The 72089-nt window shown below is 41.7% G+C and overlaps 1 long non-coding RNA gene across 1 annotated transcript; it reads right to left on the minus strand.

Moving 5' to 3' along the window:
• Positions 1-5479: 5479 nt before the first annotated feature.
• On the minus strand, positions 5480-46096 carry LOC109027216 (uncharacterized). Its single transcript, XR_008680536.1, has 3 exons — positions 45987-46096; positions 42448-42567; positions 5480-5586 (listed from the first exon to the last, which is right to left on the minus strand). It is a non-coding gene; the product is annotated as an uncharacterized lncRNA (long non-coding RNA).
• Positions 46097-72089: the final 25993 nt, after the last annotated feature.

A 72089-nucleotide genomic window follows, 5' to 3' on the forward strand; every position in this document is an offset into this window, starting at 1 on the left:
TTCTCTATTTTGAGGAGGTTTGTGTAATTTGTGGTGATGTTGCTCTGAAGCCCTCTGAGATGAACCTGGGAGGTTGCCTTGGTGCACAGAGACGCGTCACAGTGTAGACTGTGGCCCTCCCATGTTGATTCAGGGGTGCTGCGGCAGGCGTGTGGAGGGGACCCCAGGCAGGAGCGCCTCCTCATCCCTGAGGAGCTGGGGGACTCCTGGCAGATGCAGCCCCACCAAGCTGCCCTGGGGCCCCACAGTGCTCGGTGTCCGGCTTCAGACAGACAAGCAGCTGTCCTATCGTTTCCTCTTATTTTTAAGCCACTGCTTGAATGCTTCGTACTCATATAAAGGATCTCTGACATTGCTTTTCAGAATCGAGGAATTTCTTCATATCCTATGGCTTAGATTTTGCCAGATCAGAGGAAAATTGTGGCCACCCCGGGCAGAGCTATTCCTGGAAATGGCCTTTGCCAGTGGCGAGATCTCTAATCCACAGGCCTTCCTGCTGCCAAATTCCTGGCCTTTGAAGCCTGCAGCTGGGGAAAAGCCACTCTGCATCAGTTCATGTTTCTTTTTCAAACTTTTTCCCCTTCTATTATTTCACAACCAAACTCTGCCAGGGCCTGGCTTTTAGTTATTAAAGGGCCAAGCATCATTTTTTTCCAATGCTTTTAAAAAGGAGGGGAAGGGTTTCCCAGAGATACGTGGTGCCTTCCCCGTGCACACAGACGCTCCAGAATCACAGCCGCCTTCTATGAACTCTCGTGCAGGGCCTCATCTTCCATGGTTAATTTAGCAATAGGGATTGTGTGCTTCAAAGCGATACCTCATTCCTAGGTAGAAATTTATTTAACTTCAAAAACCTTTGTTGTTGAATATATTAAGAACTACGTCTTAGTGATGATATGAGAAATTCATCTATCAAAACATCACTAGAGGGCTGGGCGTGGTGGTTCACGCCTATAATCCCAGCACTTTGGGAGGCCAAGGCAGGTGGATCACTTGAGGTCAGGGGTTCAAGACCAGCCTGACCAACATGATGAAACCCTGCATCTACTAAAAATACAAAAATTAGCCAGGCATGGTGGTGGGCGCCTGTAATCCCAGCTACTTGGGAGGCTGAGCCAGGAGAATTGCTTGAATCTGGGAGGCAGTGGTTGCAGTGAGCCGAGATCACACCACTGCACTCCAGCCTGGGCATCAAGAGTAAAACTCAGTCTGGAAAAAAAAAATCACTAGGCACCCCCATGATTATGTACAATTCTTTCTTGTAAATTAATAAAATACTTTTTTAAAAATGAGGATTATAGTTAAGAGCATTACATTAAAAAAATGTCTATTTAATTATGAAAACTGAGATAATGAGGTAGAGAGTGGTTTTTTTGTGTTTTTGTTTTTTTGAGATGGATTCTTGCTCTGTTGCTCAGGCTGGAGTGCAGTGGTGTGGACTCGACTCACTGCAACCTCTGTCTCCCAGGTTCAAGCATTTCTCCTGCCTCAGCCTCCCAAGTAGCTGGGATTACAGGCACCTGCCACCACACCTGGTTAATTTTTGTATTTTTAGTAGAGACAGGGTTTCACTATGTTGGCCAGGCTGGTCTCGAACTCCTGAAATGAGATAGATTTTAAATGTTGTATATTGCAAGAGAGCAGTGAGAGACTGGGGTGGGGGGGGGGCGGGTAGGGACGCAGGAGACAAGTGTGAGTTTGCAGCCGAGCTCCCAGGCACCACCACTGTAGAGATGCAGGCAGGTCGTGTGTCTCTCTGAACCTCAGTTTTATCATCAGTAAAAATGAGGATGATCCTGCTCCTCCCTGGACTCCTGGTGAGGGCTGTAATGATTATATAAAATGAAGAGGGAGTGTGTCACTGTACAAGGCATCAGGAGCCAGTGTGGCCTCCCTGGCAGCTTCTCTCTGCCATGGGCCCTGCCTTGCTGTGGCTTCTCAACCACCCTACGATGGATGGGACAGGGTGGACCAGACCATCTAGTCATATTTCTCCCAAAAGCTTCTTAGTTGGAGTAGTATTTTGCAACTGTAGAAGAAGTGGAAAAGATAAGTTATGGATTAATTTAGAAACGGCCAGATATGGTCCCATTTTTTTTGTGTTTTGTCATGCATCAAATGAGACATAAGTAGTGATTTGAAGAATACGCTGTTTAAAACCGGCTTCGGGCAGGAGATGGGGGAGGGAGTGTCCTGACAGCCCAGCCTTAAGGGAACTGTTCACTGAAGCTAAATTATCAGTGAGATAACTCACCAGAGGCCCCCACTGTCTGCCCTGGGATGTCTGTTGCTAGGATGGACAGACTTGGCCAACACGCAAACAAAACAGGACACGTCATTAAACTCAAATATCACACAAGCAAGGGATATTCTTTTAGTGTCATTATATGCCATGAAACGTTTGGGACATACTTATGCTAAAAAAAAAATTACAGTCTACCCTCAATTGAAATTCAACTTGTGTCCTGTATTTTATGTGGCAATCCCTGAGCTGACCTGCTGGTCCATAGAGGGCAGCCTGGCTCATCCTGAAGGCTTGAGGTGTCCCCGTAAGCTGTGCAGAGCTCTGATTTCCTGATAAAGTCACCATTTCTGGTACTGCAGGGGTGATAATGTGTTCAACAAGAAATTTTAAATTCATTTCAAAAATTATCTAACAAAATTAATCTAAGAAATCCCACAATACCTGCATGACCACAGATAACCAAGTAATCCCATTACAATGACATGGCGTCCTTGTTCAGCAGACGTTTCTTTTTGCGTTTCTCATGAAATGATCAGCAAGTGAGGCGACTTTTAAAAAACAATTATAAAGCTTTTTCCCCCAATTTTCAAATCTAGCTAGATGAATTTAGTTTGTATTTTTAAATGTTAAAAAGCAAGTTCAGATCAGTTCATCCATTTCTTCAAACCATGACTGTAAAGAAAACCGGCAGAAATTAAGCCACAGAAATGTGTTAAAGTACATTGCAGATGGGACTTGAACCCACAGTCCAGGAAACTTGGGTTTGAGGCTAAAACCTCGTCTTAGCATATCTTGTACCTTGCTCTCATGCTGTATCTACTTTCATTTGCGTGTTCAAATTGCAGTGTTCTAGTACACTCTGAAAGTGTTAATTTGCATGCTACAGTGGTTGCTTTCCACACAGCGACCTGAGGTTTTGGTTGAGTACAGTTAACGTGGTTGTAAAAATGTCTGATTAAACTCTCCTGACAACCGAACTTGAAACAAAAGTCATACAAAGACAGTGTGTTTTCAGCTTTTACGCTATGTAAACTTACAAGTGAGACCTTTTCTGAAACTATTTTTTTTGATTAACAAATGTTTTGAAAAAGAGTTTTTAGAAACTTCATAAAATTAATCTTCTAGAAACCATAAGGCATTTTTGTTTACTTGAGAAGACCAGAGGTTGATGGTGCAGGTCCCTCCAGTGGCCCGAGGATCTCAGTGTTCTGGGCTATTGACTCTGCACTTTCCCTGGCCTTACCCCGTTGGTGGCAAGACAGCTGCTGGAGCACCAGGCGTCAAGTCCTTCTGCCTGCACCCTGGCAGAAAAGACAAGTCAGAGGAAGACATATTTCCCACAGAATTAAAATGACATGGCAGAAGATCTTTCCCGTAAGCCCAGTAATGAGCCTGGCCTCCGCCCTTCACCCGGTGCTCCGTATTTTGAGTCTACTTGTAATCAGATTTGGAGCTTCCGAGGGCTGCAGATTCAGCCTCAACTCCCTGCTCTCAGATTCTCTTTGATCCCAGCTTCATGAGAATGTTTGTTTTATTTTTGAATGTACTATGATTTGAATAGCTCACTTTCTTTCTTAACATTTTTAATATCGTGAAATATAACATAAAAATAGGCACAAGGCAAAAACATGCTCCTCAATTGTTTATCAAGAAATGTGACCACACCCAGGTCAGTACACAGAACGGCCAGGACTCCCAAAGGCCTGCGCTTTGTATGCTCTTCCCTGCGTTGCAAAGTTCGCTATGCTACGGGCTGCAGTGCAATCACAGCTTCGCCTTTCTGCAGAGGCTTAACTCAACATCACTAAGTACAACGGTGTTGCCTTCCTTTTGAATGTTACAGACAGGTAACATCATGCAGTCTACAGTCCTTTGCATTCTGTCGGTTTTACTTGTGAGGTTCACCTGCCGCTACCTGTAGCCATGGTTCCTTTGGTGTCATTGCTGTACACCGTCTTATTCTGCCACATCAATGTACCGAAGTTCATATATCTATTCTCTGGTTGAGAAAAAAGTAGGTTTGTACAGTTAATACTAATAACATGGCTCTGAATAATAGTATGTGTCTCTCCATGCCCATAAACATAAATTCCCATTCAGGAGTGGAACTGCTAGGATCCCGGTGTAGACACCTTCACCTTTAGTAGACATCGCAAACCATTTCCAAAGTGGTTTCACCAATTTATGTCCCCCCGGCAGTGTGTGAGGATAATTCTCATCCACATGCCCTCTTGCAAATGCCTGGGACCAACAGTCTTCAACTTTAACCATTCCAGGGGTTGTGGAATAGCACCTTCCTCTTGACTTATTTTTCATTCCTTGATAATTATTGAGACTGAGCATATTTTCATATATTAGTTGGCCATTGGATATCTGTATCTCACATAATTTTGTTTTGAACTGATTGCTTTTGTTGTGTTGATTTGCAGAAGTTCTTTATGTATTTTTAATAGGAGTCCTTTGTTAAATGAGTCTCAAATATTTCCTTTTTCTCGGTGGCTTACCTTTTTACTCTCTTAATGGGTCTTTTGTGAAAATAATTTCTTAATGTATATGTGACCCCATTATAATTTCTCCCCCTTCTTGGCTGGCGCTAACTCCAGGATAGGGCTAACTTACTGGCTTATACCTGCATTTTCCTTTCTTCTAATATACACATTCAAGGCCATAAATGTCCTTTAAGCATGGCTATAGTTGTATTTTGTAAGTTTCCATGTGGAGTATTTTCCTTGTCATTTACTTCATATTAATTTTTAGTTTACATTTTTAATTTGGCACATGCTATTTGGAAGTACACTGTTTAATTTTAAAACATATGAGTATTTTCTAGTCATCTTTTTGTTATTAATTTCTGGTTTATTACACGGTGGTCAGAGAATGTGCTCAGTATGATGCCAATACTTTAAAATGTAGCGGGATTCAGAGTTGGGTCAAGCTTAGCAAATGTTTCAGAAGCGCTTGTGAGACGACAACAAAAACATCTTCACAAGCAGTGTCTTATTTCAGTCGTGCAGAAAGCTAAGGCATTAGCACTACCATTACTTACATTCAGGGGGAAAGACATTAAATGAGGCCATACTTGTTAAAACTTTTGAAGACAGAAATACATTTTCAGTAAATTATTATTACTTTAGATTTTTGATTTCATGCTCTGAGCTAATTATTGACTTCAGGTATTGTGTGGTTAGGGGAAGGTTTGGGATTTGGTAACTGTGGAAACCCAAATCCTCACTACCTGTGTGGGTGGCCAGGAGGCCTGTGTTGCCGTCTCGCCCTGGGAGGGTGGCTCCTCCAGTGTGGGATGTGTTGTAGGTGTAACATACACACCGATTTCAAAGACTCTGTAGGAAAGAAAGAATGTAAAGTATGGAATTAATATTGTTATATTGAGTACATGCTGGAATAGTAACCTTAGGGATAGACTGGGCTAAATCAAACGTATTGTTAAAGTGAGTTTCATCCTTTTTTACATGATTAAGGCCGCTCCGGGAAGATTGAGGTAGTGCTGGCCGTGGTGCTTTCTCTCAAGCAAAGTGCAGGCCTGGGAACGGGCACTAACTAACCACAGCTGCTCACTACGACCTACAGGTGCTCTGGATTTTAACCTGTTTTAACTGCCCAATGTCACGGCCATTTTCCACCTTTTCTAAATCTACATTTATAAACATAAATACAAATGAATTGTATTTACATAGTTGTGTATTCAACTGTAGATAATCAGAAATTGACAATGGTTTAAGTAATATTTTTCCTGCTACCGTTTGTTAGAAGGAACTTGGAAAGAGGGAACGACGGGCTCTGAGCGCTCGGGATGTCAGCCGGGACCATGAGTCTTCCGTTGTCCACCCTTCATTGTCTCTTAGGTTCAGAATGGCTGCCACACCCCCAGGCATCACGTCAGCATCCCAGCAGGAGGAAAAACCTGAGTCAAAAGCATTTGCTTTGTAGGACTCTGTCTTTTCCTTCAGGGAGGGATATCTGCTCCCGTCCACAGCTTACAGCTCACCGTGCAGAAATGAGTATTACTGTCTCCATAGGCCCCAGGGAGGCCAGGAGCTGAGCCCACACTGAAGGCAGGACAATGAGGGGCGGGAAGCTACAGGCCATGCCATCTTCCCGGGGGGAAGAAGCCATAGCACCTTGGGTTACAAGGGTTTGACATAACTCTTCCAACATTCCAAAAAAAAAAATGAGGCGACAAAGCATAGTTTCTAAAAGTTTGAAAAAAGGGTTTTTATTAAAAGATCAACAATATAGTTTCACTGAAATATGCTTTTTAGAAAAGACGTGTTTATGTTTTTTATCTTTCTCAACCTGAAATCCAGCTCTGATGTTTTATTGTTGCGGGTCCTTGGAGATGAATCTCTGCTCGTCTTCCCTCATTGGCTTTCCTGACCTTGTGAGGGGAAGACCAGGGTGCTTGACACAAAAGACTTCTTTTCACAGGCCCCTCATCCGGGGGCGGGGCTGCTCTCCTTTCATGGTGGGCACAGGTGGTCTCGTGTTTACATCTGAGCCCTGCTGTTGGCGTTCATGCCCCCAGAGGAGTCCTGCCCCAGAATCAGACTCACTGCATCTTCCTTTTTGAAGACAAAGTTGTATTATGTGATTTCCTTTTGCTTTGCACAAAGCAAGATGCTGTCCCACCGAGGCTGGGAGCCAGTTCTGCATCTTTCAAGTCACAAGCTGATCCTTGACCTCAGGGTCTAAATGACTCAGGGAGGCCCCGAGAGACCAAGGTCCTGTCCAAGCCCACAGAGATGTTGCTCAGGGAGCACTTTTCACTTGAAAAGGCAGCCACACCAGTCTCTCCCCGTCTGAGGAGCCCCCGACCAGGCCGGGCCCCGTGCTCTTTTCCTGTCAATTACATCACCTTTCTTTGGCCCCTGCTGCACTGAATCATGTCTTCTGGAACATCTGCAATGGATACCTGTATCTTGTACCTAAGCACAGCCTCAAACATGTTCTCACTGGGTTTGCTGCCATTTCCTTCATCTCACTTTTTTTTTTTTTTCTGAGACGGGGTGATAAGATTTATTTTTTTATTTTTATTTTTCTTGAGACAGAGTCTCGCTCTGTTACCGAGGCTGGAGTGCAGTGGTGCGATCTCAGCTCACTGCAACCTCCACCTCCCAGGTTCAACCAGTTTTGCTGCCTCAGCCTCCTGAGTAGCTGGGATTACAGACGTGCACCACCACACTCATCTAATTTTTGTATTTTTAGTAGAGACACGGTTTTGCTATGTTGGCCAGGCTCAGCCTTGAACTCCTGACCTTTAGTGATCTGCCTGCCTTGGCCTCCCAAAGTGCTGGGATTATAGGTGTGAGCCACCATGCCCGGCCAAGACAGGGTGATGAGTTTTAAAGAGTAAGATCTGTGTTTATAGTGAGTGCTGGTAAATAAATTTGATGTCTTTTTATTACATTCATTTTGCAGATACAAAATAACTTACTTGGGTACTAAGCCTCTTGATAAAAAATGACTGAGCCAAAAATCCACGTTTTCCTTCATGACTAAGATGGTATGGATATTTCTCTGCCCAAGTTTCATGTTGAATATGGAATGTTGAATGGAATCCCTAATGTTGAAGGGAAGTGACTGGGTTATGGGAGTAGATTTCTCATGAATGGTTTAGCCCCATCCTCTTGACACTGTCCTGTTGAATGGAATCCCTAATGTTGAAGGGAAGTGACTGGGTTACGGGAGTGGATTTCTCATGAATGGTTTAGCCCCATCCTCTTGACACTGTCCTCATGATAGTGGGTGCTCACAAGATCTGGTTGTTAAAGTGTGTGGTGCCTCCCACTCTGCTCCTGCTCTCACCCCCTCAGATGTCCACCCTCTCTTCCCCTTTCATCATAATTAGAAGCTTCCTAAGGCCTCCCCAGAAGGTGAGCAGACATCAGCACCACACTTTCTGTACAGCCTGCAGAACCATGAGCCAAATAAACCTCTTTTCTTTATAAATTAGCCAGTCTCAGGTATTCCTTTATGGCAACCCAAGGACAAGCTATACAGTGAAGCCACATGAATCCCATTAATGCAGTGTGCACTGTAATCAGATTGCTTTCTAATTCTATCTAATTTTCTTCATTTAACATGGGTTGCAAGAATAGTTATATGTAACTGCAGTCAACCCATAAGATGGAACAGGGTAGTTGCTAAAATAAAGCAACATATCAAGAAGTAAGTTTTGAAATTTTTTTATTAATTGAAATTGGATGATCACTTTTAACTTTATTCATAAATCTATCAAAACTTTAGACACGTTTTGCTAAGCAAAAAGGTATTTTAATACAATTTTTTTATTATTATACTTTAAGTTTTAGGGTACATGTGCACAATGTGCAGGTTAGTTACATATGTATACATGTGCCATGCTGGTGTGCTGCACCCATTAATTCATCATTTGGCATTAGGTATATCTCCTAATGCTATCCCTCCTCCCTCCCCCCACCCCACAACAGTCCCCAGAGTGTGATGTTCCCCTTCCTGCGTCCATGTGTTCTCATTGTTCAATTCCCATCTATGAGTGAGAACATGAGGGGTTTGGTTTTTTGTCCTTGTGATAGTTTACTGAGAATGATGATTTCCAATTTCATCCATGTCCCTACAAAGGACATGAACTCATCATTTTTTATGGCTGCATAGTATTCCATGGTGTATATATGCCACATTTTCTTAATCCAGTCTATCATTGTTGGACATTTGGGCTTTTAATACAATTAAACAAATATATATGTACATGTTCACACATGGGTATGGTAAAAAAAAAAAAAAAAAGCTGGTCGCTGAATTGCTTTTGTTAAGAAGCCAAACGACTGTACCTCAGTCTCTGGCAGCAGGATCCTGAGCCTGTTCTTGCAGGAGCCTGAGCCTTTTCTTATGATAACAGACAGCTCTGAACACAAATGTGCTGGTCTTCTTCAGCTTCACGCTTTCCAGTTCTCTATCTTCAGTATCTGTCTCGGGACCCACCTGTAACCTCCCTCGTGTCTTCCATTTCCGAAGGCAAGTTTCTTAGGTAGGAACCATCTCTGTGAAAGGGGAGGCTGCAATGGTGCCATGAAGAAAGACTGGGAATGGTTTCCGTGAAAACACAGCCAGGCCAGGCGCCACTTCTGAGTCTGATGTGTTTGACAACATCCTTCCGGTCTCCTTCCATCTTCTGCTCCTTCCTCTTCCCTCTGCCGAATTTTGCTCTTCCGCAGTTCTTGAGGCACATTTTAGGCCCTGACCAATAAAGACGTAAACAAGCACAAGTGGAAAACAAAACTAGCTTAACCAGTTCACTGCTAATTATTGCCTGTTAGCATGAAAAGAATAGCACAATTCTTCACATTTTTGGTTAAGGAAACATTACCCACACATTCATATGTAAATTGATTCTGACCAAATTGTTTGGAGTGGGAATTTTAGTTTATCTGTGAGCACTGTCTCTCAGGGGCTGAGAATCAGCCCAGCAATGGGAACTATTGCATGCAGGAACACACACCCGCAACACACACACATGCATGCAAAGACAGCAACATGTACACATGCAACACTACACACAATGTGCACAATGCACACACACATGCACACAAAGACAGCAACACAGACACATGACACCAGACACGCACGCACAGTGTGCATGATGCACACACGCACACACATCAACATGTACACATGTGACACCACACACACGCACAGTGTGCACAGTGCACACACATGCACACACACCCCACACACACTCACATCTAAAAGACTGAAGCATCGTCGAGAGGAAACCTTCCAAAGCCATTGTATCTGCAGTGATATTGCCTATAAATCTCAGTCCATGTATTTAGTATGCAATAACTATCACTAGCCTTATTATTGAAAATGCTATTTCTTTGTATTTCTGAGCTCAAATTTCACTAAGATTGGGGTAAACCTAACTTTAATTATTCTTCGGATGTATGCCTCAGTTTAGGAGACTTGCACGGGGCCAATAGGTTATTTACCTAGTATTTATATAATGCTTACCCAGTGTCAGGCACTGCTTCAAATGCTTTGTAAATATTAACTCATTTAATCCTTACAATAAATTCAGAGGGATGCGTGGTTTTACAAATGAGGAAGCTTAAGAACAGAGATGTGAAGTAACTTTCCTAAGGCGACATAGCATTAGGAAGGGAGTTGGCATCTGAACTCCTTGCCTGGCTCCAAAGCTCATCCTCTCAGTCAGACCTCCTGAGGCCACAACATCTCTCTGCTCGCTTGGCCTTCTAGTTACAACACCCACTAGGCTGGGCCCCAGAACTATTTTGTGAAGGTGTCTGTTGAGCCGGTTTTCGTAAACACACCTTATATTCCTGTCTGATGCTTCTTTACTTCACGCCAAGAAGCAAAGGACTGTCTCCAACTGTCTCCAAATGCTCAGACCTCCCCTCCGCACACGGAGGAGGGGTCTCCGTCTGTCATGGTGCTGGCATGCACCGGGGTCCTTTTTCTATCCCACCCACTTCCAAGATGCCCTTTCCAAGACTTACCTGGTTTACAAACACCGTTCTTTTTTGTCTGAAAACTTCCAAGTTCTCCTGAAAGCCTAGGCTTTGGGAAGACCAATTCTTGATAAGCAGCTACTTCTGTGTGAAGAGGGAGAAGAGAAGGAGACGGCGGCAGGGAGAGGAAAACCCCGTGTGTGTGCACATTCCAAAACACCCACAGCCGCAAACGGCAGATCCGATGTTTTATGGTACCTTTTTACTAAATGGTTGTGCTTCTTTCCTTCGTTCTACTGGCCCAAGTCCTAGGTGCTTACCACCAGCTGATGAGGAGGGCTCATTGGATGCTGCCGAGATTTGAAACAAGTCTTCCAAACCAAGGTTTCGACTGTGAAGTCATTTCTTGCTTAAAGGGCCAGTGGAATCTCCTTAAAAAGGAATGGAACATCTTAGCACTCTGTATCTTTTGGCTGAGACGTATGCTTCAAAATAAATGTTTTCCTGTAAACGGGTCCTTACTAAGTGTTGGGGTGAGTGAATATGTGCTCTTGAAATGTGTTATGGTGGAACGAAAGCTTCAGTCACCTGCAGACATTTCCCCGGCGGAGATAAGCTTCTTCCAGTCCGGGCCTGGAGTTTCCCTTACTCCATCGGAAAGGAACCCAGACTGGTGATAATGACAAGTTGGCAGTGTGGCTTTCATGCACCAGGGCCAGTGATGGAAATACTCTATTACCCAAGGCTCGCAGAATGCTATAAACTTGGGGATGGAGGGGCCACAGTGCTGGAGGGAAAAGCATAAAGCAGCCCGGAGACAAGAAACAGACTCGCCAATCAAATGCTGTGCCTTTTCCCTCGGTCCCAGGATGGCTGCCCTCATGATTCTGGTGTAGCCCCTGTCATCCAGCGCCACTGTGCCGGGCTGGCAATGCCGGTGCTCCATATTAGACAGAAGGACAAAGAAAGCTTTTAATTTAGTATCAGAGTAATGAAAACGCCTTCTTCCGTGGATACTGTAACACTGGCAGGGTTTTAAGTAAATGGAATCAGATATTTAAAAAGGATTTGCCGAAAGGAATTAGGAAAGAATGCTTCAAAAACATTTCAAATGCTGCTTAGTAGAGGCTCAGTGTTCACCTAAATCAAAGATGTTTTCCCCATATATTTATAATAATTTAAAATATGTCTACATGTACTAATTACCTATATTTATCTATCTGAATTTTTTCTTCAATGACCAATATACAATGAGTGGTACATACTGCATGTGTACTGTTTTAAAGACATACTGTATATTTAGGAAAAGGGGTTTCACATTTCTGCCACTTTGTGGATCCCTCTGCTTGGCTATCTTTTTAAATTTATAGGCCTTATTTCCCATTAAGACTGGAACACCTTCCAAAATATTTTCTTTTTTTAGACATCTATAATAAGACGAAATAACAGTAGTGGCAAATTCACTGTGCTCTTGAAGCATGCATTGGAGCTCTCTCTTTGCGGGGGTAAACCAGCCGCCAAACAGATCACCTGCGCGGAAAGTCCTTTGCTCATTTTGTGGATCTGAGTTGCTGCCACCTTTTCCGGGTGTTCATGTTCAGAAGGAGAAGCAAGATGGCCCTGTTAAAAAGTCCTACATGGCATTTGTCAAGGATGTTCTGCTCAGGAGAGAGACTGAGGCTTCTGGTGAGAAAACCCTGCAGGCTGGGGAAGTGCAGCTCGAGCTGACCCCCTTGTTCAGGGAGCTGATGAAGGCACATGCCATGGGAATGAGAAAGCCACTCCTTAAGCATCAGTAACAGAAGGTGTCATGTGGATAATACAGGGACTGAAAAATCATAAGATTATTTGGGTGTCCCCACCCAAATCTCATCTCGAATTCCCACATGTTGTGGGAGGAATCTGGTGGGAGGTGATTGAATCATGGGGGCAGGTCTCTCCTGGGTTGTTCTCATGATCGTGAGTGGGTCTCATGAGATCTGATGGTTTTAAAAACAGGAGTTTCCCTGCACAAGCTCTCTTCTCTTGTCTGCCACCATGTGAGACATGCCTTTCACATTCCGCCATGATTGTGAGGCCTCCCCAGCCACACAGAACTGGGTCCATTGAACCTCTCTTTTGTAAATTGCCCAGTCCCAGGTATGTCTTGATCAGCAGCGTGAAAACACACTAATACAGGTAGGTTCAGACAAAGAGTCATTGGCTCCACATGGCGGCAGCTCCTACGCCTCCTGCCTGAGCTGAGGGTCTGGCTGCAAGCCCAGCTCAGGAAAGGAGCTGCTGGAAACTGGAATGATATGAAATAGACCCATCTACAGTTTTTCTGGTCATCTGTTAAAAAAGAATTTAATGCTTACAAGATAACTATCATTGGTAGTAATAGTCTAGGCCCATGACATTCTTTAATATTTGGGAGTATCAGAAATTTAAAGATTAGACTTAGTTATAAATAGAATATTTATTTAGGAACTTAGAGACATCTGGGCATTTCATGTCGTGAAAGTAACAAAACCCTCCCTCTTTGCACGGCTCCAGTACAAATCATGACTGCTGTTGGAGAGGCTCTGATACGCTGTGCGTGCAGATGGTGCCTGAGAGCTGGGGAATGGCGGCATCTCACCCGGGCTTTCTCCTTTCCATCTGGCAGGTGCCAGCTTCTAACCACCATCAGCTGCCATGTCCACTGTCATCTGTTTAGCTAATGGACAGGGAGCACCTACTGTGGGCCAAGCCCCCGACAGGCACCAGAGATTGGGTGGAGACAGACAAAACCAAGCACAGACAAATTCAATTAGTTGTTTTATGGAGGAAAGAAACAAGAACCATGCATGAGAACATCTTGTTCTTGACATCTTCAACCAGACACTGAGGTCGGCTCTCGTCAGCAGCTGGGTCTCCTTGAGGTTGACTGGATGGGGAGGTTGTCTGCATTTCACGTTTTAATTAATTTTTAAAAGTGACTTAGATGAATTATTTCATTGGCTACTTCTCATCCTATGCCAATAAACAAACTGTGAAGCCCAGCAGCATATATATTTTAAAATGCAGTTACAAAAAAGCATAAATAAGAAAACAAAAACAAACAACTAACCATTATTGTGTCATACTAAAACACTGTTTTAATTTTGTGGTATGTTTTGGGGAATTTTTCCAGTTTATTCTCTGAAATAATGTTGTATTCAGAGCATACACCAAAAATAGGAGCCCATTTTTTATCCATTTAAGATTCTCTGCCGTGTCTGTCTATTGCTCATTTGCTGAACCTCTTGTCTCTTTGACTAACAGTATTTATTTTAAAGGCCTAATGAAATATTCCAAAGCAGTTATGAATAATGAGGTAATAGTGAGTACAAGCCACTAGCAGAAGACATGAATTGTGGCAAATGCTGCAAAGCAAAGGCTTCACTTCCATCGCTGCTTTCTCCCATTCCTCAAGTTATCACTGACTGCATTGGTGTTTATTCTTCCCAAACATCTATTCGTATCTTACTACAAATGTATGGAGGCTTGTGCAATATTTGATATTGATCTATTTTTTTAATGTGTATAAGGGGAATCTTACATTATACATTTTTCATGACTGGCTTCGTATGTTAAACATGTTCCTCGTGAGATTAATTCAGGTTGAGGTGTGTAGATACTGTTTATTTATTACCACATCAATGAATGCATTACTATTCACACAGCCCCGTGTTTTCATAAACGTTTACTTGTTTCTAATAGTTCATCCCATTAGACCCTTGTGGAAGGACTTTTTCTAGACTGGAAATCTAGGAGTGGAATATTTGGGCCCCGGAGCCACGGGAACGCACTGGAAATCTAGGAGTGGAATATTTGGGCCCCGGAGCCACGGGAACGCACTGGAAATCTAGGAGTGGAATATTTGGGCCCCGGAGCCACGGGAATGCACTGGAAATCTAGGAGTGGAATATTTGGGCCCCGGAGCCACGGGAACGCACCGGAAATCTAGGAGTGGCATATTTGGGCCCCGGAGCCACGGGAACGCACCGGAAATCTAGGAGTGGAATATTTGGGCCCCGGAGCCACGGGAACGTACTGGAAATCTAGGAGTGGAATATTTGGGCCCCAGAGCCACGGGAACGCACTGGAAATCTAGGAGTGGAATATTTGGGCCCCGGAGCCACGGGAACGCACTGGAAATCTAGGAGTGGAATATTTGGGCCCCGGAGCCACGGGAACGCACTGGAAATCTAGGAGTGGAATATTTGGGCCCCGGAGCCACGGGAACGCACTGGAAATCTAGGAGTGGAATATTTGGGCCCTGGAGCCATGGGAACGCACTGGAAATCTAGCACTGGAAATCTAGGAGTGGAATAGCTGGGCCCTGGAGCCACGGGAATGCACTGGAAATCTAGGAGTGGAATAGCCGGGCCCCGGAGCCACGGGAATGCACTGGAAATCTAGGAGTGGAATAGCCAGGCCACGGAGCCACAGAAACGCACTTCTCCAACTTCAGACGCAGCCACGTTGTCTCCCAGTGGTTGCAGGAATCCCACTCCCATGAGTGTGGAACAGTTCCCTTAACCCTCTCCAGGTTTCTATTTTGTTCATAAACTTACTTATTAGTCCAAATTCTCCAGAAAAACAGAACCAATAGGAGGTAGAGAGATATAAGAGGAGATGGATTATGAACATTGGCTCCTGTAACTATAGAAGCTGAGGAGTCCCATGATCTGCCGTATGCAAGCCAGAAAGATTCTGGTGTAGCTGAGTCTGAATCTGAGGCCTGAAGGCTGGTGAGCTGCTGGTGTTGACTGAGGAGTTCAAGTCCAGAGAACCTAGAGCTCCAGTGTCAGAGGGCAGGAAAGGATGGATGTTCCAGCCCACGGAGAGGGAGGGAGGGAGGGAGAGAGAGAATGTGTATTTCTTTTCCCTGGTAAAGTCGAGTATCCTGTACTCAGTTTACTGATTCAAACATTAATTTCATCCAAAAGCATCCTCACAGAGACATCCATAATAACATCTTACCAACTTTCTGAGCATCCCTCAGCCTAGTCAAGTTAACACGTAAGATTACCCATCATAATTATGTTGCTTTAAATGTACTGACATAACGAATTGTGATATCTTGTAGCATAATTTTCATCCTCTTTTTTTCATCTTTCTTTTGTGCCTGTATTTTTGTGACTACTTTATGACCTTTGTTCTTTATTATAAGGCCTAGACAATCTTGCCACATTTTGTAAAAAAAATCCTGCTGAGATTATAATGAGAAGGGCATGAAATCTATAAATTATTTGCAGAGTTTTGACATCTTCACAATATTGAATCTTTTCATCCATGAACATGGTAAATATTTCCATTTACTTATGTTTTTAATATGCCTCAAAAATTTGTAATTTTCTCTATTTGTATCTCATGAACATTTTGTTAGTTACTTTCTATTTTTATGGGTTTTTTTTCTGTTACATGTAATGTTTCTAAGTCTTGAGTTATTCTTTTTGATGGTGCAAGGGAGTATAATGGAATTTTAACTGTGATTGATAACTATTTTAATTTTTCCTATTAACCTATTTAGAATAGTGCCTGCTCTATATTGAATACTACATAAATGTTTGTTAAAAAAGTAAGGAAAGCTGCTCGTTCTCTAAGTTAACTCTCGGGTAGCTCGGGAGTGATTACAACATCCTCTCTTCCTATCCTGCACCTTGTGTTCCCCGCTCAGTGCTAACATGCACCTCCAGCATAACACTGAATAGAAGCTGGGGTCATGAGCTTCCTTGGTTTCATCTGAAGTCTTCTGGGGAATGTTGCTTCCATGTCACTGTAAGTTCTGATATTTGACATGGTTACTTTAGTTAGCCATACCTTATTGGAATAAGAGTGTTCCTTTATATTTTTAGTTCGCTAATTTTTTTAAATCTCACCATGTAGGATTTTTTCTCCTTGATTTTGTTGCCATAGTAAATTTTGAAAAGCATTAATAGGTTTTCTAACGTTTTTGTCTTGTTGACTTGGAATGTACTCAACTACATCATGATGTAAATATTTTAGTATATTTTTTCTGGATTTTCTTTCTTAACATTTTATTACTTTTGCATCTATATTCATCAATAAGATCGACATGTAATGTTTTATTTTTATGCTATATTTTGCTGGGCTAAGATTTTGATATCATATTCAGTGATTTGGGGAGTGTTCCTCATTTCCTGGTCTCTGGAAGAATATGTGTGGTTATACAGTTATTTGCTCATTTAATGATTACTAGAACACATCTCTAAAAAGACTTTGAGCCGGGGAGATATTTCTTTTCTGTGTATACACTTTTAACATTTATTTCCATTAATAGTCATAAAGAATATTTGGTGAGGACTGAAAGGTGCCAAGGATCTATCTGAAAACTGAATGCAAAGGACAAAGCGACAGCAGACGTGGCAGGGGAGACATGAGGCGGGGCAGGGGCGACATGAGGCGGGGCAGGCGCGACATGAGGCGTGGCAGGCGCGACGTGAGGCGACCCGGCTCATAAACGCTCCTAACGGGGAAAACAGACGAATGAAGGAGTTGGTGATAATATCAGCCACTAACACCTGTTAAGGCTTCATGGCTCCCAGGCACTTGAGAAGTATATTTCTCCAAACACCTTAGGTTGGTTCTGTTATCTTCTTTCTACAGATAGGGAAACTGAGGCATGGCGCATTTAACTAAGAGGTCTTGGATCCCACAGTCCTTAGTGGTGGAGCTGGGATTTAAAACCAGGCAACCTGACACCCCAGCGGGTGCTGTCAACTCTGTCTCACGTTTTTTACTGAGGGTGCCTGTGCCCAGCATGCTTCAGGAGGTCACTCCCTGGTGCTGAAGGAAGGCACAGGCCTTCGGGGATCAGTAAGTGACCGGCAGTATGTACATGTCATAGCACACGCCTGTGTACAGTCTTGTGAATTTCAAAGCATCCAGGATGAAGTTAGGGAGCCGGAGGGAAGGAACAAAATTCCAGCTGCTTTCAGAAAGAAAGACACTAACTCAAAAAGCAGCGGTGATCAGGTTGGCATGAAATTGTATTGGTTGTTGCATCCTGGAGGTAGTGGGGTTAGAAGTGTGTAAGATCGGAGGAACGGTGACAGGTACCCCTGGCTTGCCAAACTCTTTCACTGTCTGAACTCAAGAACCAAACAGATTTGGAATTCATGGTATTGCCCCATAGCAAACTGGCTATCAGGTTCCAATTACACTCACATTCTTCATCCACAGACACCAGAAACACTTGTGTCCAAAAAATTAAATTTATTTATCTTTCTGAGACAAGGAAGAGCGGAATTAAAATGAACCAGGAAACCCTTTCAATAAGGGGGAGTTAAGAGGGGCTTCTGATAGGATAAGGGCTTGTGCTAGGTGATCCCAAGGAGAGATTAAGGAGAGGGGAGCCAATGCTTGATGGGTGAAGATATCTTCATACATTTCGTCCTGAGAGGGGAGATTCGAGTGGGGCGCGCGCGGCCACGGATGAAGTGGCAGGCGTCCCTGTTAGTCCAAGGGGGCTGCAGGGTGGTGTCTGATGTGTGGTGGGTTTGTCTCCCTCCTGCTCCAGGCCCTGCCGCGGTGTGGTCTCAGCTCAGCATCGCTGCTGCCCTCTGAGCCTGGCTGGTCCTCAATTAGGAACAGCAAGATCTGGCTGTTGGCAGAGCATTTCCTCTTTCTGAAAATCCAGGGGTTACACAGACTCAGACACCACAGTTTCTGCCTCAAATTCAGGCAAATTGGTTTGGCAGAAAAAACATATAAAATGTAAATTTGCATTCTTTCTTTATAGTATTTTCTCTTTGTTTCAGATAGGAATAGAAGCCCTTTGTGATTTATTTAGAGGGTTTTTTTTTTTTTGTTTTGTGTTTGTTTTCAAGACAGAAAATAACTTGTGGTTTCAGCCTAAGACTAGGCCTGGTAAAGAGTTTATGCTCATGACTTAGAGGCAGAGGGAAGGGAAGAAGATGGTGCCAAGGAAGGAGAAAGGAAGAGGAAATCTTCCCGTAGATGAAAATGAAGAGAGGTCGGTGATCCTGTGAGTGGGTGACTGGAAATTTCTTGAGGGCAAGGATTATGTCTAATTCATTTTGCCCCCAAATAGCTAAAGAAATAACCAAACAGAGTAAGTGTCCAATGAATATGTATTAATGCAAACATTTATGAAATGAAGAAGGAAAGAAACAGGATATAGATGAACCCAGATTCATTAAAAAGTGTGTGATCCTGTAATGAGGCAGGTCCTGATAAAAACTGAATAACAAAGGAAAAAGTATTCCAACACCAAAGTAAAATCTGCGGTTAGAAGCTAGGAAGAGAAACAGGGCCAATGCTTAGCTGCCTTCTTGGGCTTATCTTCTTTAGTGTAGACGGCTTGGAGGTCTTCGATAGGTTCCTGGGAACTACAGTGATCTGGCACCAGCTCTCACACTTGCAATTTGCGAGGGGGTCTCTGCCTGCACTGCTTTTTAATTTCAAGCTCATATTTTTCAAAAGTATCTACTATTATTTATCTGGCTCTGTGTCTCTCCACTTTTTTCAGAGCCTTTGCAGTGTTTATGTCTTAACATGTTTGAACAGTTTTTATCCATGTATTTGACACAGTGGCTGATGCACCCTTCATTTGATGCAGCAAACGTCACAGTGTTCCAGACGTTTAAAAAGATATAAGGAATTTCAATCAGGGCATTGCTTTAGTAGAAATCATACATGTAGTGATGTTGAGGGACCAGAAGTTTGGGAAGAACATGATTTCTCTCCGGAAAAGTCATCTCCGGAGTCCTGAGACCTGCAGTATAGCGTGGAGATAGGGTCCAGGCTCTCAGTGTCATTTTCGTTTCTCACCCCCTCAGCCCTTAGAGAGCTGAGCCTGAGCAAGTGGGGAGGGGCTCTTTGGAAGGATTGGGAAACTTCAGTTTAAATAATCCTGTAATTAAATCATGACTCACTGCATGCCTACTGCATGCCTGGCAGTACAGATGCATTCCCCATCCAGTACCCGAGACACCCTCTCTGTGGGCACCTCACTCATTCCCCAACAGTGGGGCCGGCCACCTGAGCAGCTGGCCTCCGGCAGGGCCAGGACTGAAGAGATGTCTGAAGTTAAATGCTGGAAGGTCCAATTTGCTCAAATCATTGAAAGAACTTAACACGGATGTCTACCAGATTGCAACAATGTTGGTTACTACCATACAGTGACTTATTTAAGATAAAGTGGAACTGGGCACGGTGGCTCACGCCTGTAATCTCAGCACTTTGGGAGGCCGAGGCAGGTGGATCACATGAGGTCAGGAGTTCTAGACCAGCCTGCCCAACATGGTGAAACCCCGTCTCTACTAAAAATACAAAAATTACCCAGGCGTGGAGGCATGCGCCTGTAGTCTCAGCTATTGGGGAGGCTGAGGCAGAAGAATTGCTTCAAAATGGGAGGCAGTGAGGTTGCAGTGAGCCAAGATTGCGCCACTGTGCTCCAGCCTGGGCAACAGAGCAAGACTCTCTCAAAAACGAAAAAAAAAAAAAAAGATAAAATGGTACCTCAACATCTTGATAATAAGGCCGAACACTTCTTTACAAGTTTATTTATTCTTTTTTTTTTTTTTTTTACTTTAAGATGACAGAGCCTGGCTTTGTTGCCCAGGCTACAATGCAGTGGCGTGATCACAGCTCACTGTAGCCTCAACCTCCTGGACTCCAGCTATCCACCCACCTCAGCCTCCCAAAGTGCTGGGATTACAGGCATGACCCACTGCGCCCAGCCCACTTACTCTGAAAATATTTTTTTGCTTACATTAATTTCCTCTTTAAAAACTTAGGTTTGCAAGGAAATTAAGGATTCTGCATTTTTACAAGTGCTCCAGGTAATTCTGATTCTCAGTTCCGAATTAAGATCTTCTGGATTGCAGTAAAAGGAAACATCTGTTCAGAACATAAGAAATGCTTCTCTAAGGTAGACTTTGTTACTTCCTTTTTGCACACAGGAAAATTGAAGCTCAGTATTAAACTAAGTTGTCTGATGCACAGTTAGTCAGTGGCAGGGCTATGCTTTACACCAGGTCTGTCTGACTCAGGAGCTGATATTATTCCCAACATACACTAAATATTTTCTAGAAGAAAGCCCGTAACTAAGATCCTTTGCATCCACTAAACAGAATATAAAGCCAAGCTTTATATTTTAAAAAGTCTGGATTTTAAAATAGATTATTTTATAAGCCAACTGGTTAAAAAGTTCTGATGTAACTGCATGAAAATTCTAACATATCTTGTCATCTTATGATTCGATAATATCTGGTTTGTTGGAGGAAAAGAGAAAATCCATAATTGGCTGTTGAGAAACTCAAGATGGGACTTGTACTCATGAAAGCTGAGGATCAGGAGGGCTTATGCCTACAGCCGCTGGGCCCCAGGATGCCGGACACGTTCACCTGTGATGTGGGATGGGTTCACTTCTTTGTTAATAAATCCATCACACGAAAACAGCTGTCTCACCTCCGCTGTAAGAGGGTCAGCAAAGGCGCAGCTGTGGGAGAGTGTCACAAACTAGTGTGCAGACACCAGGGGCCCAAGACACAGAGCCACATTTCACTCGGGTGTGATTTGCCCAGTGAAGAGTTAAACGTGTGTTCCCTACTGAGAAACAGGAGGCTATTTCTCACTTGGTAAATGTCAACATGACCTGAGTGGACAGCATTATTCTCTCTCTCCTGTCCAGAGCTTGCAGAGAGTTTGACCGTCCTCCAGAAGAGTTAAGTGACCTGGCATTAAAATGACCTTTTATAGGTTCAAGGCAAAATCAATTAATCCTGAGAGGCCATTCTAACCTCTCATCCTGCTGGTAGTTTTCCTTTCATTCTGAATTCCCATGTAACTGACAGAGTTACAGCAAAGGAGGTGGAGACCCAGCCGTCAGTGGGAGCCGTTCACTGCTGAGTGCCAGGGTCTTTGGCCAGCAGCTCTTCCTTGCCTGGTGCCCAGCTGCAGCTGGCAACATCTGTGACTGACCCTAGGGATCCTTGCCTGGTGCCTGGTACAGCTGGCAGCCTCTGCGAGTGACCCTGAGGATGAAGCACCCAGCGGTGGTGAAGGAAGGTCTGTGAATGAGCAGAATGTGGAGAGACCAGCAGGAAGAGAAGCAGAGGTGGCAACAACGCTTTCCACACTTTCTTGCCCCGTGGCCTCATTTTTCTCTCTGCCCTTTATCCCAGGAGAGTGTTCTCCACTATTTACAACTAAACTCGGGGCTCCTGTCCTTGTTTAGCTTTAACCAAAAGTCTTGCTGGATTCAGACTTTCACCCATTTCATTCAGGAGAAGCCGAAGATTTCATTAAAACTGGGGTTTTACAAACTTCCAATGACAAAGCCTAAATCGTCATCAGTGCTGATGGGTTGGATCCTCTCATGGGGCGTCTGATCCATGTTTACCGGGTGCCTGCTATGTCCTCTCCACCAGGAGTGCAGCTCTGCAAAGAAGAAAAACCCGGCTCATGCTGTCAGGGAGTGTGGGAAAGCCATGGAAAAGTTCTCCTGAAAAGTAAACGTACGCAGCCAGCATTCGGAGACGACTATTAATAAACAAAACGCGTGAACTGCTTTTCATGTGTGAGGTGACTGTTGTCACTCATGTTGGTCCTCTGCAGTGCAGTCCTAGCCTGTTTTGACCCCATTCCTATAAACAACGCAGGAAGGCACTACTTAGCTTGGTATTTGTGCCACTTAAACATGTTCCCGTTAAGCACATATTTGTGGTAATTGGGCATAATCCACTTAGTCTAGGTTTCTCATGAAAAATGTGTGGAAGGATTCTGTGCCCCAAACCTTGATGGGTCATGCACAGTGGAATCAGAACTGTATCCAATGCACCCACGTGCACAGTGGAATCAGAACTGTATCAAATGCACCCACATGCACAGTGGAATCAGAACTGTATCCAATGCAGCCACGTGCACACAGTGGAATCAGAACTGTATCCAATGCACCCACGTGCACAGTGGAATCAGAACTGTATCCAATGCACCCACATGCACAGTGGAATCAGAACTGTACCCAATGCACCCACATGCACAGTGGAATCAGAACTGTACCCAATGCACCCACACACCCAGTGGAATCAGAACTGTATCCAATGCACCCACATGCACAGTGGAATCGGAACTGTATCCAATGCACCCACATGCACAGTGGAATCAGAACTGTACCCAATGCACCCAACAGGCACAGTGGTATCAGAACTGTATCCAGTGCACTCACACGCACAGTGGAATCAGAACTGTATCCAATGCACCCACACGAACAGTGGAATCAGAACTGTATCCAATGCACCCACACACACAGTGGAATCAGAACTGTATCCAATGCACCCACACACACAGTGGTATCAGAACTGTATCCAATGCACCCACACACACAGTAGAATCAGAACTGTACCCAATTCACCCACACACACAGTGGAATCAGAACTGTATCCAATGCAGCCACGTGCACACAGTGGAATCAGAACTGTACCCAATGCACCCACACGCACAGTGGAATCAGAACTGTATCCAATGCAGCCACACGCACAGTGGAATCAGAACTGTATCCAATGCAGCCACACGCACAGTGGAATCAGAACTGTATCCAGTGCACCCACACGCACAGTGGAATCGGAACTGTACCCAATGCACCCACATGCACAGTGGAATCAGAACTGTACCCAATGCACCCACACGCACAGTGGAATCAGAACTGTATCCAATGCACCCACACGCACAGTGGAATCAGAACTGTACCCAATGCACCCACACGCACAGTGGAATCAGAACTGTATCCAATGCACCCACACGCACAGTGGAATCAGAACTGTACCCAATGCACCCACACGCACAGTGGAATCAGAACTGTATCCAATGCACCCACACGAACAGTGGAATCAGAACTGTATCCAATGCACCCACATGCACAGTGGAATCAGAACTGTATCCAATGCAGCCACGTGCACAGTAGAATCAGAACTGTATCCAATGCACCCAGATGCACAGTGGAATCAGAACTGTATCCAATGCACCCACATGCACAGTGGAATCAGAACTGTATCCAATGCACCCACACGCACAGTGGAATCAGAACTGTATCCAATGCACCCACATGCACAGTGGAATCAGAACTGTATCCAATGCACCCACACGCACAGTGGAATCAGAACTGTATCCAATGCACCCACACGCACAGTGGAATCAGAACTGTATCCAATGCACCCACACGCACAGTGGAATCAGAACTGTATCCAATGCACCCACACGCACAGTGGAATCAGAACTGTATCCAATGCACCCACATGCACAGTGGAATCAGAACTGTATCCAATGCACCCACAGGCACAGTGGAATCAGAACTGTATCCAATGCACCCACGTGCACAGTGGAATCAGAACTGTATCCAATGCACCCACACGCACAGTGGAATCAGAACTGTATCCAATGCACCCACAGGCACAGTGGAATCAAAACTGTATCCAATGCACCCACGCTGCTTAATACCCACCTATGACGTGTCCATCTCAATGGCGTCCAATGCACCCACCCTGTTTAATACCCACCTATGCTGTGCCCATCTCAATGACACATACCCGTGTCAGAAAGTAGCTGTAAAAGCATGTATCTGGTATTGACGGTTTGGGCTGTTTTGCCTGCTATTTCTCTTACCAGAAATGACAGAACGTCCTTGGCGATGACTCCTGCACACTTTCCAAGTGTGGTGTTGAAGGAGCAGCTTTTTAATCAGTTTCATGATGGGAACCTTTTCTTCTCTGCAGTTTTCCCTGAAGAAGGTGGCTCTGTGCTGTTCTGGTTTTCTCTGTCTCGGTCTCTATCCCTTTTTGAGTTGCCTTTGCAGGTTTGTTATATATTTGTGGTTATAGAAATGTAACTTAAACCCCACTGGATGAGAAGACACACTTTGTATTTGGAGTTGAAGCTCTGGGCAGATCCCACTGGGCATAACAGGGATGCCCTGACACTTCCTGTGGCTGCCATTGGTGACACGTCCTGCCCTCCCCTGGATAACATCATACTGGGGTCATGGTTCTCATCCATGGTCAAGAGACCGTGTGCCTTACATACTGCTCCTCTGAGAGCCACTGAAGAGGGTGGAGGAAGGGACAGCAAGGAGAGAGGGAAGCAAAGTACTGGATCTGTTTTTATACATTGGGCTTCCATTTGTGTTTGAAGTAAGGATTCTATAACACACACACACACGCACGCACGCACACACACACACACAATTATAAAATCACAGCATCAGGATAACCCAGGATGCCTCATTAACCTGTAAATAAAGAGACAGGGTCAGGCTAACAATAAAAGCCCAGATTGTACGGGAGTTTAAGACATCTTGGCCCTCTGCAAGATGACTCTCTCACACAGACTTGGAAACAGTTTGAGCCAACTAGCTATGGAGCCATAACTCCTATCTCCACTGGCACAATTCCCCAGATTCCAGAGCAGAAGGCTGCCTGGCTGGACGTGAGAGTGGAGACCTCCCTTGCCTCCCTCATCTCTCTGGGTCAGACATTATCAGAGGAAACCAAGGCTGTACACTTGTGCCCGGATGGCCTCTCAAGTGTTGGTGCCATTGGAGAAGCAGAAGCACACATTTTACAGAGTTTGGAGGAACAGGGACTACAGAGCCCCCGTATTGAGCTTAGAACTAAATTGATATTTATCAAAAGGCTTCCCTTAGGGGTTGGAGTACATTTTAAAATCCCTTTTTTCTATGCAGTTTAAAATATAACCCAGTCCCTTAAATGCCCTCCTTGTTATTCCTCACTATGTATGCCACTGCGTGGCTGCCCGGTGCACAGGGTCTGCGGTGTGCAGTCAGCCCTCCTGTGATGGAAGGTGGTAGGAACACCAGGTACACGGGGTCAGGTGTGCAGTCAGCCCTCCTGTGATGGAAGGTGGTGGGAACACCAGGTACACAGGGTCTGGAGTGCAGTCAGCTCTCCTGTGATGGAGCGTGGTGGGAACACTAGGTGCACAGGGTCTGGGGTGTGCACTCAGCCCTCCTGTGATGGAAGGTGGTGGGAACACCAGGTACATGGGGTCTGGGGTGTGCAGTCAGTCCTCCTGTGATGGAGGGTGGTAGGAACACCAGGTACACGGGGTCAGGTGTGCAGTCAGCCCTCCTGTGATGGAAGGTGGTGGGAACAACAGGTACACGGGGTCAGGTGTGCAGTCAGCCCTCCTGTGATGGAGCATGGTGGGAACACCAGGTACACGGGGTCAGGTGTGCAGTCAGCCCTCCTGTGATGGAAGGTGGTGGGAACAACAGGTACACGGGGTCAGGTGTGCAGTCAGCCCTCCTGTGATGGAGCATGGTGGGAACACCAGGTACACGGGGTCAGGTGTGCAGTCAGCCCTCCTGTGATGGAAGGTGGTGGGAACAACAGGCACACGGGGTCAGGTGTGCAGTCAGCCCTCCTGTGATGGAGCATGGTGGGAACACCAGGTACACGGGGTCAGGTGTGCAGTCAGCTCTCCTGTGATGGAAGGTGGTGGGAACACCAGGTACACAGGGTCTGGGGTGTGCAGTCAGCCCTCCTGTGATGGAAGGTGGTGGGAACACCAGGTGCATGGGGTCAGGTGTGCAGTCAGCCCTCCTGTGGTGGAGGGCGGTGGGGAACACCAGGTACACGGGGTCAGGTGTGCAGTCAGCCCTCCTGTGATGGAAGGTGGTGGGAACACCAGGTACACAGGGTCTGGGGTGTGCAGTCAGCCCTCCTGTGATGGAAGGTGGTGGGAACACCAGGTACACAGGGTCTGGGGTGTGCAGTCAGCTCTCCTGTGATGGAAGGTGGTGGGAACACCAGGTACACAGGGTCTGGGGTGTGCAGTCAGCCCTCCTGTGATGGAAGGTGGTGGGAACACCAGGTGCATGGGGTCAGGTGTGCAGTCAGCCCTCCTGTGGTGGAGGGCGGTGGGGAACACCAGGTACACGGGGTCAGGTGTGCAGTCAGCCCTCCTGTGATGGAAGGTGGTGGGAACACCAGGTACACAGGGTCTGGGGTGTGCAGTCAGCCCTCCTGTGATGGAAGGTGGTGGGAACACCAGGTGCATGGGGTCAGGTGTGCAGTCAGCTCTCCTGTGGTGGAGGGCGGTGGGGAACACCAGGTACACGGGGTCAGGTGTGCAGTCAGCCCTCCTGTGATGGAAGGTGGTGGGAACACCAGGTACACAGGGTCTGGGGTGTGCAGTCAGCCCTCCTGTGATGGAGCATGGTGGGAACACCAGGTACACAGGGTCAGGTGTGCAGTCAGCCCTCCTGTGATGGAAGGTGGTGAGAACACCAGGTGCATGGGGTCAGGTGTGCAGTCAGCCCTCCTGTGATGGAGCGTGGTGGGAACACTAGGTGCACAGGGTCTGGGGTGTGCACTCAGCCCTCCTGTGATGGAAGGTGGTGGGAACACCAGGTACACAGGGTCTGGGGTGTGCAGTCAGCCCTCCTGTGATGGAAGGTGGTGGGAACACCAGGTGCATGGGGTCAGGTGTGCAGTCAGCCCTCCTGTGGTGGATGGAGGATGGTGGGAACACCCAAGGTGCACACTGCCTCGTGTGGTTCCTGAAGCCATGTCTTTTCCTGCCAGTCCCCGATTCTCGGCTGTGTGTACTGTCAAGGAGGCAGTGCCTTCTGCTGGCCAAGGGGTCTGGAGTTTATGTTCCTCCTGCTCACTCAGTCCTCCCTCAGCTCTTGCAGCTCTGCACCCCACGGTCTCCATCTGACACCTTGTCCCTTAGAGAAACCCTGCACCACGCTGTGTGCCGGCTGGCCTCCCTGTGGGTCAGATTCATGGCCCTGGGGACCAGAGGAGTGGGCCTCCCACCAGTAGTACTAAGTCCACATGGATGCACAGAGGCTCCTAAGCGATGCCTGAGCCTCCTCCCACTGGCTGAGACATGCCGCCCTGTGACCTAGGCCGGGAAGGCCAAGACACCCCAGCAGCCCAGGTACCGCCCACCAGTTCCTTGCTTTCCTTCGGCTCACAGGCATGTCCATCCTCTCCAGGAACACACCTGAGCTCTGTGCCCGGCGGTCTCACTCCTCCTCCTCCCATTCGTTGTGACGAAAGTGTAAAGATCTGTATTCCAGGCGCAGTAGTACGTGCTGTGGCCATGGTTTCCCCACGATTTTGAGAAAGTTACTGTTGTCTTCTTCATTATGCAGAAGAAGCTGAGATTCAGAGAAGTGAAGTGGGCTGCTTAAGACCTCAGACGTAGGGACTGATAGGACTGGACACAGCACGCTGTTCACCACGACTGTCCTGCACCCTTCAGACCTCAGGAGAACCCAAGGAGGCAGGTGCGGCTCTTAAGCACGTTCTGCTGACAGGGACACCGAGCCACAGAGGAACAAAGTCACCCACGGGACAGCAACAGACTGGGAGGCATCGGGTGAACCCAGCAGGGCAGCTCCTGAATCTGCCCCTAAACTAGGGGCTGGCGCCTGTGGTCATTGCCGCCCACCCCACAAATGTTTCTGTCAATAGTTTTACTGGCACACAGCCACAGGCATTCACTCCACATAGACATTGTCTGTAGCTGCTTTCAAAGCTGTAGCAGCTGAGTTGAATAATTGCAACCAAGACCGCAAAGCCTAAAATACATATTTTGGTCCTTTAAAGGAAAAGTGTGCTGACCCCTGGTCCAAAGCACCAGATTGTACTGCTCCCGCTATGCGGCAGGCCTTGACTGCGGACAGAGTATTTTTATCTACACTGTGGAAGGATATCTGAGGTCCTCTTGAAAAGCTCAATGTCCTACTGAGCATGGGCAGCAACACCTTCACTGAGGGGTGAGAGCTGGAGTGGTGACTGAACCTCTGGGGTGACGGTAGAGGCTGTCTAAGCTGTATATCCAGATGCACAGTTTTAACACCTGCAAGAATGCAATCTGCATCACAGCTGCCCAGGCCTGGGTCCTGCTGCACTTCCACTTCCACGAGAGGCATGCAGGGGCCAGCTGGGGCTGGACAAGGGGAGATGGGCAGATGACAGACAGTGCTCTCCACTGACAGTCCTCCACCCCTGACCACCTAGACCCACTGACTGGCAGTTATCACTCCTGCTTTTATTTCCTTTGGGATAAGTTCTTTCCCAGGAGGCTCCTAGATTATTTTTCAAACAAGATTTTAGCAGGTGCCTCCCATCAATCTTTCAGATACATTTGGATGTGTATGAGCCCAGCTGAGGCTCGAGTGGAGACGGCCACTACCCTGCACGTCCTAGCACCAGAGACTTATGTCAGAGCTCCTTGAAGATTCCTAGCGCCCAGAGTGCTCCTAAACTAACAGTATTCCCTGGTTTCTAACAGAAGCAAATGCAAATCCTCTCTGAAGAAGAGCATTTCTTTGGCCCATTTTGTATGTCTGTGTAGCAAGGCGAACCACAAAGAAGCTCACAATTAAAAATTACCAGAAAAACCTTAAACAGTGGCACCAGGAATGAGAGTCACAGAAAGCAAACCAAAAATGAGCCCAAGGAAAGAGACTATTAAAAATAACCAGACATAATTAGAATAGATAACTTTTAGAAATAAAAAAAAATCAGTGAATTAAAAACTCAATAGTTGTTAAAATGAATGATGAGAGAAGTAAAATAGAAGATTTCTCTGAAGAAATTACACAGAGATACCCAGAAATATAATGAGATGGTAAATATAAAAGAGGTTAAGATATATAAAAAGTTGATTGAAAAACTCTAGCTTAAGTTTAAGCTGTGCCACAGATGAAAGAGTAAAGGGAATGGCATGAAAGCCATATTATGGAAGAACTAATACTAAGAAAATAAAAAAATCCACACTTATGCATATTCTAATAAAACTTCAGAACAGCAAAAACAAAGAGAAGATCTTAAATGCAGCTACAGAGACATGAGAAACATCTCTAATGAAATAATTCAACTGCCCGAAGATTAGTGAACAGAAACAATGAGAATTAGGAGACAGAAGAATAACCTTTTCCCAGCACTGTAAGAAAAGAAGTACCAACTGAAGATGGTGTACCTAGCAAAATTAGCTTCAAGAATTATAGCAATATAAAGACATTTTAGATAACAAAAACTGAGTCACCTGTAGGGAGAACACTATTATTAAATATAGTGCTAAATGATTATTTTGAAGGATTTCAGTAAGGAGAAAATAATCCTACAAACAAGTAAGAGAAAAGAGAGATAATTATGTGACTAAATGTAAACAACCATAATGATATAAATAATAATAAAATAATAATATATCTTGGGATTTTAAAAGATATGCAACTAAAATACAAGGAAACAATTGCAAATAAATTGGAAGAATGGTTAGTGAAATGAAAATTTCCTAATGCCAAAGTCTAGTCTTCCTCTTGAAAAGGTTTAAGTTATAGATTTCTTTTCTTGTATTTTCTTTGGTGGTTTTGGTATCAGGATAATTCTGAGCTTATAAAATAAGTTGAAAAGTTTTCCCCTCTTTATTTTCTGGAAGAGGTTGTATAAAATTGCTGTTAGCTCTTCTTTAAATGTCTGTTAGAATCCTCCAGCGAAATCATGTGGGCCTGAAAATCTCTTTTTGGGAGATTTTTAGTTAGGCTTCGATGTCTTTAATGTTTATAAAACTCTTCCAATTATCTATTTCATCTTGGTTGAGATTTTTCAGTTTGTGATTTTCAAGGAATTGGTTTATTTCTTCCAAGTGTCAAATTTATGAACATAAATTGGTTGTTGCAGTCCTTTATTTTATTTAGATCATGGTAGGATCTGTAGTGATATCACTTATTTCACTCCTGATATTTCTGGTTTGTATCTTCTCTTTTTTCTTTTGTCAGTATTGCTAGAGTCTATTAACTTTGTTGATTTTTTTTTGAAGAAACAGCTTTAGGTTTTGTTAATTTTTTCTGTTAAATTTCTATTTCAGTTTCACAGATTTTGCTCCCTATTATTTCCTTCTATCTACTTGATTTTAGTTTATTTTGTTCTACTTTTCTACTTTTTTGAGGCACTCACTCAGATAATTGATTTGAGACCGTTACTGTTTTGTAGTATAAGCAATTCATGTTATAGATTTCCCTCTTAGCACTGCTTTAGCTGCTGCACATATTTTGAAATGCTGTGTTTTCATTTTCATTCTATTCTATGTGTTTTTTAAACTTTTGGAGAGTTTTTCTTGACACATGGATTATTTAAAAGTCTGTTGCTTAATTTCCTTATGTTTAAATATTTTCCTGTTGATTTTTAGTGATTGATTTCTAGTTCTCTTTCATTATGTCAGATAATAGACTATATGACTACAATTTTTAAATGTATTGAAGGTTGTTTTATGTCTCAGGATGTGGTCTATCTTAGTGAATGTTCCGTGGACACCTGTAAACATGTATATCCTGCTGTTGTCATATGCAATGTATTGCTTATGTCAATTAGATACTGTTAATTGACTGTGTTATTCAGATCCTATATATCCTGGCTGTTTTTCTGCTTATTTTTCAGTTGCTGAGAGAGAGGTATTAAAATCTACAACCATAATGTTTGATTGGTCTATTTCTCCTTTCAGTTGTTGACTCATGTATTTTAAGGCACTGTTGTTTGGTGCATATACATTTATAATTATTATAACTTCCTGGTAGATTTATCTTTTTATCATTTTTGTACTGTCCCTCTTTGTCTCTAGTAATTTCCTTTGCTCTGAAGTCGACTTTATTAGATATTAATAGAGTCACTTCTGATTTTTAGATTAATGCTGCATGGTCTGTCTTTGTTCATCCTCCTACTTTCAAACTAGCCATATAATTGAATGTGAAGTGAGTTTCTAATAAAGTGCATATAGGTGAGTGGTATTTTCTTTATTTACTCTGCCAATCTGTGTATTTTGATTGATGTATTTAGGCCATTTTCATTTTATATAATTATTGATATGTTAGGGCTTATCTCTGTTTCTGCGAGCAACAATTTTCTTTCTACTTTTCTTTCATCTGAGTATGTCTTTATTTGGAGTTGAAAGTTCTTTTCATTCAGCAGTTAAATGGTATGGGAAAAACGAGAAAAAATATTGGGCTGCTTCTTTCTGGCTTTCATTATTTCAGATGATAAATCCTTTATATTTTAACTGCTGTTCACCTATAGGTAATGGGTTTCTTTCTGGCCAATTTCAAGATGTTTTTTCTTTGTTTTCATTACCTACAGGTGTGTGTTGCGCTGTGGGATTCAGCTCGAATCGTCCTTCCCCCGTTAGTTGTGCACACATTAACTCAGCTAATCTGTGCAATGAGAAAAGCATGTCTAAATACGACTAAAGTTTTTAAAACCACCAAGGCATGGAAAGTCAGTGATCCATAGATTAGAACAACATTCCATTGTAAAGCATCTCTAAGGAAAAGCATCCAAGATAAAAAGATAACAGCCGGAGAAAATGTTTGTAATAATGATGTTTATCACTTGCACATCTACCTGGGCTTGGTTCTGCCATTGGTTGAGGGTCTGGAAATGATGCCTCTGGGTCTCCTTCTTGTATGGGTAGGGGTATATCAGATGCCCTGCCACTGTGCTCATGTTTTCCTCTTTTTTAGTCCTTAGGTACCAAACCATTTCACCTTTATCCAGCCACCATTCAGAGTTCTCATTTGGTTGTTTCTTGCAGTATTTTCAGAGTTTCTAGTCATAGTTATTGGTGTGAGCCGGAAGAAACAGGTCTATATCAGCTTGAACAGGTCAGAAATTCTGCTAAAGCTATAGTCTCACAGAATGTCAGGGTTTATTTTAGCAAAACAAAAAATAGTGTATAAATCCTAATTGAGTATACTGAAGGGAAAGAAGAAGAATTAAGAATAAAAATAATATCAAAGATTTATGTAGACCTGACGTTGTGCTGGGCATACACACTTACACATCTGCATATGTGCTCCGTGACTGTAGGAATCTAGGTTCTGTCTTGCTGAGTATTCCTAAATTAATATATTGAGACTTAACCTCTTTCTTGAACTTCAGGCTTGTATCAGCTTGCTTCATTAAAGTCTCTATTTTGCTACATAAACACCTCAAACTCAACATGTCCAAACCACTTTCCATCTTCCCTGCACACTAGTTCCTCCTGCAGATCCCTCACATTTGTTAGTGATGACTTCTCCCTTCCAGCCACTCCAGTCAGAGATCCTGGAGTCGCCTTTTGATGCCTCTCCTTATCTCATTACTCAGATCCAATCACTGGCAAGCCCAGTTGGTGCTACCGTCAGAGCATATCAAGAATCTAACCTCTCCTTTGCATTATTCCAGCTAGCCATCTTCTCAGGCTGTTGTCCCTCTCATTTGATGATGGTAGCAGCCTCCTAATATGATCCTGCTTCACCGGTTTCTCTCTTCTGCCCTTTTCAACACATCAGCCAGAAGGACCTTGTTAAGTCTGAGTCGGATGCAGTCCCTCTCCTGACTGTGTCTCCTACAGCTTCCCACTCCATCAGAGTGAAATCTCTTGCAGGGTTTTCAAGATCTCGTGTAATACATCCCACAACCTCTCCTTCTCTATCTAATGCTGGCCATGTCCTGTCCACCAGTCTCAGAGAGCTCTGCGTTCTTCCCCACTGCTACGTGCCAGGAGGCTGAACCTCATGACCTTTAGGTGCAGGCTCCTTGCTTTCTGTTTTCAGCTGGGTTTAGAACTGGAAACACCAGGAGGAAGTCAGGATGTGGGAGAAGGGTGAAGCTGGGGAAGTCTCTCTTTCTCCCTTCTCGGCCAGGTGTTGGCAAGGGTTGCTCTTCTTTGTGTCCACAGATCCTGTCCAGTGGGCTCCCTACAGCCCAGGCAGGCTCTTGCAGGGCTCCATGGTTATACCTCACCTTGCTTCAGGCCAAGAGTTTGGAATGGTTTGCTTAACTGATCACACCTCCATACTTCTCTTTTGAATGTGCCATCTGCTTCCTGCTAGGGCACTTATTTTCTTGCTATGCACCTGCCTGTTGTTTTTGTGGCCTGGCCAGGTGGTCCTCCTTCCTATCACTTTAATAACAAGCATGAATTTGAAGTTGCCATCATTTCTACCTAGAATGTGCTTCCAGATATCCATGTGCATCACTCTCCAGGCTTCCTAAACAGAAGGATCGAGTGTTGTGGGTAGTGACTAACTGGGGGCAGCGGTGCATACAGTAAAGGGATTTACAAAGGCAGTTTACCTTTACCTACAAGGTAAAGAAAGGTGGATTTGTTAAAGAAAGTATGAAAATACGTTGCAAGGATGCAATGGGTAGATCAGCAAGAAAGGAGCTGAGTTCCAGGAGACAAAAGCTTGCTGGGTATTTTACAGGATGGTGCTTGTGCTGGAGAGGAATACGTGCAGTACTGGTAACACTAAGATTGCAGTGAGCGAACCTGCATTTTTCTATCAGCTGAGGTGTCTGCTGGTAAGTCAAGCATAGGGAGATTGTGTGTTAGATGGGCTATTTGCGCAGGAGGGCTGTGTGTCCTGGACCATGAAGAAAGGCAGATTTGTAGTTTATCTGCTTTGTCTTTTTGCTTTCCCTGCTCCCCCTAGCCTGGCTCCTTTTCCTAATCAGGACCCCACATCAGATCACACCCTCACTGCCAAGTCTGGTCATCTTCTTTAAAGTTAGAATATATCCACTTCCCACCGCAATGCTCTGGGTTCTCTTTATCCTGGCTTACTTCACATAGAAAAGCATAATTTATAACTTAACAAAAGTGAGTAGCTAAAGAAGAAAGCAGATCATACATGACACCATAAACTGTACACAATAAAAGCTGAATTGGTAAAGATCTTCTAACTGGAAAGCCCCATACCGAGATGGTGTTAAATGCATCGTTTCTATAAATGCTCATGGTATTTTTATAAGGTGGACACTATTATTTCATCTTAGAAATCAGCAAAGAGAGGCTTTGAGAAAGGAACTAAATTGCCCAAGATCAAACAGCCAGTAATGTCAGGGCAGGGATTAGAAAAATTTAACAATTATAAAATTTCATGAAACATGAAAATAAGGAATACATCCCTTCAAAGCAGCTATGAACTGTATGTATTAGAGCAAAGGAGCAGTGAAAGTTACTGCATATTTCTTGGCACTTAGTCCACGGATTGCTTTCAGTGTTATGATTCCTCTAAGTCACAGAACCTGACAATTGTGAGCATTGTTACTGCCCTAATTCCTGCAGCCTCAGCTGTGAAACTTTCAGTATTTTTCTTTTGTTTGTTGAGCCAGTTATTAAAAAAATGAACTACAACAGCTAATTCTTTCTGTTTATCTAAATGCTTGTCAAAATGCCTAAGCAGTGATTTGCCAGGTTTGGGAGTTATACGTGCTTATACATTTTAAATAAACTGTGGCAGCGGCCTTAGCTTTTGTGGCTCCAGCAGGCGTAAGTGAGTGTGTGTGCTTTCTCTCTCCGCATCTGCTGCTTGACATCTTTAATTTATTATTCCTGTTATATAACTTTGTTTTGGCACTTGAACTTCCATTCCCATGACTTTATGTTGAAAAACAGTTTTTAAATCTGGGATTTGCATTTCACCACAGTGATAGAGCCTGGTTATTTATTGTTATTTGCAATATGGCATATAATATGGCAATAATCTATGTCTAGTCACCAGTCAGGAATAACAAAAGATTTATGGCATATTAAAACAAAATTAACGTCCCTCTGCTGAGGGAGGTTATTGCTGGCCTAAGCACAAATGGCCAGAGTGAGTTGCACAGGCTGTGCAGCCCTGGAGGCCATGGCTCTGGTCTCTCAGCCTTGCTCACACCCAGACCCCTGCACCCTTCTGTGAAGAACCCCTGTGATTTCAATCCTGCAGTGTGAAGTTGCCACGACTGAGCCAGCATCTGTATCCAAGTCTCCTGGGTGATAGAACACATATGTGGGCCAAACTCTGCAGCACCGATGCAGCTGGTGATGACTAAACGTGGCAGATTTACCTAGTTAGTGACTTTATGCAGGAAGAAACTGAATGCATGTGCGCATCTTGAGATGCGTGGGCCTTCTGTCCTGTGTGCAGCTGCGTGTGCTCCCCCACTGGCCTGGCCTGCGCGCTTTTCTGCCCCGGCACTCGCCAGCTGCCCAGTCCAGCTCAAGCCGGGATTTTCCACGGCTGCCTCTGAATGGTCTCCAAGCTGTAGCTTCCTCTCCTCCTTCTGAGCTCCAAGTGCCATTGCTATAAGGGGACAGGAGCAGGGTGGGAGATTGTCCTGAGTCTTGACTCTGACTGTGCTGTGTGCAGGGTTATCACCTTTCCACATCCCACTTTCTTCGTCTTTACAGTGGGGAGAGCAACTTTTACCTTTCCCATCCTGAAGCAGGGGTGTGGTGGTAGGAAGATCAAAGAAATTGCTTTAGCTTTTAAAAATAGACAAGAAGCCAACAGTTCTTGGGTGGATGTGTCAGACCTGTTCCCGACAGGACAGATGGCAGCACAGCCAGACCCGCTCAGTGTCCCAAGAGCAGCCCCAGCAAAGCAAGGCGGGAGCCGCCCCTCACCAGCCCAGCTGTGCTCACACACCCCCTCTGCAATGTCGGATGGTTCACAACAGGATTTGTTGTTTTCTTTAAAGTCGCCTTGTGGAAACTCTTGTATCCCTTACTCTCTTGTGCTGTTATTGAAGGTTTAATGGGTTCGTTTTGACTCCTCAGATAGACTGTGCTTGATATTTCTTGCAAGCTCAACACGATGGCTGGAACATGTAAGTGTGTGAGTTAAAAACAGTTTGGGCTGCTTTTTAATTAGAACTATTAAAAAAGAATTTTGGTTGCTTTTTAATTGGAGCAGTGAAAAATCAAACGATTACCTGCTCAAATCAGAAAATTCTTAGTTTTCCAACTTAGTTTATAATTTCCTTCCTTATATCTTTGGGTTTAATTTGCAGTTCTTTTCCTAGTTTCGGGGGGCAGAAGCTCTGAGCCTTTACTCCAAAACTTTCTTCCTATTAAATATATGCAACTGAAGCTGTACAATTTTCTCTAAGCACTGCTCTAGCTTCGTCCCTCATGTTTTGATACGACACTTTTTATTATTTTTCAATTCAAAACATTTTCAACATCCATCGTGCTCCTATGTGTAACAACGTGGAAGTGTTTTGTGTTATTATTTCAGTCATCTTTCTGTTGTGTTACAGTGTGATTGTGTTGCGCAGGAAAACATAATTTGTGTGATTTTACTTATCTTTTTATTTTTAATTTGTTGAGATGTGTTTTATGGTCCAGTCTGTTTTGGTAAATGTTCCTTGTTCTCTTGATAAAGAGTTTACACTGCAGTTGTTGGGTGCAGTGTTCTGTATACACCAATTAGGAACATTTAGTTGTGTCCCTCAAAGGCTATTTTTATACTTTTTTTTTTTTTGGTTTGTTTATTCTCTCGGCTTCTGAAACAGGTGTTAAAATCCTCAACTATGCTTTTGGATATTTCTCTTCTTCTGCTTAGTTAGGTCTTTTTTTTTTCTATACATGTGTAGCAATGTTATTAGGCACATACACACAATTATGAGTTTTGTATCTTCCTGTTTTTATGAAATGTAGCTTTTATCTTTAGGAATATTTTTGCCTTAATTAAACTCAACTGTCTCGTAGTGCTATAGCTACCTCAGCTGCCTCTTAAACACAATGTGTCCATGACTCCCACTCTATAGACATTTATCTTCAGCCTGCCTGTATGATTTTATCTAAAATGTGCCTCCTGCAAATTTCATATTGTTGGGTTCTTGGTTTTTCATACAGACCATCTTTGTCTTCTAATTAGATTGTTCAGTTTTATACATTTAATTACTAAAATAATTGTGTTTAAGTAAGTCTACCATCCTACTATTCTATTTGTCTTATCTGTTTTTATTTCTTTATTCCATTTTTCTTAATTTCTTTCAGAAAAATCAAGTATTTTCATGCACTGATTTTTCTTTTTCATTATATTTTAGTACATTATTTTATTATTCTCTTAGCAGCTACCCTAAGCATCTTTGAGTAGCTAATGTTTAAAGTAGTAATTTTAATATTTCTCTGAAAATACAAGAAGCTTCCAATAGTTAACTCCATTTTGCACTAATATAATATAAAATTTTACTTATGCACACCTTATAAAACTTGCACTACATTTTTACAGTTGTTGTTTTAAACAGTTTTTGTTATTTTCACAGTTTCTGGAGTGTGCTTCATTCCTTCCTGATGATCTCTGCTTACCTGTAGGATCTTCTGGACTTTTCTTTCAGCTCAAGAAACTTCTTTTACTGTTTATTTCTAATGTCATTCTGTGGTAGGAAATTGATCAACTCTTCTCTGACTTGAAATGTCTTTATTTCATCTTATGTTTAATGAGGTATGATTGCTGTAAAATAAGTTGCATATATTGATGAATACTGATACAGTGACATATTGATTTCCCACGAAAACATGTGTTTCTGTAAGCAAAAGTCTTCCTCATGTTCCTTGGTGTCCATTCCTCCCTCTGTTCCTGTCCTGAGGCAACTGTCAGTTTGATTTCTGCCACTGTAAAATAGTTTTCATTTTCTCATGTAAGTGGAGTCTTACAGTGCATGCTCTTTCTTACTTTTAACCTGGCTGCTTTAATTTCACCTAACAATTTTGGGTGCATCATCCACTCACTGCGTCCCCCAGTAGTTTGTTCCTTTTTATGGCTGAGTTGTTGCCTGTTGCATGAGCACAGCACAATTTATCTACCCATTTACCTGCTAATAGACATTTATATTATTTTCAGGTTTTGGTTATTAAAAATAAAAAGTGATATGAGCATTTGTATCCAAAAATTTGGGTCTCACATGTATTAATTCTAGGAGTAGAATATCTGAGTCATATGGTAGGTGAATGTTTAATGTTTTATAAATTGACCACACTGTTTTCCAAAACGGTTTACATTCTCAGCCGAAGTGTATAAGAGTTGAAATTGCTCTGCATCCTCACCAGTGTTTGCTATGGTCATACTTTTAAATATTAGATATTCTCACACGAGTGCAATAGTATTGCTCTTCTGGTTTTAACCTCCTTTTCCCTAAAGACTAGTACTGTTGAGCATCTTTTCCATTGCTTATTTGCCATTTGTGCATCTTTTCTTGTTCTTGTTGTTGTTGTTGAAATATCCATTAAAATATTTGTCCAACTCAGTCCACAAATGTACTGAGTTGTTTGTTTTCTTACCATTGCATTGTAAATTATTTATATATTCAGAACAAAAGCTCTTTTTCAGATATTTATTTTGCAAATACTTCCTTTCAGTCTATTAAATAATTTTAATGATGTCTTTTGAAGAATAAAAGATTATAATTTTCATTTTTTTTAATTTATAATGTATAATTTCTTGTGTCCTCTTTAGGAAAACTTTGCCAAACGGAAGATCACTAACCTTATGTCCTATTTTTATTACATAAATGCTATTAATTAATTATTATTGGCATTTATAGAAAATTCCTCCAGACAGCAGCAAGGTATATCTTTAAATTGAAATATTTACCAAGGTAGCTGATAGTCTGTGCCATAGACTAAACCTTAAACATGAAAAAGGAGTAGAAAACAAGCAAAGTATGTTCTGAAACCATAATGAAATTAACTGAAAATAAACAAAAATATATCTGGAAAATCCCTGAATATATGGCAAATAAACAACACACTTCTAAATGAATGATGGGTCAAAACTGAAGTCTTACACTAAACTAAAAATATTTTGAATCAAAAATTTAAATACAATATATCAAAATTATCAGGATGCAGCTAAGCAGTGCTTTGAGGGAAATGTACAGTACTAAGTGCTTGTAATAGAAATTAGGAAACACCTAAAATCAGTAATATTACAAACATCTCTATGCCCAAAAGGAAACAACTTACATGAAAATTAAAAATGTTTCTACCTGTAATAATGGACATTTGGAATTTGAATTAAAAAAATGTCATTTGCACAACATGGCTGGGCCTGGAGGACATGATTCTATGTGAAATAACCCCGACACAGGAAGAAAACAATTGAATGATCTCACTTACATGTGAGATATTTTTTTAAAAACCCTCAAACACACAGAGACAGAGTGTGTAACAGTGTTTCCATGGGTGGGGGTTGCAAGAGGACATGGGGGGATGTAGGTCAAAGGAATCAAAATATCATAGAAGGTAGGTGGGACAACAGTTCCGGAGACTGGATGCACAACGTGAGGGCCAAACTTCATAAAATTACACCATGTTAAGGATTTTTGTTAAATAAGTAGATTTTAGCTGCCTTTGTCACAAAAAAGTATGTGAGATAATAGATATGTTAATCTGTTTCACCAATGTAACCATTTTACCATCTATATTTCATAGCATCATGTTGTAAACCTCAAATATACACAATACTATTTAAAAGGCACCAAATTGTACTAAAATAAATGAAGCATTAGGTATAAATATAACAAAATAGGTGCAGCGTCTGTATGCTGAAAACTACAAAACACTGATGAAAGAAAGAAAAAATATCAAAGTAAATGAAGAAATAAGCAGTTTCATGGATTTGAGGCTTAATATTTCAAAGATGTCCATTCTCCCATTTTCCCTGATTTGAGCAATGCAATCTCCATAAAATTCCAGCAAGTCTACTTTGTAAATAACAACAAGCTGAATCAAAATTCACATAGAAAGGCAAAGAAACTATAATAATCACAAAAATTCTGGAAGAAAAACAAAACAAAATTCTGGAAAACGAACAAAACAACAAAGGTAAAGTACTAACATAACTTGATTTTAAGACACTATAACGTGACAGTAAACAATAAAATGTGGCATTGGCACTGGGATAGGCAATCAATGGAACAAAAGTAAGAATAGAGAAATTGACTCAGACATATATTGACAAGTGACTTTTGGCATAGGTACAAGTCATGTTAGGAAAGAGAGAATCCTTTCAGTTAATTGTGTTGGAACATTTGATATGCAAATGTCCCAAATACGACCAATATGTACCTTTTCCATATACAAACATTAATTCATAGTGGATTATAGATTTGAATGTAAAATGCAAAACCATACAACTTCTAGAAAAAAACATAACAGAAAAGCTGCATGGCTTTGGTTTTGGTGGTGAGTTTTAGGATACAGTACCAAAAGCATGCTCAATGAAAGAAGAATTTTTAAAATTTGACTTTAACAAAATTTAAAGTGTTTGCTTTGCAAATGACACTGTAAATATGGTAAAAAAGCAAGCCACAGACTCGGAGCTATTACTTGCAAATTTCATATTTGATAAAGTACTTATATCCAGAATTTTTTCTCTCTCTCCCTATTACCCTCAAGTACTAATAAAGTTAAAGCTTAAAATAAAATTGACAACACCCAATGTTGATAGGCATGTGAAACCACAAGAATTCCCATTGCTGGTGGGAATGCAAAAGTAGTATTCTACTTGGACGTCCACACCCCCGGATCACAGATTGCCCATTTCTTATAAAGATAAACATACAATCATCTCATGGCCCACGAAGTCCTGTCCTAGATGTTTATCTAAGTGAATGGAAAACTGTGTTCACACAAAAAACAATTTGCAGATGTCTATAACAGTTTTATTCATAACACCTCAAACTGGAAACAACCAAGTTGTCCTTCAACACGAGTGGAGAAACAGACTGTGGTGTGTTCACACGACGTAAGGCTACTCAACAGTGAAAGGAGTGAGTAACTGACTCACAGGATGTAGACGAATCTTAACTGCATTTTGGTAAGTGAAAAAGGCAGCCCCCAAAAGCTGCATACTACATGTTCCACTTATATAACAGCCTGGAGGAGGGAAAAATGTAGGAACAGAAAGGGGGGCGGGGCTTCTAAGGGTTTGGGGATGGGTTGATGAGTGATGGAACTGTTCTGTGTGGTAGTGGATGGAAGATTTTTGACTGCATTTCTGTGTTGTGGAAAGACATGGAAAAGCTAAAAAGTCAAATTTATTGTATGCAAAGTAAATAAAAACTCAACTAGGATTTGAGTAAATCTCAAACTAGAAGGATGACTGTGACAAATGAATCTAACTGATGACAAATGATGACACAACTCAGAAATTTTGCTCCAGAATCAGAGAAGAGAAGTGTGAATCTGGTGGGGAACTCAGCCGGGCAGGCTGGGAGCTGTCAGGCCAGCCACTTGGTGGTGCCAGAGGACCTCCAATAGAAGCTTGCACATGATTTTACATAATTTACCCAGACAGCAAAGAAGGCTCAGCCACTGCACTCAATCAATACCAGTGAGGACACTGCCACACTTGCTGAACACAACCCTGGAGCACGTCTACAGGTCAACAGCATGACACCGATAAAACTGAAAAATGGAAAAAGCACAGGAGCCCGAGCCTCTACACACAGAACCTGGGCCCCTTTTTGAATTTCATATGACTACACTGTATAATGAGTTTTGACTGTGTCCTGGTCATTGTTTAATTTTTCTCAGAATTTACTTGGAGTTTTACTGGTTGGAGATTTATGGACTGTATGGTAGAGAAAGCAAACATATAAACAAGCATAATTCGGCTGGCTCCCAATGTAAAGAATGAATTCATTGTTCTAGTTTTGCTGGAGTTGTCACTGAAGAGCTCTGAAAGAAGCCTTCTGCCTGCTCAGAACCTTGAGGCATCCAGTGGTACCACAGAGCTAAAGCCATCCAAAGCATCTGGCGTGGCTTCCCTGGTAAAGATGTCACACTCATCTCATGAGTCCATACTCCCTGACAGCCCTATAAACTCTCACCATGTGAAACTATCACAGGTTCGCCATTATGCAAAGTATTTACCCGAAAATTTCAACTTTATCTTACTTCAGGCAGACATAGAAGAGGTACTTCCAAAGGTTCATGCAGTGTACTCAGGCTCATGGTCAATCAGCGCAGGCTGCCTTTTCTCCATGGCTCCGAAGCAGCTTCCACTAGACCTAAGACCTGGAAATGTTGTCTTATAAGAAAAGATGAAAAGAAAAAACATGCCCTAGAGTCACATGGAAGGAAGACCATACTTTGCTTTTGGCCACTAGTCCACAATTAACCTGAGAGTTATGTCACCCGGGTACAACACCTGGGCCCCTGTCCCGTCAGAAACCTTTACAGCAAAGATGGTCAGGAATGTACCAGAGCAGATGATGTTCTGGAGAACCCAAATTACGCAGATGAAGACAACTTATTTCAGAAGAAGGAGAAAATTGTGAGAAGTGAAGTTTCCGCCAATACCCACTGCAAGTGTGCCAGATGACTGGCTCTAGAGTGTCATCCTCGAATCTGGGGGCTTTCCTTCCCTGTTTTCCTGGGCATTTTCTTGGCATGTTGCCTATGTACAGTTCTTTTCTGTTAACAGGCACCTGCTGCCTCTCAGCAATGGTGTCTATAATGTTCCTCCCCCTACTATTATGAGCCACTAGCTCATCCCTAGTGGCTTCTTGTCATGAGTCTAATTTCTGGTTTGATATTCTCACAATGGGGCTCATTCTGACAATCAGAATCACTCCTAGGCTTGGTCTCACTGTCTCTGTGTGATAGCCAGACTCTTGGTATCAGTGTCTTGTGACATATACGTTGGTTTTCTGTGTAATTTTACTCAAACATGAAGTGACATTTTGCATGCAACTCTAATATTTGTTTCAAGGCATTCCTATAAATCAGTTTATCAAGACAGTTTGTTTATCTGTGCAAACTTCTCTCTATCAGGACAACATGTTGCTAATCTGAACAAAAAGTTCATTTACCAAGTAGCAATGTTCTTGTGAAGGCTCACTTCAAAATTCTTGTCTTCTGTCCACAAACCTTACAAGATCATACCACAGGCTTTACCCAATCCTAATCAATTTTCATCTTAAAAGAATCACTGAAACCTACCATTTATTCTAACAAACTTGATAATCCACACTTCATCCTGACAAAAACGTTAATTCAGGAAATTCTTCTGGCACAGACTGGGGTCTCCTTATCTTCCTCCCTCCAATCATGATCCCGGCTCTTCCGGGATCCCATCTCTGTTGATGAGGAGTCACTGGGGCTCTGGGAGCCCTGGAAAGACTTGGGACTTTAAAAGCTGAAGATTCTTAAGAAGCTACAATGTATATTATTTGTTGTTTTATTTTATTGATTGGTTCTCGTAGCATACATATGTATGAAAAACTAGTACTTATCTCTTTTTTATCTTTCTAAGAAGTCTTTGCAAAAAAGAATTATGTGCTGGTTTTGTGTGTGTGTGTGTGTGTGTGTGTGTGTACACCGGTGTATGTGTGTAATGGGGGAGGTGCTGGTTGTATTATTTGAGAATAAAGAATACAAGGCTTTGAAAAGTCACTTTGCCCAAGGCTACATAGGTAAGTTTTTTGGATTTTGTTTGTTTTGTTTTCTTCAGACAGGGTTTCATTCCTGTTGCCCAGGCTGGAGTGCACTGGCGTGATCTCAGCTCACTACAACCTCTACTTCCTGGGTTCAAGTGGTTCTCCTGCCTCAGCTTCCCAAGTAGCTGGGACTACAAGCACATGCCAGCACACCTAGCTAATTATTTTTTCGTATTTTTAGTATAGACAGGGTTTTGCCATGTTGCTCAAGCTTGTCTCAAACTCCTGGCCTCAAGTGATCTGACCGCCTTGGCCTCCCAAAGTGCTGGGATTACAGGCATGAGCCACTGCACCCGGCCTATAGTAAGTTTAACAGCTGGAATTCCAACCTTGTGAAGCATTGATAAGAACTGAAAAAAAAAAATTCAGAAGAGTAACTTAAACACATATAAAATGCAAATCCCCATGGAAGTGTATTAACTAGACATTACTTACTAGATTTCATTAAATTCCGGTAGATCTAAACATATTGCAATTACATGCACTGATATATTTTTGGAAACTGAATATTTTAATAGCTTTGTTGAAATATAATTAATAAACCGTACATGCCAGTTAGTATAGTCTCAGTGCTGTGCAACCACAACCACAAGGTAATTTTAGAACATTTTTACTCTGAAAGGAACCCCACACCCATCAGCAGCCATTCTCTTGCCTGCCACCTCCCTCCACCAGTCCCTGGCCACCACCAATCTACTCGATGTCTCCATGGGTTTGCCTGTTCTAAAACTTTCATATAAACAGAATTATAGAATATGTGGTCTTTTAAAAATTCCTTCAAACTCTGTATTTTCCCTAAGCATATATCTAACTGAATTTATGAAACTTTTGCAATAATTTTAAAGGAAAGTTTTGAGTTACTTATTTTCAGAAATGGTAATATACAATTTTTTTTTAATTCTACACAGAAATAAATATCTTTGAAAAGCTCAGCTGTTGGAAGTGAAGATGCTTTGTCCAAATGGAGAAATAAAATTAGGATGAAGAGACGCTAATTTAACTACATTTTGTGATGGGAAAAATGCAAGACATTTATTAGGGAATCCATTCCCGATCCTGCATAAAAGGGCACAAACTTTGGCCACAGAGTATTTTGAAGGGGATACATGATAATATTAATTAAGCATATATATGGGGCCAGATTTATATTTTTAATAGACAAGTTAAAATACCCAAATCCATGCAAGGCATAAGAATGACAGCTTTGTGAGGAGCAAGCAAGGCCTCCAGGAAAGGGACAGGGAGAGAAAGTGGGAAGCGGATGGAGGTTGGGCTGAGGCCCTGGTCTCTGCTCTTCCCTCCTCCCCACCAGCCCGTGTCTCTTTTCCATCTTTTTCTACCCTCTATGACAAATGAGAGTGTATCAAATTCACCTCCAAATGGGCTAATGTATTTTCCATGTCTCCTTTCACTCGGTTTAAATATAGAAACAGAGGAGTGTGGAAAGGCACTGGCCCCAGCAGAGCGGGTTGGCTTTGTCCCTGGGTTCACTCTTGCGTCCTGGACAGGTCACTTCAGGTCTCTACTCCTCGGATTCCTCATTTGTGAAACACAGGCAAAAACTCAAGGATCTCCACCTTGCTGTGGTGGTGAATTAGTGGGGTAAATGCTTAGCCCAGGGCTGGCTTGCTGTACCCTCCACAATGACTACTTGAAGTGGATCCCAGAGGCTCTTTTCTTTGCAATAAAGACAGTTTAAGAAAACGAGATTTTTAAATAACTTGTCTGCAACTTCTGCAAGAGATGATAAAAGCATATGGTTTCTTTCTAAGCTACTTTCAGATGAACCGTAAATCTTAATGCGTTCTCCTGCACTGGAGGGAGAAGCTGCTAATGCAAGCTCAGCCCTCCTGTGCAGCTCGTAATGAGGCAGGCCCCTCAGTCCCCTCTGCTCCCCAAGACCAGCCCCACAGCTGGGCAGTTGTTGCAATGTGACACACTTGGACACGTAGCTGAGACGTTATTTTGAAAATGAAGAACCGATATTTTTCTTACTTATAAAAGCAGTCCTGCTTCTCAAAGGAGACACCCATCCTGGAAGACCTGGGATAAGGCAGAGAAGAGGTCTTCTCCCCTCATGCTTTCATGGAGAGGCTCATGCTGCTAGACATAGCGACCTCTGTCAGGAAATGTCGCGTCTTCAGCCCTTCACATAGGCAGGTTTGATTCAGCGTCCTCGTGGCATTTCCTGTTCCTGCCCACTTGTGCTCGCGCATGCGCGGTGGGGTCGGCCTTTCTGACATCAGCTGTCTAACCGGTAGGGAGCAGGGTTATTGACATCGGATGTATTTAATGTGTTTAATTTTCATCCATATATCTTCTTGGCTGATCTGTCTTTTTAACTATTTTGCCCATTTTAAATTGTCTCTTTTTTCCTATTATTGACTTTTGAGTCTTTTTAGATGTGAAGTACAAGCCATTTTTTTCAGATATATGGTTTGCAAATGTTTTCTCCGGATCTGTGGCTTATATTTTTTATTCTCTTAACAGTAGTGTCTTCTGACTAGCATATGTGCTTCACTTTGAGTATGTCCAATGTATCGGTTTCTTTTCTTTTATGGATTGTACTTTTGCTGTCAAATTTAAAATATCTTTGCCTAACTAAGGTCGCACAGATTTTTTTCTTATGATTTTTAGCATAATTTCTACTTTTATATTCTACATTATGTTTATAATCTATTTTGGTTCCATTTTTACATAATATGAGATACAGATAAAAGTTAATTTTTTGCGTAAGATATCCAATTGTTCTAACACCATTTGTTGAAAGGCTATTGTTTTTCCTCCATGGAATTTTCTCTGCATCTTTGTTGAAATGAACACACCACAGATGTGTGAGTCTATCTCTGGGTGTGGATGCGGCTCCGGTGATCTACCTCTATGTCCTTATGGTAACTCCTTATTCTCAGGCCACCACAGTTGCTGCCGTCCAGAAGAGCCAAGGCCACCAGCGGCCCTGGCATTCACTCCCCTACCAGGCCTATTCCCCAGGTCTGGGTGGAATTCAGAGCCCAGGCTGCCTCTGGCCCCTTCCACCAACCCTGTGCAGATGAGCTGAAGACCAGCCCCAGCACCGGGTGGCCGGTGGCCACAGAGATGGACTCAGCACAAAACTGCTTGGTCCTGCGCTGTGTGGAAGCCAACACCTGCAGCTGGAGGCTGGGCTCACTGTGGACTGAGATGTCTTAGGTTGCTTTAGGCTTTGGAATTAACCCATTTATACCGAAGGTTGCAAATTTTTGTGTGTGAAAAATCAGACCTTGGCAATGGTTTTGAGCAGTAGGATATAAATAACTCCCACAAGCTTAGCGTTCTGTTATGCCCAGACCATTTGTTCCCCAAAGAAGACCACCAGAGTCCAGAGTCAAAGCCAAGCGGCAAGGATCTTTACTACAAGTTCGAACCTGGTCCCTCCATTCCACAGCATACAAGAGGGCCCTGAACAATGCGAGTGTTTGCTTTTTATAGCCTGAGAGTTACAGCGGAACAAAGGAATTCTTTTGGTTCCCACTTTTTCAGTAAAACTTTGAACGGCTGTCCCCTTATCGGAGACTTTCCTGGTGGTGTTTGTACTGGGCTCAGGAAGTTTGAGAGATATATGGCGATATGTGGTGAGATGGGAAGATGGGATGTGTTTGTACTGGGCTTGTTTGTTTTGAGCCCAGGGCTGAGGAATGTGCCCGGCTCCTTTCAGTTCCAATAATGGAACACTAGGCATAAATGGGTTAAGGGCATCTTTATTTCATAGTAGGCTTGTTAGGATTTTTCTCAGTTCATAAATTAAGGGTAGAGAAAGCACTCCTCCCCCAAGGGGAGGGTGAATTCCCACTCTTCCCCGGGATCTTCCCTGGGAGAGGGCCCTTTTTTAGCTAGCGTGGTGGTGAGCCGGGTTAGAGGTTGTCTCTGAAGAAGTTAAACGGTTGGTGTTTCCTCCCATGTGCAGTTCTTCTGAAGCTTGGTCCTCGGGCAGGGAGGAGACAGGTCCTCGGGCAGGGGGCAGGGAATCGAAGACCTGCGTGGTCACAGGGGAAGAGAAGAGAAAGGTCCCGGCAAGACAGTGTACATCTAGGGTCGGCTTCCAAAGGACCGGCAAGTGACAACACGGAAAATGTGAAGACAAGCCCAGGGTCGTCTTCCAACTCTCCGTGTGTTCGTGATGAACCGGAAGTGACGTCACCCTCTGGCATTGTCTTTCGACTCTCAGTGTTCGTGATGATCCAAAAGTGACTTCACCCTCTGGCAACTCATCATTCCAACCCAGAGGGCCAGGCCATGAGGGGCCACGACTAAGCAGCTACATGTGTAAAGCACTCCAGGTAGTGCCTGGGACGATCAAATTACTCTAAAATATATGTGTTGCCCATATAAACTTGTCATACTTTGCGAAATGGTACTGTGGGTTCTGACTTAGAGCCTAATTTTAAGCCTTCTGCTTCAGAATGCAAAGGAAATTCACCATAAATTCCTAACCAGTTTACAGCTGATGTCTGCTTTCAGGGAGCCTGTTTTCAATGCAGAGTCTCCCTTTGTTTCTGACCCACAGTGAGTCAAGCTCTCTCTGATTTTACACAGCAAATTGGTTCCTATGCTGTTCTTCACTTCTTAGAATCCCATCAAAAAGAACACAGAGTAACTGCCTGTAGAATCAGGTTCATTGGAGACTGGGAAAACTGGTGAAAATCAACCAAACATAGAGGCATGGAAGAGTTATAGAAGAAGTTATACAGGAAGATTTTCAGTTGGTCTCCACTTCTGAGATGGCTCATTTTTTAATACCTGAGTCTAAACCACATCATGTTTCTATTTTAGTTCCTTTTAGAATTAACATACCTTTATTCACGTCTGATACACTTTAGAACTTTGGCGCAAACCGTCTTTTTGGGTCTTAGACTCTTTTCCTTGGACTTCCACCGGGGCTTGCCCGACGCCAGTGGACATAGAGCATGAAAAGGCTTCCTTTATTTGTCACACCCTAGTTTCCTTCTGTTTGAATTGTTGTCAGTTGATACATTAACGGTAGAGGAAGCACTCTTCCTCCAAGGGGAGGAGAATTCCCGCTCTCCCTCTGGGTTCTTCCCTGGAGAGGGCCCTTTTTAGCGAGGAGTGGTGATGAGCAGGGTTAGAGGTCTCTCAGAAGAGGTTAAATTGGCCCTGTACTTTTTCCTCAGTAATTCCTGAGTTGCACCTCTGCATAAACACACGCAGTCTGACATGGAAGCCTGACTCGGCTGGAATCTGATCTCACCTCTCCTCCCTGTGCACTTGCAGGGACCTCAGCCTCTGCGGGCAGCCCTTTGAGCACCAGAGCCTTTCCTGACCCGGCTCCTGGCCACTCTCCCTAGAGGCTTTACCTAGGGGAGCTCCCTACCGTTTCCCCAGTGAGGAGGAAGCCAGGCCCCTCTTGGGAGAGGTCTGTGATCCAATCCAGGTGACGGGGTCGGTAGAGAAGTTCTCTCAAAGAATGTATCAGACGTAAAGGTCAGGAAGTGTCTAGCATTCCTGAACACTGGGAATTGTGATGACAGCATGACTGTGTGTCCTGGGAGAAGATCTGCTCCGTGGTCTAATGGAATCTATGGTAGACGAAAGTGTCTCATAAAAGGGTTTTTTACTGAATTTGGAAAATTTATGTTTTAGCCAAATGAATCAGAAAAGACTTTCTTTTCTTTTTTTAGCCAGAAGTGTCCATATGTTTTCAGATGCACTAGCAAAGCAAAAGCACAGAAACATCAATTTTCTAAAAGAAGGGCAAAACCACATTTTCTCCCTGGAAAAACTCAAGAGTTGAGAAAGGGAAATTGGACGTGTCATTTGGGATTACATTGAGGCAAAGTTGCCATCTGAACAGAAACTAGCATTGGCAAATGCAACGTTGCCACCCTCACATCTTCCAGAAACCGCTCCTGACAAGGCTCTGACCCTCACTCATGGATGGTTTCTTGATTCGTTGGTTGGTTTATAATGGCACAGGATAATGCTCAATAAACGTGATCTCTCACAAATAAAGTGAGCATTCCAACAGGCGGTTCAAGCCTCAAGCATTTTTAGACAGAGCTGGGTGACTTTGTACTTTTAGGATATAGCTGAGTGAATCACTTTGAAGGTGGAGAACAAAGAGAGGGTCCATCATTGCGGAACACAGAGCTCTGGGGGTGAGGATGCTTGGGAGAGAGGCACTGCCTGCTCCAGGTGCATGGTGGACAGCACTCGTAACACAGCCCAGCCAGGCACTGGAGCAAGGTGATGAGCCTTCTCCTCGCTTCACAATCATAATCCTTCTGTTTTCCATTCGTAAATGTGTTTCTAGATTTATCCACTCATCTGTATTCAAGCCAAATCTTCATGGTGAAATCCTAAGCAATCTGGCTGTTGGTGGAAAATCGGTATTTTTCAAGTCACTTGAATTGTTCAATGGTCACAAGAAACTACTAGTTGCTTCTGTTTAGTGAATTATGCTGCATTCAGTAAGTACCCAACATATGTATAACTGGCAAGTTTTACAAACCTTTGTTACTGAATCAGATCAAGGGTAATGATAAGCTCAGCTGGCACCTTTCCCACTGCCAGGGAAAGGACTATGTTTATATGTTAAATATTTACCAAGTGGAAAGCACATAATCATTCATTTAATCCAGGCAAATTGAATGACTACTATGTGCTGGTTACAACAATGAAACCACAATGGCCCTTCTCTCCAGTAGTCACATCTGCTGTTTCTTGAGAATGACAATATGATTCTTTTGCAAGTGTTTTGTAATCAAAACACTTTACATGGGGACTTTAGAAATTCTCATATTGCAGACTTTACTTATTGCAGATGAAGAAACAGACCCAAAGAGGTGAACTCACTCATGAAAATTTCTGGAAGTTAGTAAAAAATAGTTGTTGTTATTATTAGAGTGCTTTATTATTGTAACTACAAGATAGTTGTTGAGAATCTAGACAAAGCAAGCTCTGAGACACACCTCTTATGGATGTAAATTGATACCATTACATAGCAAAGTTACTTGCATTATCTAACCAAATTAGTTTATTTAACTAAATTGGCATTACCGAAAGCTAGAAATCCCACTCCAAAGTATATAAATTCAACTCACAGCTTTTAACCTTTTTTTAATGATAAAAAACAGAAAACATTTAATATCATAAGACAAAACACAGTTATATAATATAAAAGTTTCACAAAACATTAATTTTGCTTACTTTGTGCAATGCAATCTGATTTTTATTTTTTTCTTTTTCCTCCCCTCTCCTCTATTCTCCGCTGTCTTCCCTTCCATTCTCTTCCACTGAATTTTATTTATTTAATTAAATAATATTTTCACCACCTATTAAATGTATTTAATGATCCACTAATGGATCACTCTTAATTTGAAAAATGCTGCCTGAGAAGAATTATTGTTCTTGTTGCCAGAAACACAAAAATGTGCAAAGCAATGTCAGCAAGAGCAGAAATGTGGAACTATCACAAATGACATGGTTAAAAGGGGCAGTCATAAAATGGAACATTAAATATGAAGGAAAGTTAGTGAACTATAGGTGTACTTATCTCAGATGTTTCTCAAAAACCAAATGAGTAAAAAACAAGTTCCAGAAGAATGTGTATAGTATATCTACATTTATTTGTTAGTCAAAAACCAACTGAATAATGAATTACTCAGAAATCATATATACAGCAAAGTTATTTAAAAAGAAGGAATGATTTATGCAACATTTAGAATAACTTTTACCCAGGTGGAGGAGAAAGTGGAGGAAAGATAATGTATTCACAGTTTATGATGTGCATAGGTGTGGATTTTTTTGCATCTATCCCCTTGGGGCTTCAGTGTCTTATACCTGTCCGTTGCTTTTCATCAGATTTGTGACATTTCCACTTTTCTTTCTTCAGATGGTTTTCTCTTCCCTACTCTCTCCTGACGACCTGATTACATGCCTGTTGGGCCTCTTGACACTGGCACAGAGCTCAGTTTTTATTCATCTTTATTTTCTAAGCTTTAATTTACATAGTTTCTACAGATAGACTTTCAAATTTAATCATATTTCTTCAGCATTCTCCATTCTGTGGTCAGGCCTATCAAATGTATTTTTTGGATTTCAGATGTTATAATTTTGTGATCTAGAATATCCATTTGGTTCCTTTTTCTAACTTGCTTTTCTCAGTTCTCATTCTTCATCTGTTCACTTGTTCTTTCCTTTTCTCCCTATAAATACTTGAATATCTTTATAATAATTATCTTCAAAGTTCTGTTTGCTAGCTCAAATTCTGGAACCAGAAGAACATTCTGTTAGTGTCCTTTTTTTCCCTCTTGTTCATGAGCCCCATGTCACTTTACACACCTCTGAATTTTTAATGGTGTATAAAACATTGTATATAGAAGGGAATTGAAATACTCTAATGTTTTGTTTTGTGTTTATCTGATTTCCAGAGAATGTGAGCTCTTTTCTGTGTCTGTGGAGTAAAATGAGGAAGTTATCATCAGGTTTTACCAAAAGTCATGTTGAACCAGTGCTATGCTGTTACTTTTATAAGAATGAGCTCGCTTGCACTGAGGACAGCCTCAAGCCTCCCACTTCCCCACTGTGGCCCCAGTGGAAGGACCAGTCTATTATATTTTCATCATAGAGTGTTTGATCCAGAAAGAGGCCAGGTTCAGCTGTATCAGGCCCTCAATTCCACACACCATGAGAATAAGCAAGACTGTGCAAATTCTGTTTTTCAATTTCTACTTCACTGACTTTTTCTTTTTTCCTTTTTCCATAAAGTTGATGTTGTGCCATGGATAATATTCAGCATAAACAAATTATTGTTTCATTTGGTAATCTTCCAGATTCTAATCCATCCCACCATGTCCACCATTGCTAATAGCTTGGCTGAACTTACCTTGACCTTGGAGAGTCTAATATTCTTTAAAAGGCCTCTTCTGCCGCTTCCATGATTGAGAGACCTGTGTTTTGTCCCCTGGAACTTCCAAGGCTCTCTAATAATCTACAAAGTGTTTCTCTTGTCTAAATCAGTTCAACAATGCCTTTCTCTTTTCACCATTCATGAATATTCTCATAGATAAGGATAGTTATTATATATTCATTCTTCTTTTAATGTTTTTTATTATTTCCACAATCAAACATTACAAGTATGTATTGTTTTAAAATATCAATGCACAACGTAAGAGCATATTCTAACATTAAAAATTGTATATAATAAAACTGACTATGAATATAGGCGATGGTTCTGTTCATCTTGTTTTATGTTTACTACTCAGAATACTGAGCAAAATTTAATACGTTTTGAATTGTCTGTACGATGTTAGTAGCTTTAGACTCTGTGAGGTTGGCAGGTAATAACAGAGAGTGTTGCTTTCTATTAAAATAGACTCTAAATAACTATCGATGAGCATGAATGTGTCAGTATTTACCAAAGCAGCTGTGGCTCTAACTCCATTTGTTAGGTCACCATGGTGATAAAGCTGAGGCTGCGGTTTCATCACGTGGGACCAATTAGTTTCACCCTGTTCTCCAGTCACATTCCCCTTTCTACTCACTTGGCTGACTTCACTGAGGAGACACTGGGTGACAGAATGCAGATAGATTAGCACACATGTGTTAGTGACTCAGGCATCGGCACACGCGTGTTGGTGACTCATGTATGGGCACATACGTGTCTGTGAATCATGCCTGGTCATGTATGTATCTTCATACAAATGATTAAAAGTTTATGTAAATACTGATATTATGTAGATATTATTACTACATAAATTAAGTTGAAGTTTGATGGTTGGCAAGGAAACTACTCAGTGACACAAAGTATAGTCCTTTAGTCCAGAGCAATATGTTTTTGTATTGTCAAATCATTTTTGTATTAAAAATGCCTGGGGCTTCATTCATAGTAGGCTTTCCTCACATATTGTGGAATTGAGGTTGTTTCTCTAAATATGGACACTTACGATGGGGTAATTATCTCTATTTGAAAAGTTATTTTTAAATACTTGCTGACCTTTTTACTTGATTAGAACTAAAAGGATGAAAGTTACTATAACTTACAAGCTAGCATAACTAATGTGCTACCAAATGCTTAAAGAATGACAACATACAGGTATTCCAACTGAATGTTGCCTTAAAGAATGATGGCAGAAGTTTAGAATACCTGTTATGCTTAGAATGGAATGGACATAGGGGTGGATTTTCTACCTCATCTTTGGCATTTTTGGAGAAGCTAAGTGCTGCACAACAAGACTGATAGAAGCTCACAAACTGCTGTGTAGTTTTTAAAACATCTTAATGGTATCTCTTTCTCTCTTCACACACATGGACACACTTCTATACACACAACTTTAAATTAAATAGAAATAATCCATTTTGGTTAGTTTATTGTAATTATCATTAAAATTAAAAACAAATATTCTATGCCGACATACTCAGAAATATTCCCAAACTTCAACCCTGAAAAAATGACTATAGGCTTTACATATAAAATATTTGCAAAAGTTCATTGAGAACTGATTATCCTTAGACTAGACCATAGTTTTAATGGCTCTGCAAGTGGCTCAAGTGGCAAAGAGAGAAATCAAACCCACCTCCCAAAGTTTCTTCCAAAAATGAGAATAAAAAATGAGACTGTTATCTTCCATTGAGTATCTTCCACTGAGTCCTGTTTTGTTTTTGTTTCTTCCTTGGGCCCGTTTGGCTTTCTTTCTGTTTTTAAATGTTTGTTTTGTTTTTTGATGTCATTTAATTTTTTTGTTTTATTTTTGTAAAATGTATGATCTATGAACACATCCAGTTCTCATGTCAAGGTTACCATTTCTGAAGTAACACTGCACACTTTTTAATTCACTGGTTTGATAAGGCCTTTCTTACACGAATCTTTGAAATAAGAATTATGTGATCAGTTAGCTTTATCTGTAATCGTCACTAGGTAGTTTAGTAAATTCTATCATCCTGGGAGATAAAATAGTATATTTTCCCATGTCTTAAAAAAAAGGGAAGTGACTTTTGAATATATTTAAGAAAATAACTGATATTTTAAAAATCATTCTATCACTGATGCATTTTGTTATGACTATGAGGCTTCCTAAGTATCATTTGGAACCTGTATTAGATTAAGAGATAGTTAAAATGCGCTGCGTAAGAGAAAAATAGAAATTTTAAAGATTGAGGGAAAGGATATTGGAGGAAGCTAAAAGGCAAGGAATCCCTGTACCTGATTATCATATATATTCCAAGTTGAAAAGGGAAATATGAAAAGTTTACTTCTAGGAGCAAACAGCTCTGCTATTCACTGTTTAAATATGCAGCTTTAATGACCTGCTCAGGTGGGCTATAATACACCTCCACCTATGAGTCTGTAATGAGCATGCGTTATAGGAAAATAGAGTGTGATAGGAAGTTATCATGGGCTGTAATATACCTTCACTGATGAGTCTGTAATGAGCATGCGTTATAGAAAAATAGAGTGTGATAGGAAGTTATCATGGGCTGTAATGATACCTTCGCTGATGAGTCTGTAATGAGCATGCGTTATAGAAAAATAGAGTGTGATAGGAAGTTATCAAGGTTTTGAAAGAGGTGATATATTACAGACAGCGGAGACAGAGTGATGAAAGCACCGAGCATGGGATGTTAAGGTTAACAGCAAATTGGATCAGTGGAGCCCAGCACGGCAATAAGTGGTGGAGCTGGCATTCAAGGGTTTGGGAGGAACCAGGTCATGAAGAGCCTTTAGTGCCATTAACTGGGTCAGCCCTTGTGATTTCGACAGATCATGGAGATGTATCTATATAAACACAAATTGAGAGAGACTAGATTGGGTTAGGGAGACATACCCAAAACACACACACACACACACACACACACACGCATGCACAATCTTTGCCAGTTTGGGCTGCTATAACAAAAACATGAATTTATTTTCCACAATTCTAGAGGCCAGAAATCCAAGATTAGGGCACCAGTATGGTCAGGTTCTGTCGAGGGCCTTCTTTCTGGCTTGCAAAGGGATGCCTTTTTCTGTAACCTTACACAGTGGAGAGAAAGAGAGAGAGCTCTGATCTCTTCATTGCCTTCCAAATGCACTGATCCCATCATGGGGACTTGGCTCCAGTCTTATGCCCTCATCTAAACCTAATTACCTCCTAAAGGCTGCATTTCCAAACGCCAGTACATTGGGGATTAGAGCTTCAACATCTGTATTCTAGGGCGACACAATCCTTCAGTTTATAGCATTTCGCCCTGTCCCTCCAAATTTTACATCTTTTCACATGCAAAATATATTCATTTCATCTCAACTGCTTTAAAAATCTGAACTTGTTGTATCAGAAACTCTAAATTCCAAAGTCCAAAGCTTCAACTAAATAACCTCTAAATCGGATTTAAGTGAGACATGAGGTAGAATTTATCCTAGGCGAAATTTCTTTCCAACTATGAACATGTGAAACCAAATAAGCTATGTGCTTACAAAACACAATGGTGGAACAGACATAGCATGGATACTGCCCTTCCAAAAGGGACAAACAGGAGACAAAAATGGAGTGATGGGTACCAAGCAGGACCTGGTGAAGTAGAGGCCCAACTTTTGGTCCACTGGGGCAGCAGACTTGTCTGCACAGCTCTGCTGGGCAGGGGCCATGCCCCCAGGACTCCGATGTGTGGTGGCCCTGACCCTAGGCTACAGGTGACCTAATCTCCACAGCATTGGGTGTAGGCTATTTTGTTTCTTAAGACCCAGGTAATATCCCCCCTCTTTTAAAACTGAAGAGGCAGCCCTGGTCATCTCTGACTTACTATTTGGGTCATTCTTTCCTTTGCTTGACGTATAGTGCACATTGGCAGCTAAACCGCTCTATAGCCCTATTCTGTGATTGCAAGTTCAGCAGTCTTCCTGCATTCTGTTCCATTTCTGTCCCCTTCAGTTAAAAACTGGCAATTGTCCTGGTAGTGTGGTTGACTAGGTCCAGGGCTCATATCCACACTAATCTCGTATCAAATACTCAGCCTGCCACACCTCGAGTGCTCTCTTCCTGACATGCTTTTTTATTTTTCTAATATGTACGGGTTTAGAATTTCCAAATCTTCAAAATCTGGTTCCTTTTGGTTAACAATTCAATCTTTATTTCTGTCTTCTTGCATTTTACTGTAATCAGTCAGGAGGAACTAAGCCACTCCTTCAACCCTTTTCTTAGAAATCCACTCAGCTAAATATCCAATTCCAACACTCAGAAGTTCTACCTTCCACAAAACATTAGAACATGAACACAACCCAGCAAATTTCTTTGCCACTTTGTAACAAAGATCCCCTTTATAATGTGTTCTTCATTTTCTTCCTGAGAACTCATCAGAAGAGTGTTTATTAACAATATTTCTATCAACATCCGACACATGATTACATTTTATCTGTAAGAAGAGGGACGTTTTATCTGCAGTCTTCTTTTCTTCCTTAGCTCTCACCAGAATTGCCTTTAGCAATCCCTTCAGAGCCGCATCAGCTTTTTCTAGCATGGGCCTTAAAACTTTTGCAGCCTCCACCCATTACCCAGTTCCAAAGCTGCTTCCACATTTTTAGATATTTGTTACAGCAGAACTCTCATCTGATACCAATTTCTGTTTTAATCAATTTGGGCTGCAGTAACAAAAAATGCCGTAGACTGTTGGCTTATACAATAGAAATTTATTTCTCACACTTCAGAAGGCTGGAGGTCTGAGATCAGGGCACCAACATGATAAGGTTCTGGTGAGTGCCCTCTTTCGGGTTTGTGGACAGCTGCCTTTTGCTCTAGCCTCACATAGCAGACAGAGAGAGAGAGAGAGGAGCTCTGATCTCTTTATCCCCTTGTAAAGGTACTAATCCCATGAGGGAGGCTCCACTTTCATGATCCCATCTAACCCTAATCACCTCCCAAAGGCCCTACCTCCAAATATGATCACATTGGGGTACTGAGGATTTGGACCTCAACCAACATATGGATTTTGAAGGGGACACAGACACAAACATTTCCTCCCTTTCTCTCTCTTTCTCCATATGCACACACACACACACATACATATATACACACACATATAAGTACACACACACATATTCAAACACAAACATTTCCTCCCTTTCTCTCTCTTTCTCTTTCTCCATATGCACACACACACACACATACATATATACACACACATATAAGTACACACACACATATTCAAACACAAACATTTCCTCCCTTTCTCTCTCCATACACAGACACAAACACATACACATATATACACAAACACATACACATATATACACACACATATGTATATACAAACACAAACGTTTCTCCCTCTTTTCTCCATACACACACACAAACACACACACACATATATGTACAAATACAAACATTTCCTCCCTTTTTCTCTCTCCATACACACACACACACTTATATGTATATGTATATGTATATGTATATGTATATGTATATGGTTCCATTTTGCTTAACAATTTTATCTTCAATTCACTCCCATAAATAAATTTTGGTTTCTTTTTTGCTTAACCAGAAAAATGAGTATTATCATTTTTTCCACTCCTAAAGGAACGTCAAAGCCTATCTAGTGTTGTAATATGTTAGAATATTCAAGAGCCTTTTCAGGACACAGTCTAGTGAAACATTTTACAGGAATTTAGATCATTGCACTGAGCATTTAGGAAAATGACCAGATTTTTCTTGAGGTGTCACTAAGTCTCTGGAACAAATGGCATTCCTTAAACATTCGTAATTGGCATTCAATTTATAAGAACAGGACCTAAATTTGAACAAGGCTGCCATGGACATTGGCCCTACCCTGCTCATCTCTCAGCCTCTTCTGAATATTTTCCCTGCCCATGATTAATTAAAGATAATTGATAAAGTACAACTTTTTCATGGGCAACTTTCATTATCTGTTTTGTTCATAAGACAAGAACTGGCCATGTAATACATATTCTGTAATATTGGCTGCCATAATCAAATAGTGAAAGTTGGAGAATGAAGGTATAAAGACTAGTGATGGAAGGGATATAGAGATACCACTCATCCCCTTTAGGAATATCCAAGCCTGATCAGATGAAACTATCTATTTTTTTCTAATTTTAAGAAAATGGAAATTAGTACTATGTCTACTGAATTGAATCAAGAAATGTGTTCAATGCAGAATATATGGCATGATTTATTTTGCATGTTTTGGATGAAAGTAAGATAGATGGCATTATTTTCTTAAATGATAAATACAAATCATTGGTGAACCTCCAAATGATAGTATGATGTTCCTAACTTTGTCCTTTATAAAAATTCCTCTTTTCTGACTCAAGTCACACATGTTTGATAGAGGTGGAGACTCTTGTTTTTTTAATATTTTTTTTAATCCCAATCCTAGGCCTTTCACTGCAAGAGGTCTATAGAAATTTCATGTTTAATGTAGGTACATCTGAGGATTCCAAACCTAACACATTTTCTCACTCTGCAATCTCTACGCAACTTGATTTCATGCATTCCCATGATCTCAGTTATAACCTGTAATTGAATCTCCCAAATCTATATCCCCCAAAGCATACACACACACACACACACACATATACATATATATATTCTCTACATGTTTAAACAACCCATATGAAGATTCATGGTTTGTTATATTTGTTTTTAATAGCCAAATCGACTTTTAAACAACTTGATTGTTGAAGGGTTGTTGGAGAGCAAATGTCATAAATCTCACTGAAATTTCCTCTAAATATTCAATTAGCTGATTTAGAGATAATAATCTTCTATACAATGAGCTAATAAGAGTTTACAACTCAAGGACATTTTAGTATTAAATAAGAAAATGCATGAAAAGCACTTAGCAAAGCAAACAGCATGAAAGAAATACATACAATGTTTTATTCTTCCATTAGAAATACCTCATTAGATTTGGTGCAGTCATTTGACTATTTAAATTCTATTTCAGCCTTTTTAGGAAATGCATCCTCAAATATTTCATCACTTTTACTCCCAATTTAGCATAAACTTATTTCAATAATGAGACTTTTGTGAAAATAGAATGAAGCATACAAAACAGCTAGAAAGGAATTGTTCATAACTGGACAATGGGCTAATACATTTTTATCATGACAGGTCATAAAACAGAGCTCCAACATACTGCATAAAAGAAGTCAAATATTTAAAATGTAACTTTTTCCTTAAAAAGAAAAAGAAAAATATAACATGTCAGCCCCAACATATAAAGAACTTGGACACTGTCACTCATATTTTTACAGAAAAAAAAAACTTTCAAAAAACCAGCTCCTGGATTCATTAATTTCTTGAAGGGTTTTTTGTGTCTCTATTTCCTTCAGTTCTGCTCTGATTTTAGTTATTTCTTGCCTTCTGCTAGCTTTTGAATGTGTTTGCTCTTGCTTTTCTAGTTCTTTTAATTGTGATGTTAGGGTGTCAATTTTGGATCTTTCCTGCTTTCTCTTGTGGGCATTTAGTGCTGTAAATTTCCCTCTACACACTGCTTTGAATGCATCCCAGAGATTCTGGTATGTTGTGTCTTTGTTCTCATTGGTTTCAAAGAACATCTTTGTTTCTGCCTTCATTTCGTTATGTACCCAGTATTCATTCAGGAGCAGGTTGTTCAGTTTCCATGTAGTTGAGCGGTTTTGAGTGAGATTCTTAATCCTGAGTTCTAGTTTGATTGCACTGTGGTCTGAGAGATAGTTTGTTATAATTTCTGTTCTTTTACATTTGCTGAGGAGAGCTTTACTTCCAAGTATGTGGTCAATTTTGGAATAGGTGTGGTGTGGTGCTGAAAAAAATGTATATTCTGTTGATTTGGGGTGGAGAGTTCTGTAGATGTCTATTAGGTCTGCTTGGTGCAGAGCTGAGTTCAATTCTTGGGTATCCTTGTTAACTTTCTGTCTCATTGATCTGTCTAATGTTGACAGTGGGGTGTTAAAGTCTCCCATTATTAATGTGTGGGAGTCTAAGTCTCTTTGTAGGTCACTCAGGACTTGCTTTATGAATCTGGGTGCTCCTGTATTGCCATTATGTAATGGCCTTCTTTGTCTCTTTTGATCTTTGTTGGTTTAAAGTCTGTTTTATCAGAGACTAGGATTGCAACCCCTGCCTTTTTGTGCTTTCCATTTGCTTGGTAGATCTTCCTCCATCCTTTTATTTTGAGCCTATGTGTGTCTCTGCACATGAGATGGGTTTCCTGAATACAGCACACTGATGGATCTTGACTCTTTATCCAATTTGCCAATCTGTGTCTTTTAATTGGAGCATTTAGTCCATTTACATTTAAAGTTAATATTGTTATGTGTGAATTTGATCCTGTCATTATGATGTTAGCTGGTTATTTTGCTCGTTAGTTGATGCAGTTTCTTCCTAGTCTCGATGGTCTTTACATTTTGGCATGATTTTGCAGTGGCTGGTACCGGTTGTTCCTTTCCATGTTTAACAAAATTGATAGACTGCTAGCAAGACTAATAAAGAAAAAAAGAGAGAAGAATCACATAGACGCAATAAAAAATGATAAAGGGGATATCACCACCGATCCCACAGAAATACAAACTACCATCAGAGAATACTACAAACACCTCTACGCAAATAAACTATAAAATCTATAAGAAATGGATAAATTCCTCGACACATACACCCTCCCAAGACTAAACCAGGAAGAAGTTGAATCTCTGAATAGACCAATAACAGGATCTGAAATTGTGGCAATAATCAATACCTTACCAACCAAAAAGAGTCCAGGACCAGATGGATTCACAGCCGAATTCTACCAGAGGTACAAGGAGGAACTGGTACCATTCCTTCTGATACTATTCCAATCAATAGAAAACGAGGGAATCCTCCCTAACTCATTTTATGAGGCCAGCATCATCCTGATACCAAAGCCTGGTAGGGACACAACAAAAAAAGAGAATTTTAGACCAACATCCTTGATGAACATTGATGCAAAAATCCTCAATAAAATACTGGCAAACCGAATCCAGCAGCACATCAAGAGACTTACTTTAACTTTGATGACACATATTGGTTGGAAGTGAAAAAATGCAAAAAGATATTCCATGCATGTGGTAACCAAAAGAGAGCAGGAGTGGCTATACTTGTACAAAACAGAATAGACCTTAAGTAAAAAGTATCACAAGACACAAAGTAGTCATCATATAATAATAAAGAGGTCAATTCATTAAGAGGTTATAACAACTACAAGTACATATGCACTCAACGTTGGAACACTTAAGTATATAAATATATAGCCAATACACTCTGGGGAATGAAGAACAAAGCCCAAGGCATTAGGGTTCCTGACAGCGAACTGCATTTTAAAGCCTTAATATGATACAGCATTACAAAGCAATATGATACTGTCATAAAAACAGACACACAGACTAATGGAACAGAATAGAGAGAACTGAAATAAACCCACACACATATTCTACTAAGTAATTTTTGGTCAGGGTGCCAAGCATACACAGTGTGGAAAGGATAGTCTCTTCAAATAAATGGTGTTTGGAAAAGTGAATATCCACATGCAAAACAAAAGCAAAAACAAATTAAGCCCTTGTCTTACACCACACACACAAAAAAAACTCAAAAGGAAATGAATTTCAGACTTAAATGTAAGATCTGGAATAATAAAACTCTTAGGCAAAAACATAGGGAAAAATCTTCTTGACACTGACTGTGGCAATGAATTTAGATATGTCACGAAGAACGCAGGCATTGCAAACAAAATACACAAGCAAGGCTGCACCCAAATCTTCTGCACATGGAACGTTTTCATCAGCATGTAGAACATTCCCAGAATAGACTATATCTTTGATCACAAAACAAGTCTGAACACATTTTAAAAGGAGAAATAATATTAAAAATCATTTCCAACCACAGCAGAATAAAACTGGCAATCAATAACAAGAGGAGCTTGTTGGAAACTTTGCAAACACGTGGAAATTAAACAATGTCCTCCTGAATGACCAATGAGTCAATGAAGAACATAAGAAGAAAATTTTAAAATTTCTTGAAGCAAATGAAAATGGACATACAACATACCAAAGCCTCCGGGATACAGCAAAAGCAGTACTAACAAGGAAGTTTATAGCAATAAAAGCTTATATCAAAAACTAGCAATATTTCAAATAAATAACCTACTAATGCACCTCAAGGAGACAGAGAAGCTAGAACAGACCAAATCCAAAATTAATAGAGGGAAAGACATAATAAAAATCAGAGCAGAAATAAATGAAGTTGAGACTAAAGTAAAATACAAAAGTTCAACATAATAGAAAGTTGGTTTTTTGAAAAGATAAACAAAATTGACAAACCTTTGGCTGGACTTAAATAAAACAGAGAAGATTCAAATAACATTAGAAACAAGAAAGGAGCCATTTCTGAGACCACAGAAATACAATCATTAGAGACTATTTTGAACAACTATATGCCAACAAAATGGAAAAATCTTGAAGAAATGAATAAATTCCTAGAAATACACAATCTACCAAAATTGAACCATAAAGAAATAGAAAACCTCAACAAACAAATAAGAAGTAACAAAATCGAAGCTGTAATAAAAGTCTCTCATCAAAGAAAAGCCCAGGACCTAATGGTGACGTGCACCTGTGGTGCCAGCTACTTAGGAGGCTGAAGCAGGAGGATGACTTGAGCCTGAGTGGTCAAAGCTGCAGTGAGCCATGTTTGTACCACTGTACTCCAGCCAGCCTGGCCATGCTAGCAACCAAAGAAAAAGAAAACACCAAACAAACCCGATTTATATAATGAAATATTATTTAGCCTCAAAATAAAATATTGCCATTTGCAATAACATGACTAGATCCAGAAGACAATTTGCTAAGTGAAATAAGCCAGATACAGAAAGACAAATACTGTAGCATCTCATTTATGTGTGGAATGTAAAAATGTCAGACTCATAGAAATGAAGAGTATAATGCTGGTTGTCGGGGGCTGCTTACTGGGAGGATGTTGGTAAAAGGTACAAACTTTCAGTTATAAGATAGATTCATTTTGGGGATCTAATGTATAGCATGGTGACTATAGTTAATAATAGTGTATTATATATTTGAGGTTTGCTTAGACAGAAGATTTTAGGTGTTCTCGCCACACACACACACACACACACACACACACACACACACACACAGTGGCAACTATGTGATGTGATGGGTGTGTTGATTAGCTTGATTGTGGTAATCATTTCACAATGCATACATGTATTATCACCTTGTATGTATTAAGTATACATAAATGTTGTCAATTATGCCTCAATAAAGCTAAAACAAGAGTGACATTATATAATGATCAATTCTTTGCAAAGAAAACAAGTATGCACCTAATAAAAGATCTTCAAGTTATGTGAGGCAGAAACTGACGTAACGACAAAGAGAAATCAACAAATGCACCGTGACATTGGTGATTTTAAGCGCCTCTGTTTAGTAGCAGCAGAGTATTAACCAGGTGGGATTAAAATACAATTAATTATAGAAAGATAGCAGAAATGCTTCAAAATATTTGAAAATTAAGCAATGTGCTACTAAATTACATATCTGTTAAACATGAAGTCCCAGGAGAAACTAAGACAAACGTTCAACAATGAAAATGAAAATAGAAATTACAAAATTTTGTGGGAAGAAAAAAAAACAGTGCTTAGAAAAATTTGTAGCATTAACTCTATATCTTAGAAAAAAAGGACAACTCTAAAATCAATAATCTAACCTTCCTCATTGGGAGACTAGAGAAATATGGGCGATTTAAACATGAAGTAACTGGAGAAAATAAAATTTTAAAAGTCAAAGCAGAAATCAGTGAAATTCATATCAGGAATACGATAGAGAAAAACAATGAACCAAAAGCTGTTTCTTTGAACAGATCAATAAAATTGATATAATTATAGCCAGCTGACCAAGAAAAAAAGGAGTGAAGATACAAGTTACCCACATGAGAAATGAAGGAGTAGAGTCCGCTACAAATCTCACGAACAGTAACAGGATAGTAAAAGAGTCCTATAAACAACTACACCCAGTGAATCTATCACTTTGAATGAAATGGGCTGCTATGTTGAAATACACAAACTACAAAAACTTATTCAAAGATAAATGATCTCAATGTGCATATATCCATTAAAAAATCCAATCAATAATTAATAACTATTCAACAAAGAAAACAAAGTCAAGATGGTTTTATAGGTGAGTCCCACCAACCCTTTAAGTAAGAAGTGATGCCAATTCTCTGTCATGTCTTTCAGAAAATAGAAACAGAGATCTCACTTCCTACCTCTCATAATTCTATGTGATCAGGATTACACTAAGGGAAAAGCCAGATGAAAACATTATCAGAAGGGAAACCAGAGGCCATTATCTCTCAGCAACCCACTGAGGAACTTGTTAAAGGGGGACAGGAGCCAACTGAAAGGGGTCCCAGTGGCTAAGCTAGAAGTATTTGAAACAAAACAAAAGTAGTAATGGATTATAACCAAAAGTATAACATATATATCCATGATTCCATAAAAATATAAACAAATTATTAAATAAGTAAATAAATATGAAGGAAGGCAAATTTCCCTGCAGAAGCATTCCCAATAACAGGTAGATAACCCACCCTCAATGGGGGGAAGCACCAACCCTCATTGCTTAAGTATGGATGGCACATAGTGACTTCCTTCGAAAGAATGTGCACAGGGAGGAAGTACAGTGACATCACAGTGGAGAAGCCCAGGAAATCCCTCCTCCGCCAGGTGATCAAGGTGAACGTCAACAGTGATGAATCATGTTGTTTGTACATAACCAGAGTATAATGGGATGGAAATGTCTCTTCACTTCTGTGGTCTTCCTCATACACACAGACAAAATCCGAAAGCCTGTCCAACCATCAGAAAACACTAGACAAATTTCAATAGAGAGGCATTCGAGAAAGCACCCAGCCAGTGCTCCTCAGAGCTGTCAAGGTCATCGAGACAAGGAATGCTCGAGAAACTTTCACAGCTGAGAGGAAGCTGGGAGACCTGAGGACTCAGCAGCATGTGGGATCCTGGGCAGGGTGGGGAAACAGAAGAAGACCTCAAGTAAAAACCAAGGGCATCTGAATGAAGTACAACTTGAGTTGTTAAGAATATATCAATATTGGTCCATTAATTGCCACATGCACCATACTAAAGTAAGATGGAAGAAAAAAGAAATGAAAATGAAATCACTAGCACACATTTACCATTTAAAGCCTTTGTTCTTGTTATAAATTTCATAATATAATGAGGTGATTAATACCTTTATTCTTGTATATTAGAAAAAATAGGCTCACAGAGGGTTATTGATGTGCTTAAAGTGTGTAGGGTTTGTGAGTAGGACTTAGGTCTAGCTAACACCAGGGTCATTGCCCTTAATTTCTCCTATTTTTTAAACTCTATTTTTTAAATATTCAAGTTTTGCCAGGCCAAAATACAATATTGCTAATCCGTATTGAGTCCTTATTCTGAGCACTGTTCTAACACTTGTTCATTTAATCGTTACAAACCCTAGGAGATGGTATGGTTATTTTTTCAATATTTCAACTGATGCCATTAAACACAGTTTGGTTAACTTTCCAAAAGGTCACAATGGCTGTAAATAGCATAAAGATTACAAAGTGCCAGACGTTTGAGACCAGCCTGGCCAACATGGTGAAACCCCATCTCTACTAAAAATACAAAAATTATCCAGGCTTGGTGGTGCATGCCTGTAAACCCAGCCACTCCGGAGGCTGAGGCAAGAGAATTGCTTGAAGCTGGGAGGCAGAGGTTGCCATGAGCCGAGATTGTGCCACTGCACTCCAGCCTGGGTGACAAGAGCGAAACTCTGGCTCAACAGAGGGAGACTCCACTTCAAAAAATAAATAAATAATACAGTGCCAGGATTCAGACCTGGGCTGCCTGGCTCCAAAGTCATGCCTCTCCCTTACTCCAGGAGAGCAACATTTCTAGGATGAGAAATGGCCCATTTAGAAAGCTCGTGGAGAGAAGGTGTGTTGCTTTCTGTGTGCTTTTTCCCTCTGATTCATTTCTCTTCCATCTATGTTTGTCTGATCAGTGTTTGTCTGATGTTTGTCTATGTTTGTCTGATCTGTGCATGTGTGTGTATACACGTGTTTCTGTGCACATACTTGTATGTGTATGCATGCATCACATGTGCATCTGTACATGCATTTTAGTGGTACATTGCATTTGTGTCAAGTTTTAGTGAACACATTTATTAAGGACATGTGAGAATTTATTTGAGGATGATTATACTGAGATAATTTTGCTTCAGAATTTTGACTGTGCTGCAAGGTCCCACTGTATTCCTTAGCTTTCTATTCTATTCCACTGACCTAGCTGCACCTGTATCATAAAATTCACATTTAAAAATAATGGTTTTATAATGTTTTAAGTGGCATCATTCGGACAGTCGAGGGAGAAAACAGTTGTTTGGCATGAACAGAGCACTTACTCTGTTACAAGATACATGTTTGGTCCTGGCTGTTTTGTGGCCTTTGTGGCATTGCATAAATACAAGTTTTAATATTCTTATCTTTAAAATATAGAAAATAATACCTATTTCATGGTATGCTTTAAAAATTAAATAAATCAAAGAATTTGAATGTGGTAAAGAGCATGGTAAATTCTACATTCATGTGATAAATTATTATGAAGGGATAATACATAGCTATAATTTATGTCAACTGTCAATGTTTATTGTATTATTAAATTTTCTGACATGGCTGAGGAGGAGCAAAGGAAAATCAAAACCCAGGTGTTCGGTAATAGCACCATGAGCGCTGGCTCTCTGGACCCCTCGGGTGTTAGCATAAATTTGTGTTGCCAGTGGCCGCAGGAGAGGAAACTTGGTGGGAAGCCATTTTATTTGAGGGTGGCCCTGAGATGGAGATTCCGAGGTTCAAAGTTGTAAATAGACTTGGGGAAGTGACTTTTGTTAAACTGATAAATAATTGTATTGCTAAAGAGCAAGAGAAGTACTCAGTCGCAATTTTATCCCTAGATCCACGTTAATGTGGGTAATTGATCAATTCAAAGGAACTAGTGACAGTCAGGGCCACCTGGCCTGAGAGTGACCCCTTCACTCTGGGCTGATGGCGTCTGGTGGGACAGGCCTCTTTTTTTATTTCAGGAGCCTTGCAGGGAGTCACATAAGGTGGTTCCTTTTGGACAAATGCAATCCCCAGGTCACAAATTTTGAATACTCAGAACTTGAGGCCTTAGGCTCCAAGAAACATTGGTTTCAAAACTGTTGGACACGGTTCACTTCAATGGATATTCCTCTTAAGTCGGCAGTACTAAGAATAGTGTCGTGTCCTCCGAGCAGAGTCTGAACGTGCTTGCCAGCACACTTCCATCCTTCCCTGGCTTTGGAGATGGGGCAAGAGACTTGGGCTATAAAGCAGAAAATTTTACTTACTCACAAATTTTTGAAAATGGTTTCCAGAGAGGAAAATGACCATTCTCACGACTAAAATTTAAGCCAAATCAAGCCTTAGTCTAGCAAGATGTCAGTAGTAATGGTCCAATCTTTTCATCAGTGTGTTTTATTTTTTCTTCTCTTTTCATTAGCACAATTGTCTACAAACATCTTCGCATAGGTTCGATTCAACTCAATACATCCTTAAATGCTGCTGTCTCCCTCCTCACTGTATCCACAAATTCACTCTCAGTCTTTTGCACTCTCTTGCTTTCTCTCTCTTCCACTACTGCTTTGAAAAGTCTGTTTAAAGACGTTAAAATCTTTGTAAAAATACTGATAATACTTCTCATTTCCATGTGCTGTAATACCCATTGAATACACTGACTATCTTGTGATGAGTTGGCTGCCTGCAATTGGCTAAAGTCCAACGGCTTGCAATTGGCTAAAACCTGGCTGTTACAAAACAATATACTACCAAGTTCAATGTCTGTGTGCTTAAGTACTAAATTAGGTTGCAGTTTGTTACCCAGGAACTCAAAATACATATATGGCACAGGTTAAAGGCCTTCTGCTAGTGTAACTTCACAAGAGTAAAATACAGAAGGGAGGGTGACAATGACATTTCAAACCCACGCAACATACTTGAAATTATGTTTTTCCCAGAAATAGGAGCTCTCATTCTTTCATTAATGACATTGGTGAGAGATTTATTTCCAAAGGTAATTTCAGTTGGTTGTATTCTTTTCATATCTGTGCACAGAAAATCCTTTCTGTCCAACTCTAGTTCATCCAAGATTGAACTAAGGATAAACACATACTTGAACTGCTTTTAAAGTTTAGCTCGATGTACAAGGTGCCACTGAAGCTTCTGAAAGAACAGAATAGAGACAAGTTGATCTTTAGCTGCAACAATGAAGGACCTTAGCCCTGCTGTTATCACCTTTCCATCAAAGCGATTCTTCCATGAGAACCTTTATTCGGCAAGCTCAGTGAGAAATGATATTTTCATGTTCCTCTTCCCATAGCCTGCTTTAAAAAAGAACATCTCACTTAAGAATTTGCCTCGTACCCATGTTTCAGACAAAATAATCTCACAATTATATGGGGTTCCCTGGTGAGGTCATTACCACAGAATTACGTAGGGTTGGGTTTTGATTCAAAATGTTTTGAACAGCAGTTTTCTGCTGTAAGTTTTATACGCTTTTAAAAGAACCTGCCTATTTTAGGGGAATTGCTTGAACCAGGGAGTCGGAGGTTGCAGTGAGATGGCGCCACTGTACTCCAGCCTGGTGACAGAGCAAGAGTCTGTCTCAAAAAAAAAAAAAAAAAAAAAAAAAAAAGAACTTGCCTATTTTATTTTCCCATCCATTTCCATTTCTTTTCTATCTTCTTTTAAAATTCATTAGTACTATGTGCTTGTTTCTGTATGTATCTCGTCACACATTTATCACCAGCAGTGGCCTTCTCCCACCACTCGCAGTTATTTTAATGCAATTTTTATAAAGGCATATAATACTTAATGTGTTCCAAGGCCCTGCTCCAAGCCTTTTACAAGTATTAAGTAATTCTGTCTTTCGTGGCTGAATTCATTTCCACAGTACATACACTGCCACTTCTGCTCAGAAACTGAGCTGGAGGCAGGAAATTCTTTTCATTATGGGATAAGCTGGCTTGTTCTACCCCCAAGTTTAAATCTGAGGATGAATCTAGTTTTTTCTTTTTCCAGCTGGGATACAGCAAACATACAGCAAAGTCTACACAAATCTCTAGTTGATAACAGTACAAGCAGCACCTGTGCCAAGACCCCCAGAAGGTATCGTCTCTCCTCCTCCCAGATGGAGCCTCCCCTCTGAGGCCTGCCGCCATCAACACGCAGGTCGTAGGTTCCTAGAAACCAGTCCCTGAACTCAGACCCTACCACGCACCAGCCTGAGTTCGCAAACAGACAAGCCTTTGGAGCCAGTCGCTCCACACTGGGGACTCTGTGGGCCTGGAGCCCTTTACTCAGGCGCTCCACGCAGGGGCGCTCCACGCAGGGGCGCTGTGGGCCTGGGGCCCGTTACTCAGGCGCTCCACACGGGGCCGCTGTGGGCCTGGGGCCTGTGACTCAGTTCCCCTGAACTCAGGCTCTCTCAGCTGTAGAGCAAGGGGATGGCTCCCAGTGCTGGGACCTTTGTGTGAATCGCCCTTTCCTGTGTCTGACGCAACTGTCGTCCGTTCTCTTTGCCCATGCTCACTGCATGACCCCGAGGAACGTTACTTTTGGGAGAGGGGGCCTCATCCTCAGAGGGGCAGGCACCGGCATCTCAGCGGGTTCAGGTCCACAGGCAGCTGTATGTGTCCCTGCCCCCCAACGTGCCCCTGCCCCCCGCGTGCCCCTGACCCCCCGCGTGCCCCTGACCCCCCGCGTGCCCCTGACCCCCCGCGTGCCCCTGACCCCCCGCGTGCCCCTGCCCCCCGTGTGCCCCTGCCCCCCCGTGTGCCTCTGCACCCCATGTGCGCCTGCCCCCCATGTGCCCCTGCACCCCGAGCGGCCCCCAACCCCCTGAGCTGCTCTTCCTGCATCGCTGGGACCGCACCTCTCGCCCAGCAGCTCCCAGTCATCTACTAAGCAGAAAATGAGGCGACCTCCCTGGCAATGGACCGCTGAGTTCTTGTAACCCACCATCTAACTTGAGCTTTCACGTCTCCTGCCCTTACCCCGCCAGAGCACGTCAACCTCAGTAGGAGTTCAGTCACTGTCTTAGAAAGAGTGCGCCCCGAATTGACCTTTGAAGACAAGACCCATTCACAGACACAGAAGGGCTGAGCTGCCCTTAGCTGCCGTCTACCACACTCTAGTGGAGAAGATGGATGGCCAATATAATAAATAAGCACACTTTATGGTGCATTATAAAGTGAAGAGGGCTCCAGAGATAAAACAAAGCAGAAGGGTGACTGCGAGTGTTCCTAGCATCTGATATTGTCCTTGACTTAAATGTTACGAAGCAAAACTATGTTTAACTAAGTGGGAATATAATCTTTTGAATGTATGTGTCCCATGGAAGATAACATTTAAACAATTTAATGCTCTCATAAAAACGCTTGGTTAACTGCAACATAAGAAATAATGAAAGAGTTATCGATAGGGTCCCCAGGGACACACAGTGAAGTCATATTTCCAGGATGTAAAAGGCATTCCACTGAGAGATCACTATTGGGACACTCAGAGCCTTGTTTCTTAAGGAATAAATCCTCTGTATGATATCGCTTGCTTTGTTCCAATTCTGGAATAGTGCTTAGCACCTAATAGGACTTTAATAAATATTTTTAACCCAGAAGTGAATGAGAGGAGAGTATGAAGATGGATGAGAATATCTCATTTTAAACAAGTGCTCTTCAGCAGTGAGAATCAGGGGTTATGACTGAGGACAAGGGAACTTCAAATCTGCTTCTTTGTTGAAAGCATGATTTCTGAATTATCTGCAAAGGATTTACATTCTGTCTTCTTTTCATTCTGTTTTTCCTTTTCTTCTTTTTTTTTTTTTTTTTTGAGACAGAGTCTTGCTCTGTTGCCCGGGCCAGAGTGTAGTGGCACGATCTTGGCTCCCTGCAGCCTCTGCCTGTTGGGTTGAAGCGGTTCTCCTGCCTCAGCCTCCTGAGTAACTGAAATTATCGGCGCACACCACCACGTCCAG

This window comes from Gorilla gorilla, chromosome 5, assembly GCF_029281585.2.
Source record: "Gorilla gorilla gorilla isolate KB3781 chromosome 5, NHGRI_mGorGor1-v2.1_pri, whole genome shotgun sequence".
NCBI lineage: Eukaryota > Metazoa > Chordata > Mammalia > Primates > Hominidae > Gorilla > Gorilla gorilla.